Genomic DNA, 72089 nt, shown 5'->3' on the forward strand with positions numbered 1-72089 from the left:
TCAAGACTCTGAGTGTCCAGATCATTTCATCTGTGTAGATGCTAGACCATAAGTCAGATAAGCTTCTGAAGAAAAGCTTCACCTTCATATTTGGTAAAGAAAATACTTTAACCAAGTTTTCATCAAGGCCTAGAGATATACCCAGATTTTTTGACTGCCATGCTTGGCATTTTCTAATCCACCAATTCCTTCTTAATCTAAAACCAACCAATTTCTTGATCTCATCTGTGACAAGACTTGCATAATTTTCTAAGATTCGAAATCTATCTACAAAGGTTGCGAAACTATCATCTGCAGGGCCTTTCCCTGGGATCTCAAAAACTGAATATTTACAGGTTATGAACATTTTGCTCATGTCTCTGGTCAGAACGTCTGTCAAGAAATTCGAGTTACCTGGAATCCACTCGACGTCAAAATCAAATTGCTGAAACCAGATTTGCCAGGCTAAAATCCTGCCCTTTGCAAGTTGCCTTGAAATCTTTGCTGTCAGAAAATATTTAAAATTTTTGGAGTCTGTTCTGATTAAAAACCTTACCGGTGTTAGATATACCTCAAACCGCTGAATCCCGTTGAAGATAGCTAATGTTTCCTTTTCAGCTATGAAGTAATTTTTCTGACTTGCTGTAAACTCTCCGGAAGCATATCCACACAGATTTTCTTCAATCTCTCCTTTACTATTTCTTCTTTGTTCTAACAATACAGCTGACCAAAAGTTAAGAGAAGCATCAGTTTGCAAAATTAATAAACCATCACCTGGTGGTTGAAGCTTTGGTAACCGCTGACATTCTTCTTTAAGTTTCTTCACTGCTTCAGTTGCTTCTTCTGACCATCCTCCGTCGCTGTGTCTCCTTATAGCAGCTGTCTTTTCTGAGAGTTTTGGAATGTATTTGTGCAAGTAATTCAGAACTCCAATAAATCTTTGAATTGCCCTTTTGTCCTTCAGTTCATCAGGAAACTGTGTCAATTTTGTTAACACATGGGGCTGCATTTGAATAGAACCATTTGCAACATTTATCCCCAAAAAATCGATATTATCCTGAAATAAGGACATCTTTTTTTCTGACAAAACTATGCCATGCTTTTTCACTTCTTCAAGGAAAATTTCTAAATGTTTTAAATGAGTATTTACATCTGGACTATGGATCAGAATATCATCTATATATGTAACTATAAAATCATATTTAGCAAAAATATAATCCATCCTTCTTTGGAAGAAGGCTGGAGCGTTCTTCAACCCAAATGGAACAACTTTCCACTGATAAAATCCTGCTGGACATATGAAAGCTGTTTTGTGTCTGTCTTCTGGCTGAATCTGTATCTGATAGTAACCTGACTTCATGTCAAATTTACTGAACACCTTACTATGTTGAATCTTCTGCATTATTACTTCTGGTCTTGGCAATGGGTAATTAAAATTCTGAGTAATTGCATTAAGAGGTTTGTAATTTATCACCATACGTGGTTTACCTCTTACTATCTCAAAATGGTTTCTTACTAGAAATGCAGAACAGGCATAATGAGATTCACTAATTTCTATTAACTGCATCTTTAGTAGTTCTTGAATTTGATTCCTCATTTCTTGTTCATCAGAGGGTGTGCAAGGAATCACTTTACCTTTTACTCCATTGTCATGTAAGGTGACTATCTCCTGCATCGGACTTTCAGTTTCCCAAAACTGTTGTGGGTTGTCCGAACAGCTTTTCAGAAGTCTCTGGTAGATATCTTTCTGTTCTGTAGACCAGTTTTCTTCAATGCATGCTGATTGTTTGTTTATCTTTTCTGCTCTAGCTTCATAGATTTGTAGGACCTCTTGCCAATCATTTGAATCTTTAGTCGGCATTCTAGTTCCTACTTTCTTTTGTCTATTCTCATGCCTAGCTTCAGAGTTTGCTATGCTTAGTCTAGGCACAGATATAGCTTTTTTCTTCAGATTTATTCACAGCTTATCTTGGCTGATAGTGACTGGAAGCACAGAATTTATAAATGGCATGCCTAACATCAGACTTGCTGAAGGGTCATAGTGCTGAATTGCAGAGATTTTTACAATACTCCCTCCAACTTTTAAAGAAATATTGTCTACATAATGTGTGAGCTGGACAGATCCTCCATTTGTTTCTGAAACTAGTATATTTTTTAATGGTTTCCAGAGAGATTTGAACAAAGATGGTCGAGCTAGATTATTTGATCCTCCAGTATCTACAAATGCATCTACTGAAATCCATTCATTTCTTACTTGAACTTCTACTGGAATATAAATCAAGCTCTCTGTTTTCACAATCTTTTTCAACAAAGTATTTTGTTCATTTCTTGAAATCTCTGGCAGAGGTATACTAGTTGATGGTGCAATTTTCTTTTCAAATGGACATAAAGAATTAAATTGAGGTAAAGATGATGCAATTTGTTTACCTCTATTTGTCCTCTCTGATATTGCTGTTTCTTCTGATCCTTCTTCAGAAATTGATTCTGAGTCTGAATCATCTTCTGTCTCACTTGATGACTCAATAGTTGAAGAACTTTCTATATCACTATAGTGCTGTTCACTATAAAAATCATCATCAGAACAATTTGTACAAATATTCATTTTCTGTACAGGTTCTTCATCTTCATTATCTGAAACTTCTGTAAGAATATATACATCAGAAATTTCTTCATCTGATTCTACCACAGACCAATCATCTTGAAATTCTTCAATATCTATACAAGCTTTAAGTTTACTAGATGATTTCTGGGGACACTTTCTGGCAAAATGTCCTTCCTTTTTACAAATGAAACAACAATTGTTGTTTCTTGGAGCTGTTCTCTTTTTCAAATATCTGAATTTTCTGAAAGGTCTCTTTGGGTTCGATACTCTTTTGGGTTTGTTTCTACCATACCTTTTATATTTCTTTTTCTTTGATTTAAAAGGCGTCCATGGTAATACAGTCCTGCAGACATCTGAACTCGGGGTGATGTCATGCGCCTTCTTCTGCCAACACAAATATTTGACCTTTTCTGACACTCTAAACAGAAGATCAACCCAATAAACTTGTTCTAAACTTCTCATTTGAACCTCAAGATCTTTCATAATCAGATCTCCTAAGTTTCCTGGCAACTTTGACAAAAAAGAAACTTTTTGAGCAATATCATTAAATAGATTAACTTTAAAGAATTTAGCCATAAATTCTTTACCAAATTGATCTAAATATTTTAGACCTTTAAGTTCCATGCGGCTAAGGTCAGTCAATAGCTGTTTCTTTTCATCTTTTGGTTCGGGAATGAATTGAGTTTTTAACAGCATTTCAAATGTAGCCAATCCTGCTTCCATGACTGCTATTCTTTCTGCCTCTGATCCTGCCATCCACCAATCAAACACTATTCCTGCCATCCTCTTTTCAGCTAAGATCATGATAGACACATTGTCTAATCTTGTTGTGACCTGCATCTGATATAAGGCTCCTATCCAGATTCTAATAGACTCACCAGGATTGGATGAGTTATCTAGATCTAGAATGTAACCACTAGAATTTGTAGCAAACAGATCTTCTTCAACTCTAGGGTACTTAGCTTCTCTCAGGATGTGAGCTTTATTTTGATTCTTTATTGATGGCATAATAAAGGATGGAAATTTTATTGCATCTTGTTCTAAAGACATGACTTCCTTTTTTGATTCGAAAGGTTTTTCTGCTTTGAATGTTCTAGAAGAACCACTGGTTAACTTTCCAGTGTCTCTGGAAGTCCCTTCTCCATCACTTGTTTCTGGTACTTCTTCCTCTAAATCCCAATAATTTGGGGCTGTCATATCTACATGAAATTTTGGGATTTTCTTACCTTTCTTCTTCATTTTTCTTTTTCTTCTTTCCTCTTTTTCTCTCTTCTCTTCTTGTTGCTCTTCATACAACAATTTTAAATTTTCATTTATCAGATCTGCTTGTTGTCCTAAATTGTCTAGAACATTTTCAGCATGAGAACACCAAGTAGTCAAGTAATTTCCTACTTGATATACTTGTTCCAAATCATTGGGCTCTTGTGATTCATGTTCTAGGAGAGGTGCACAATCTGCTCTGGTAGCAGGCTGTTTTGACATTGAAGAAGAGACACAGAATTTTGTTTTTTGTGGCCATTTTCCTCCTCTAACAAATCTTTTATTTGCATATCTATATTCTTCCATAGGTGGATAATTCTGTACATGAGTTCTAAACATCTTATTTACAGCGAGAAAAGGTTTCTCTTCAGGTATATACAATTGCTTTTCAGACCGGGGTGTGCTTGTGGAAGTAGACGGCTGTTCTTCTGGTATAGATAACTGTCTGTAAAAAGACCTTCTTCCACTTTGGACTGGACTTTCTACTGGTAATACATGTTTCTCTGGCAGAACTATTGGCTTGGGAATCCTAGGGTAAATTGACTGATTTGGAATGATTTTTACCCCTCCATCTTCGAGAGCCAATCTTTTAATTTTTCTGCTTATATCATCTGAAGCCAAAGACTTATATTGGATATACCAGTGATCGGGTAATGTTTCTTTGTCATAATGTACACCTTCAATCTGTGCATTTCCTATCCCGACAGTCACACAGTCTTTTAACACCGGCTGTTTTAGTTTAGGATGTACTGTATTTGTTAACTGAAAGGAAGTTTGAACAATTACAGACAAGAATTCACTTTCATCTGCCATAGACAGTCCTTGCACTCCTATCAAGGCTTTCCAACAGTCTTTAAGATGTATGTCTGTCAAACTAATAGCATAATCAGGATAAATTGTTCCATGCTGACAACCAGACATCAAATTTCCCAGTATTGTTCCTATTCTGGCATGATCATATTCATTGTGCCTTGAATCAAACAATTCTGCTATGCAGGGAGTATTTAAACCATGTCTAAATAGGGGAGCCAAACCAATCCTTATAGCTCCGAAATGTAAATAATAAAATCTTCCTTCCTTAGCATATTTCCTAAACTTTCTTATTTCATCTTCTGAGAATATATTGAGTCCTATTATCTGCACATGTGGACCCTTAATTCTGATCTTAACTTCAACTTCTTTGAAGTAATATTTTTTAGAAAGCTTAAACATCATAGGAACCGGATAGATCTCTTTAGTATCTAATGCAGGGGGATTCCAGCTTTCTGGATCTTCTACTTGTTCATGTTCATTTATATCAGACTCAACAGATCTATTTTCTACTTCAGATATGGATCTTTTATCAATGGTAGAAAAAGTTCTTAGAAATTTGGCCATCTTGGAAAGGTATAATTCTATTCCAGAAATTGACTGATAAAGCTTTTATTTACTCAGCACAATGTAAAACAAAGATGCCTTTCAAATTCTCCTGGCTCTTCTCAGGTTCTGTCTATAGAATTATACAGGGTCGTTACAGGGCTCTGATACCAGATTTGGGGGGACCGTTCAAACAGAGCAATTCATAAACAAGACGAAGCTATTGGTATACAGAACTTATTTCAGATTGTACTCATCGATGAGTTGTCGATGGTATCTATTCATAAGTTGGTTATACTGTTCTTTGATTCCCTCATTTGGATCTTGTGCATCTGTCATTTCTCCTTTTTCTTTTGGCGGTCTTGTCATACTGTGAGATGCTGCAGATGACGATTCTCCTTTTATGATTTTTTTTTTGATTCTGTGAAGTCCTGGTTGTAGTGGCGTATGCATTAATTCCTGTTTTTCCCACTTGTTCAAAAAAGAAAGAGCACTTATTTCAATATCCAAAAAAGAATCTTTAAACGCATTTCGTGCTGCTGGTGACCTTTGTACTGCCAATTCTATCCCATCTAATGATTCCCATTTAAATATCTAGAACATATTAGTGGAACTTTCAATAGAGTGCTGTACCCATAACCTGCAATTTTCGCTCAAACAGTCTCTATGCTGCCATCCTAACTCAAAAATTATTGAAGTGCATATTCTTTTAGAGATCATCAGACTAATGATGTGGATGACATTATTGTTCCAATTTGGAGATATAATTGAGATGGTGATTAAAGCCTTTTGATTAATTGCAAATTTTAAAGCTTTTGGTTGTCCTTGCAGGCTATCCATTTTATTAAGAATTTGAATTTTTTCAGCCAACCTCAAATTTCCAAACTCATGGAACCATTCAGCATGCTGTTTGATTAACTCTTGATTGTTACCAGATTCAGAATTACCAATCGTTTCATGACTGAATGTTTGAGAAAAAGGATTTGGTTCTATGCTGTCTCTCATTCTCAAACTATGAAAATCCCACTGATAAGCATATGTTTTTAAATACTGGAGGGATCTTTGTATGCATTGAGATACTCTGGTCACCTGAATTTTTCTGCATTTTCCTTCTTGAAATCTCCAATCTGCAAACTTCTCAAAAATTTCATATTGAGGAAAAGTATCAGTATTTGCATAATTGCCATCTATCCTTTGGAGGAAAGAGGACTCTAGTTCCTCAAATATATCTGGAATTCTTAGAGAAAGCAAATATTTTACCATCTCTTCTTTTATGGGAATTTCTTCTAGATCCAGAATTTTGGCACCTGTAAAAATACTAAGGGCAAAGTCAACACTGCCTATGATCTGATAGTAATTCAAGACTCTGAGTGTCCAGATCATTTCATCTGTGTAGATGCTAGACCATAAGTCAGATAAGCTTCTGAAGAAAAGCTTCACCTTCATATTTGGTAAAGAAAATACTTTAACCAAGTTTTCATCAAGGCCTAGAGATATACCCAGATTTTTTGACTGCCATGCTTGGCATTTTCTAATCCACCAATTCCTTCTTAATCTAAAACCAACCAATTTCTTGATCTCGTCTGTGACAAGACTTGCATAATTTTCTAAGATTCGAAATCTATCTACAAAGGTTGCGAAACTATCATCTGCAGGGCCTTTCCCTGGGATCTCAAAAACTGAATATTTACAGGTTATGAACATTTTGCTCATGTCTCTGGTCAGAACGTCTGTCAGGAAATTCGAGTTACCTGGAATCCACTCGACGTCAAAATCAAATTGCTGAAACCAGATTTGCCAGGCTAAAATCCTGCCCTTTGCAAGTTGCCTTGAAATCTTTGCTGTCAGAAAATATTTAAAATTTTTGGAGTCTGTTCTGATTAAAAACCTTACCGGTGTTAGATATACCTCAAACCGCTGAATCCCGTTGAAGATAGCTAATGTTTCCTTTTCATCTATGAAGTAATTTTTCTGACTTGCTGTAAATTCTCCGGAAGCATATCCACACAGATTTTCTTCAATCTCTCCTTTACTATTTCTTCTTTGTTCTAACAATACAGCTGACCAAAAGTTAAGAGAAGCATCAGTTTGCAAAATTAATAAACCATCACCTGGTGGTTGAAGCTTTGGTAACCGCTGACATTCTTCTTTAAGTTTTTTCACTGCTTCAGTTGCTTCTTCTGACCATCCTCCGTCGCTGTGTCTCCTTATAGCAGCTGTCTTTTCTGAGAGTTTTGGAATGTATTTGTGCAAGTAATTCAGAACTCCAATAAATCTTTGAATTGCCCTTTTGTCCTTCAGTTCATCAGGAAACTGTGTCAATTTCATTAACACATGGGGTTGCATTTGAATAGAACCATTTGCAACATTTATCCCCAAAAAATCGATATTATCTTGAAATAAGGACGTCTTTTTTTTGACAAAACTATGCCATGCTTTTTCACTTCTTCAAGGAAAATTTATAAATGTTTTAAATGAGTATTTACATCTGGACTATGGATCAGAATATCATCTATATATGTAACTATAAAATCATATTTAACAAAAATATAATCCATCCTTCTTTGGAAGAAGGCTGGAGCGTTCTTCAACCCAAATGGAACAACTTTCCACTGATAAAATCCTGCTGGACATATGAAAGTTGTTTTGTGTCTGTCTTCTGGCTGAATCTGTATCTGATAGTAACCTGACTTCATGTCAAATTTACTGAACACCTTACTATGTTGAATCTTCTGCATTATTACTTCTGGTCTTGGCAATGGGTAATTAAAATTCTGAGTAATTGCATTAAGAGGTTTGTAATTTATCACCATACGTGGTTTACCTCTTACTATCTCAGAATGGTTTCTTACTAGAAATGCAGAACAGGCATAATGAGATTCACTAATTTCTATTAACTGCATCTTTAGTAGTTCTTGAATTTGATTCCTCATTTCTTGTTCATCAGAGGGTGTGCAAGGAATCACTTTACCTTTTACTCCATTGTCATGTAAGGTGACTATCTCCTGAATCGGACTTTCAGTTTCCCAAAACTGTTGTGGGTTGTCCGAACAGCTTTTCAGAAGTCTCTGGTAGATATCTTTCTGTTCTGTAGACCAGTTTTCTTCAATGCATGCTGATTGTTAGTTTATCTTTTCTGCTCTAGCTTCATAGATTTGTAGGACCTCTTGCCAATCATTTGAATCTTTAGTCAGCCTTCTAGTTCCTACTTTCTTTTGTCTATTCTCATGCCTAGCTTCAGAGTTTGCTATGCTTAGTCTAGGCACAGATATAGCTTTTTTCTTCAGATTTATTATCAGCTTATCTTGGCTGATAGTGACTGGAAGCACAGAATTTATAAATGGCATGCCTAACATCAGACTTGCTGAAGGGTCATAGTGCTGAATTGCAGAGATTTTTACAATACTCCCTCCAACTTTTAAAGAAATATTGTCTACATAATGTGTGAGCTGGACAGATCCTCCAATTGTTTCTGAAACTAGTATATTTTTTAATGGTTTCCAGAGAGATTTGAACAAAGATGGTCGAGCTAGATTATTTGATCCTCCAGTATCTACAAATGCATCTACTGAAATCCATTCATTTCTTACTTGAACTTCTACTGGAATATAAATCAAGCTCTCTGTTTTCACAATCTTTTTCAACAAAGTATTTTGTTCATTTCTTGAAATCTCTGGCAGAGGTATACTAGTTGATGGTGCAATTTTCTTTTCAAATGGACATAAAGAATTAAATTGAGGTAAAGATGATGCAATTTGTTTACCTCTATTTGTCCTCTCTGATACTGCTGTTTCTTCTGATCCTTCTTCAGAAATTGATTCTGAGTCTGAATCATCTTCTGTCTCACTTGATGACTCAATAGTTGAAGAACTTTCTATATCACTATAGTGCTGTTCACTATAAAAATCATCATCAGAACAATTTGTACAAATATTCATTTTCTGTACAGGTTCTTCATCTTCATTATCTGAAACTTCTGTAAGAATATATACATCAGAAATTTCTTCATCTGATTCTACCACAGACCAATCATCTTGAAATTCTTCAATATCTATACAAGCTTTAAGTTTACTAGATGATTTCTGGGGACACTTTCTGGCAAAATTTCCTTCCTTTTTACAAATGAAACAACAATTGTTGTTTCTTGGAGCTGTTCTCTTTTTCAAATATCTGAATTTTCTGAAAGGTCTCTTTGGGTTCGATACTCTTTTGGGTTTGTATCTACCATACCTTTTATATTTCTTTTTCTTTGATTTAAAAGGCGTCCATGGTAATACAGTCCTGCAGACATCTGAACTTGGGGTGATGTCATGCGCCTTCTTCTTCCAACACAAATATTTGACCTTTTCTGACACTCTAAACAGAAGATCAACCCAATAAACTTGTTCTAAACTTCTCATTTGAACCTCAAGATCTTTCATAATCAGATCTCCTAAGTTTCCTGGCAACTTTGACAAAAAAGAAACTTTTTGAGCAATATCATTAAACAGATTAGCTTTAAAGACTTTAGCCATAAATTCTTTACCAAATTGATCTAAATATTTTAGATCTTTAAGTTCCATGCGGCTAAGGTCAATCAATAGCTGTTTCTTTTCATCTTTTGGTTCTGGAATGAATTGAGTTTTTAACAGCATTTCAAATGTAGCTAATCCTGCTTCCATGACTGCTATTCTTTCTGCCTCTGATCCTGCCATCCACCAATCAAACACTATTCCTGCCATCCTCTTTTCAGCTAAGATCATGATAGACACATTGTCTAATCTTGTTGTGACCTGCATCTGATATAAGGCTCCTATCCAGATTCTAATAGACTCACCAGGATTGGATGAGTTATCTAGATCTAGAATGTAACCACTAGAATTTGTAGCAAACAGATCTTCTTCAACTCTAGGGTACTTAGCTTCTCTCAGGATGTGAGCTTTATTTTGATTCTTTATTGATGGCATAATAAAGGATGGAAATTTTATTGCAGCTTGTTCTAAAGACATGACTTCCTTTTTTGATTCGAAAGGTTTTTTCTGCTTTGAACGTTCTAGAAGAACCACTGGTTAACTTTCCAGTGTCTCTGGAAGTCTCTTCTCCATCACTTGTTTCTGGTACTTCTTCCTCTAAATCCCAGTAATTTGGGGCTGTCATATCTACATGAAATTTTGGGATTTTCTTACCTTTCTTCTTCATTTTTCTTTTTCTTCTTTCCTCTTTTTCTCTCTTCTCTTCTTGTTGCTCTTCATACAACAATTTTAAATTTTCATTTATCAGATCTGCTTGTTGTCCTAAATTGTCTAGAACATTTTCAGCATGAGAACACCAAGTAGTCAAGTAATTTCCTACTTGATATACTTGTTCCAAATCATTGGGCTCTTGTGATTCATGTTCTAGGAGAGGTGCACAATCTGCTCTGGTAGCAGGCTGTTTTGACATTGAAGAAGAGACACAGAATTTTGTTTTTGGTGGCCATTTTCCTCCTCTAACAAATCTTTTATTTGCATATCTATATTCTTCCATAGGTGGATAATTCTGTACATGAGTTCTAAACATCTTATTTACAGCGAGAAAAGGTTTCTCTTCAGGTATATACAATTGCTTTTCAGACCGGGGTGTGCTTGTGGAAGTAGACGGCTGTTCTTCTGGTATAGATAACTGTCTGTAAAAAGACCTTCTTCCACTTTGGACTGGACTTTCTACTGGTAATACATGTTTCTCTGGCAGAACTATTGGCTTGGGAATCCTAGGGTAAATTGACTGATTTGGAATGATTTTTACCCTTCCATCTTCGAGAGCCAATCTTTTAATTTTTCTGCTTATATCATCTGAAGCCAAAGACTTATATTGGATATACCAGTGATCGGGTAATGTTTCTTTTTCATAATGTACACCTTCAATCTGTGCATTTCCTATCCCGACATCACACAGTCTTTTAACACCAGCTGTTTTAGTTTAGGATGTACTGTATTTGTTAACTGAAAGGAAGTTTGAACAATTACAGACAAGAATTCACTTTCATCTGCCATAGACAGTCCTTGCACTCCTATCAAGGCTTTCCAACAGTCTTTAAGATGTATGTCTGTCAAACTAATAGCATAATCAGGATAAATTGTTCCATGCTGACAACCAGACATCAAATTTCCCAGTATTGTTCCTATTCTGGCATGATCATATTCATTGTGCCTTGAATCAAACAATTGTGCTATGCAGGGAGTATTTAAACCATGTCTAAATAGGGGAGCCAAACCAATCCTTATAGCTCCGAAATGTAAATAATAAAATCTTCCTTCCTTAGCATATTTCCTAAACTTTCTTATTTCATCTTCTGAGAATATATTGAGTCCTATTATCTGCACATGTGGACCCTTAATTCTGATCTTAACTTCAACTTCTTTGAAGTAATATTTTTTAGAAAGCTTAAACATCATAGGAACCGGATAGATCTCTTTAGTGTCTAATGCAGGGGGATTCCAGCTTTCTGGATCTTCTACTTGTTCATGTTCATTTATATCAGACTCAACAGATCTATTTTCTACTTCAGATATGGATCTTTTATCAATGGTAGAAAAAGTTCTTAGAAATTTGGCCATCTTGGAAAGGTATAATTCTATTCCAGAAATTGACTGATAAAGCTTTTATTTACTCAGCACAATGTAAAACAAAGATGCCTTTCAAATGCTCCTGGCTCTTCTCAGGTTCTGTCTATAGAATTATACAGGGTCGTTACAGGGCTCTGATACCAGATTTGGGGGGACCGTTCAAACAGAGCAATTCATAAACAAGACGAAGCTATTGGTATACAGAACTTACTTCAGATTTGGGGGGACCGTTCAAACAGAGCAATTCATAAACAAGACGAAGCTATTGGTATACAGAACTTACTTCTTAAATTCTCTCAGCTTTCTGGAAATAAGAGTCTGACTCTCTAGTTCTTCTCCTCAGGGAACAAGCACGAGTCTTCCACGACCTCTCTCCACGGGTCTTTACTCCAGCGCCTTATAGTTCAACCTCTTTCGAAAACAGAAACTATCCTCAGACGTGCAGAAACTGTCCTCAGACAGACGGCCCAGAAGGCTTCGATATTAATAAAAAGCAAGAACAGAATACAAAGCTTATACAGGGTCGTTACAAAGCTTATACTTCTTCTACTTGATTCTGGTAACCGCTGACATTCTTCTTTAAGTTTCTTCACTGCTTCAGTTGCTTCTTCTGACCATCCTCCGTCGTTGTGTCTCCTTATAGCAGCTGTCTTTTCTGAGAGTTTTGGAATGTATTTGTGCAAGTAATTCAGAACTCCAATAAATCTTTGAATTGCCCTTTTGTCCTTCAGTTCATCAGGAAACTGTGTCAATTTTGTTAACACATGGGGCTGCATTTGAATAGAACCATTTGCAACATTTATCCCCAAAAAATCGATATTATCCTGAAATAAGGACATCTTTTTTTCTGACAAAACTATGCCATGCTTTTTCACTTCTTCAAGGAAAATTTCTAAATGTTTTAAATGAGTATTTACATCTGGACTATGGATCAGAATATCATCTATATATGTAACTATAAAATCATATTTAGCAAAAATATAATCCATCCTTCTTTGGAAGAAGGCTGGAGCGTTCTTCAACCCAAATGGAACAACTTTCCACTGATAAAATCCTGCTGGACATATGAAAGCTGTTTTGTGTCTGTCTTCTGGCTGAATCTGTATCTGATAGTAACCTGACTTCATGTCAAATTTACTGAACACCTTACTATGTTGAATCTTCTGCATTATTACTTCTGGTTTTGGCAATGGGTAATTAAAATTATGAGTAATTGCATTAAGAGGTTTGTAATTTATCACCATACGTGGTTTACCTCTTACTATCTCAGAATGGTTTCTTACTAGAAATGCAGAACAGGCATAATGAGATTCACTAATTTCTATTAACTGCATCTTTAGTAGTTCTTGAATTTGATTCCTCATTTCTTGTTCATCAGAGGGTGTGCAAGGAATCACTTTACCTTTTACTCCATTGTCATGTAAGGTGACTATCTCCTGCATCGGACTTTCAGTTTCCCAAAACTGTTGTGGGTTGTCCGAACAGCTTTTCAGAAGTCTCTGGTAGATATCTTTCTGTTCTGTAGACCAGTTTTCTTCAATGCATGCTGATTGTTTGTTTATCTTTTCTGCTCTAGCTTCATAGATTTGTAGGACCTCTTGCCAATCATTTGAATCTTTAGTCGGCCTTCTAGTTCCTACTTTCTTTTGTCTATTCTCATGCCTAGCTTCAGAGTTTGCTATGCTTAGTCTAGGCACAGATATAGCTTTTTTCTTCAGATTTATTATCAGCTTATCTTGGCTGATAGTGACTGGAAGCACAGAATTTATAAATGGCATGCCTAACATCAGACTTGCTGAAGGGTCATAGTGCTGAATTGCAGAGATTTTTACAATACTCCCTCCAATTTTTAAAGAAATATTGTCTACATAATGTGTGAGCTGGACAGATCCTCCAATTGTTTCTGAAACTAGTATATTTTTTAATGGTTTCCAGAGAGATTTGAACAAAGATGATCGAGCTAGATTATTTGATCCTCCAATATCTACAAATGCATCTACTGAAATCCATTCATTTCTTACTTGAACTTCTACTGGAATATAAATCAAGCTCTCTGTTTTCACAATCTTTTTCAACAAAGTATTTTGTTCATTTCTTGAAATCTCTGGCAGAGGTATACTAGTTGATGGTGCAATTTTCTTTTCAAATGGACATAAAGAATTAAATTGAGGTAAAGATGATGCAATTTGTTTACCTCTATTTCTCCTCTCTGATACTACTGTTTCTTCTGATCCTTCTTCAGAAATTGATTCTGAGTCTGAATCATCTTCTGTCTCACTTGATGACTCAATAGTTGAAGAACTTTCTATATCACTATAGTGTTGTTCACTATAAAAATCATCATCAGAACAATTTGTACAAATATTCATTTTCTGTACAGGTTCTTCATCTTCATTATCTGAAACTTCTGTAAGAATATATACGTCAGAAATTTCTTCATCTGATTCTACCACAGACCAATCATCTTGAAATTCTTCAATATCTATACAAGCTTTAAGTTTACTAGATGATTTCTGGGGACACTTTCTGGCAAAATGTCCTTCCTTTTTACAAATGAAACAACAATTGTTGTTTCTTGGAGCTGTTCTCTTTTTCAAATATCTGAATTTTCTGAAAGGTCTCTTTGGGTTCGATACTCTTTTGGGTTTGTATCTACCATACCTTTTATATTTCTTTTTCTTTGATTTAAAAGGCGTCCATGGTAATACAGTCCTGCAGACATCTGAACTCGGGGTGATGTCATGCGCCTTCTTCTGCCAACACAAATATTTGACCTTTTCTGACACTCTAAACAGAAGATCAACCCAATAAACTTGTTCTAAACTTCTCATTTGAACCTCAAGATCTTTCATAATCAGATCTCCTAAGTTTCCTGGCAACTTTGACAAAAAAGAAACTTTTTGAGCAATATCATTAAACAGATTAGCTTTAAAGACTTTAGCCATAAATTCTTTACCAAATTGATCTAAATATTTTAGATCTTTAAGTTCCATGCGGCTAAGGTCAGTCAATAGCTGTTTCTTTTCATCTTTTGGTTCTGGAATGAATTGAGTTTTTAACAGCATTTCAAATGTAGCTAATCCTGCTTCCATGACTGCTATTCTTTCTGCCTCTGATCCTGCCATCCACCAATCAAACACTATTCCTGCCATCCTCTTTTCAGCTAAGATCATGATAGACACATTGTCTAATCTTGTTGTGACCTGCATCTGATATAAGGCTCCTATCCAGATTCTAATAGACTCACCAGGATTGGATGAGTTATCTAGATCTAGAATGTAACCACTAGAATTTGTAGCAAACAGATCTTCTTCAACTCTAGGGTACTTAGCTTCTCTCAGGATGTGAGCTTTATTTTGATTCTTTATTGATGGCATAATAAAGGATGGAAATTTTATTGCAGCTTGTTCTAAAGACATGACTTCCTTTTTTGATTCGAAAGGTTTTTCTGCTTTGAATGTTCTAGAAGAACCACTGGTTAACTTTCCAGTGTCTCTGGAAGTCCCTTCTCCATCACTTGTTTCTGGTACTTCTTCCTCTAAATCCCAGTAATTTGGGGCTGTCATATCTACATGAAATTTTGGGATTTTCTTACCTTTCTTCTTCATTTTTCTTTTTCTTCTTTCCTCTTTTTCTCTCTTCTCTTCTTGTTGCTCTTCATACAACAATTTTAAATTTTCATTTATTAGATCTACTTGTTGTCCTAAATTGTCTAGAACATTTTCAGCATGAGAACACCAAGTAGTCAAGTAATTTCCTACTTGATATACTTGTTCCAAATCATTGGGCTCTTGTGATTCATGTTCTAGGAGAGGTGCACAATCTGCTCTGGTAGCAGGCTGTTTTGACATTGAAGAAGAGACACAGAATTTTGTTTTTGGTGGCCATTTTCCTCCTCTAACAAATCTTTTATTTGCATATCTATATTCTTCCATAGGTGGATAATTCTGTACATGAGTTCTAAACATCTTATTTACAGCGAGAAAAGGTTTCTCTTCAGGTATATACAATTGCTTTTCAGACCGGGGTGTGCTTGTGGAAGTAGACAGCTGTTCTTCTGGTTTAGATAACTGTCTGTAAAAAGACCTTCTTCCACTTTGGACTGGACTTTCTACTGGTAATACATGTTTCTCTGGCAGAACTATTGGCTTGGGAATCCTAGGGTAAATTGACTGATTTGGAATGATTTTTACCCCTCCATCTTTGAGAGCCAATCTTTTAATTTTTCTGCTTATATCATCTGAAGCCAAAGACTTATATTGGATATACCAGTGATCGGGTAATGTTTCTTTGTCATAATGTACACCTTCAATCTGTGCATTTCCTATCCCGACAGTCACACAGTCTTTTAACACCGACTGTTTTAGTTTAGGATGTACTGTATTTGTTAACTGAAAGGAAGTTTGAACAATTACAGACAAGAATTCACTTTCATCTGCCATAGACAGTCCTTGCACTCCTATCAAGGCTTTCCAACAGTCTTTAAGATGTATGTCTGTCAAACTAATAGCATAATCAGGATAAATTGTTCCATGCTGACAACCAAACATCAAATTTCCCAGTATTGTTCCTATTCTGGCATGATCATATTCATTGTGCCTTGAATCAAACAATTCTGCTATGCAGGGAGTATTTAAACCATGTCTAAATAGGGGAGCCAAACCAATCCTTATAGCTCCGAAATGTAAATAATAAAATCTTCCTTCCTTAGCATATTTCCTAAACTTTCTTATTTCATCTTCTGAGAATATATTGAGTCCTATTATCTGCACATGTGGACCCTTAATTCTGATCTTAACTTCAACTTCTTTGAAGTAATATTTTTTAGAAAGCTTAAACATCATAGGAACCGGATAGATCTCTTTAGTATCTAATGCAGGGGGATTCCAGCTTTCTGGATCTTCTACTTGTTCATGTTCATTTATATCAGACTCAACAGATCTATTTTCTACTTCAGATATGGATCTTTTATCAATGGTAGAAAAAGTTCTTAGAAATTTGGCCATCTTGGAAAGGTATAATTCTATTCCAGAAATTGACTGATAAAGCTTTTATTTACTCAGCACAATGTAAAACAAAGATGCCTTTCAAATGCTCCTGGCTCTTCTCAGGTTCTGTCTATAGAATTATACAGGGTCGTTACAGGGCTCCGATACCAGATTTGGGGGGACCGTTCAAACAGAGCAATTCATAAACAAGACGAAGCTATTCGTATACAGAACTTAAACAAGACGAAGCTATTGGTATACAGAACTTACTTCTTAAATTCTCTCAGCTTTCTGGAAATAAGAGTCTGACTCTCTAGTTCTTCTCCTCAGGGAACAAGCACGAGTCTTCCACGACCTCTCTCCACGGGTCTTTACTCCAGCGCCTTATAGTTCAACCTCTTTCGAAAACAGAAACTATCCTCAGACGTGCAGAAACTGTCCTCAGACAGACGGCCCAGAAGGCTTCGATATTAATAAAAAGCAAGAACAGAATACAAAGCTTATTACAACAGAAGTGTCTCAGAGTTCATTACAACACACATGCTCTCAATCGAACGATGCCTGAACTCATGAATGACTCCTTCTTAAATAGACCTCAAACGAATCTAAACTTAGCTAAGACATGACATAAGGTAGAAATAATTGAGGGTCCTGTCGGTATCTTTTTCCACCGACGGTGTCTACTCAATCTTTCTTTTGTACAAAAGATTCCTGTCACAACATGTAACCAACATTATTACATTGCTGACAAGAGATTCTTATGCTACGATCTTCTTTTACCAAGGTCATGTGGGGCTCCTTGTCTCCCATAAATCTTCTTCGGACGATCCGGCAGATGGCTCGTACTCATCGATGAGTTGTCGATGGTATCTATTCATAAGTTGGTTATACTGTTCTTCGATTCCCTCATTTGGATCTTGTGCATCTGTCATTTCTCCTTTTTCTTTTGGCGGTCTTGTCATACTGTGAGATGCTGCAGATGACGATTCTCCTTTTATGATTTTTGTTTTGATTCTGTGAAGTCCTGGTTGTAGTGGCGTATGCATTAATTCCTGTTTTTCCCACTTGTTCAAAAAAGAAAGAGCACTTATTTCAATATCCAAAAAAGAATCTTTAAACGCATTTCGTGCTGCTGGTGACCTTTGTACTGCAAATTCTATCCCATCTAATGATTCCCATTTAAATATCTGGAACATATTAGTGGAACTTTCAATAGAGTGTTGTACCCATAACCTGCAATTTTCGCTCAAACAGTCTCTATGCTGCCATCCTAACTCAAAAATTATTGAAGTGCATATTCTTTTAGCGATCATCAGACTAATGATGTGGATGACATTATTGTTCCAATTTGGAGATATAATTGAGATGGTGATTAAAGCCTTTTGATTAATTGCAAATTTTAAAGCTTTTGGTTGTCCTTGCAGGCTATCCATTTTATTAAGAATTTGAATTTTTTCAGCCAACCTCAAATTTCCAAAATCATGGAACCATTCAGCATGCTGTTTGATTAACTCTTGATTGTTACCAGATTCAGAATTACCAATCGTTTCATGACTGAATGTTTGAGAAAAAGGATTTGGTTCTATGCTGTCTCTCATTCTCAAACTATGAAAATCCCACTGATAAGCATATGTTTTTAAATACTGGAGGGATCTTTGTATGCATTGAGATACTCTGGTCACCTGAATTTTTCTGCATTTTCCTTCTTGAAATCTCCAATCTGCAAACTTCTCAAAAATTTCATATTGAGGAAAAGTATCAGTATTTGCATAATTGCCATCTATCCTTTGGAGGAAAGAGGACTCTAGTTCCTCAAATATATCTGGAATTCTTAGAGAAAGCAGATATTTTACCATCTCTTCTTTTATGGGAATTTCTTCTAGATCCAGAATTTTGGCACCTGTAAAAATACTAAGGGCAAAGTCAACACTGCCTATGATCTGATAGTAATTCAAGACTCTGAGTGTCCAGATCATTTCATCTGTGTAGATGCTAGACCATAAGTCAGATAATCTTCTGAAGAAAAGCTTCACCTTCATATTTGGTAAAGAAAATACTTTAACCAAGTTTTCATTAAGGCCTAGAGATATACCCAGATTTTTTGACTGCCATGCTTGGCATTTTCTAATCCACCAATTCCTTCTTAATCTAAAACCAACCAATTTCTTGATCTCATCTGTGACAAGACTTGCATAATTTTCTAAGATTCGAAATCTATCTACAAAGGTTGCGAAACTATCATCTGCAGGGCCTTTCCCTGGGATCTCAAAAACTGAATATTTACAGGTTATGAACATTTTGCTCATGTCTCTGGTCAGAACGTCTGTCAAGAAATTCGAGTTACCTGGAATCCACTCGACGTCAAAATCAAATTGCTGAAACCAGATTTGCCAGGCTAAAATCCTGCCCTTTGCAAGTTGCCTTGAAATCTTTGCTGTCAGAAAATATTTAAAATTTTTGGAGTCTGTTCTGATTAAAAACCTTACCGGTGTTAGATATACCTCAAACCGCTGAATCCCGTTGAAGATAGCTAATGTTTCCTTTTCAGCTATGAAGTAATTTTTCTGACTTGCTGTAAATTCTCCGGAAGCATATCCACACAGATTTTCTTCAATCTCTCCTTTACTATTTCTTCTTTCTTCTAACAATACAGCTGACCAAAAGTTAAGAGAAGCATCAGTTTGCAAAATTAATAAACCATCACCTGGTGGTTGAAGCTTTGGTAACCGCTGACATTCTTCTTTAAGTTTCTTCACTGCTTCAGTTGCTTCTTCTGACCATCCTCCGTCGCTGTGTCTCCTTATAGCAGCTGTCTTTTCTGAGAGTTTTGGAATGTATTTGTGCAAGTAATTCAGAACTCCAATAAATCTTTGAATTGCCCTTTTGTCCTTCAGTTCATCAGGAAACTGTGTCAATTTTGTTAACACATGGGGTTGCATTTGAATAGAACCATTTGCAACATTTATCCCCAAAAATCGATATTATCCTGAAATAAGGACATCTTTTTTTCTGACAAAACTATGCCATGCTTTTTCACTTCTTCAAGGAAAATTTCTAAATGTTTTAAATGAGTATTTACATCTGGACTATGGATCAGAATATCATCTATATATGTAACTATAAAATCATATTTAGCAAAAATATAATCCATCCTTCTTTGGAAGAAGGCTGGAGCGTTCTTCAACCCAAATGGAACAACTTTCCACTGATAAAATCCTGCTGGACATATGAAAGCTGTTTTGTGTCTGTCTTCTGGCTGAATCTGTATCTGATAGTAACCTGACTTCATGTCAAATTTACTGAACACCTTACTATGTTGAATCTTCTGCATTATTACTTCTGGTCTTGGCAATGGGTAATTAAAATTCTGAGTAATTGCATTAAGAGGTTTGTAATTTATCACCATACGTGGTTTACCTCTTACTATCTCAGAATGGTTTCTTACTAGAAATGCAGAACAGGCATAATGAGATTCACTAATTTCTATTAACTGCATCTTTAGTAGTTCTTGAATTTGATTCATCATTTCTTGTTCATCAGAGGGTGTGCAAGGAATCACTTTACCTTTTACTCCATTGTCATGTAAGGTGACTATCTCCTGCATCGGACTTTCAGTTTCCCAACACTGTTGTGGGTTGTCCGAACAGCTTTTCAGAAGTCTCTGGTAGATATCTTTCTGTTCTGTAGACCAGTTTTCTTCAATGCATGCTGATTGTTTGTTTATCTTTTCTGCTCTAGCTTCATAGATTTGTAGGACCTCTTGCCAATCATTTGAATCTTTAGTCGGCCTTCTAGTTCCTACTTTCTTTTGTCTATTCTCATGCCTAGCTTCAGAGTTTGCTATGCTTAGTCTAGGCACAGATATAGCTTTTTTCTTCAGATTTATTATCAACTTATCTTGGCTGATAGTGACTGGAAGCACAGAATTTATAAATGGCATGCCTAACATCAGACTTGCTGAAGGGTCATAGTGCTGAATTGCAAAGATTTTTACAATACTCCCTCCAACTTTTAAAGAAATATTGTCTACATAATGTGTGAGCTGGACAGATCCTCCAATTGTTTCTGAAACTAGTATATTTTTTAATGGTTTCTAGAGAGATTTGAACAAAGATGGTCGAGCTAGATTATTTGATCCTCCAGTATCTACAAATGCATCTACTGAAATCCATTCATTTCTTACTTGAACTTCTACTGGAATATAAATCAAGCTCTTTGTTTTCACAATCTTTTTCAACAAAGTATTTTGTTCATTTCTTGAAATCTCTGGCAGAGGTATACTAGTTGATGGTGCAATTTTCTTTTCAAATGGACATAAAGAATTAAATTGAGGTAAAGATGATGCAATTTGTTTACCTCTATTTGTCCTCTCTGATACTGCTGTTTCTTTTGATCCTTCTTCAGAAATTGATTCTGAGTCTGAATCATCTTCTGTCTCACTTGATGACTCAATAGTTGAAGAACTTTCTATATCACTATAGTGCTGTTCACTATAAAAATCATCATCAGAACAATTTGTACAAATATTCATTTTCTGTACAGGTTCTTCATCTTCATTATCTGAAACTTCTGTAAGAATATATACATCAGAAATTTCTTCATCTGATTCTACCACAGACCAATCATCTTGAAATTCTTCAATATCTATACAAGCTTTAAGTTTACTAGATGATTTCTGAGGACACTTTCTAGCAAAATGTCCTTCCTTTTTACAAATGAAACAACAATTGTTGTTTCTTGGAGCTGTTCTCTTTTTCAAATATCTGAATTTTCTGAAAGGTCTCTTTGGGTTCGATACTCTTTTGGGTTTGTATCTACCATACCTTTTATATTTATTTTTCTTTGATTTAAAAGGCGTCTATGGTAATACAGTCTTGCAGACATCTGAACTCGGGGTGATGTCATGCGCCTTCTTCTGCCAACACAAATATTTGACCTTTTCTGACACTCTAAACAGAAGATCAACCCAATAAACTTGTTCTAAACTTCTCATTTGAACCTCAAGATCTTTCATAATCAGATCTCCTAAGTTTCCTGGCAACTTTGACAAAAAAGAAACTTTTTGAGCAATATCATTAAACAGATTAGCTTTAAAGACTTTAGCCATAAATTCTTTACCAAATTGATCTAAATATTTTAGATCTTTAAGTTCCATGCGGCTAAGGTCAGTCAATAGCTGTTTCTTTTCATCTTTTGGTTCTGGAATGAATTGAGTTTTTAACAGCATTTCAAATGTAGCTAATCCTGCTTCCATGACTGCTATTCTTTCTGCCTCTGATCCTGCCATCCACCAATCAAACACTATTCTTGCCATCCTCTTTTCAGCTAAGATCATGATAGACACATTATCTAATCTTGTTGTGACCTGCATCTGATATAAGGCTCCTATCCAGATTCTAATAGACTCACCAGGATTGGATGAGTTATCTAGATCTAGAATGTAACCACTAGAATTTGTAGCAAACAGATCTTCTTCAACTCTAGGGTACTTAGCTTCTCTCAGGATGTGAGCTTTATTTTGATTCTTTATTGATGGCATAATAAAGGATGGAAATTTTATTGCAGCTTGTTCTAAAGACATGACTTCCTTTTTTGATTCGAAAGGTTTTTCTGCTTTGAACGTTCTAGAAGAACCACTGGTTAACTTTCCAGTGTCTCTGGAAGTCCCTTCTCCATCACTTGTTTCTGGTACTTCTTCCTCTAAATCCCAGTAATTTGGGGCTGTCATATCTACATGAAATTTTGGGATTTTCTTACCTTTCTTCTTCATTTTTCTTTTTCTTCTTTCCTCTTTTTCTCTCTTCTCTTCTTGTTGCTCTTCATACAACAATTTTAAATTTTCATTTATCAGATCTGCTTGTTGTCCTAAATTGTCTAGAACATTTTCAGCATGAGAACACCAAGTAGTCAAGTAATTTCCTACTTGATATACTTGTTCCAAATCATTGGGCTGTTGTGATTCATGTTCTAGGAGAGGTGCACAATCTGCTTTGGTAGCAGGCTGTTTTGACATTGAAGAAGAGACACGGAATTTTGTTTTTGGTGGCCATTTTCCTCCTCTAACAAATCTTTTATTTGCATATCTATATTCTTCCATAGGTGGATAATTCTGTACATGAGTTCTAAACATCTTATTTACAGCGAGAAAAGGTTTCTCTTCAGGTATATACAATTGCTTTTCAGACCAGGGTGTGCTTGTGGAAGTAGACGGCTGTTCTTCTGGTATAGATAACTGTCTGTAAAAAGACCTTCTTCCACTTTGGACTGGACTTTCTACTGGTAATACATGTTTCTCTGGCAGAACTATTGGCTTGGGAATCCTAGGGTAAATTGACTGATTTGGAATGATTTTTACCCCTCCATCTTCGAGAGCCAATCTTTTAATTTTTCTGCTTATATCATCTGAAGCCAAAGACTTCTATTGGATATACCAGTGATCGGGTAATGTTTCTTTGTCATAATGTACACCTTCAATCTGTGCATTTCCTATCCCGACAATCACACAGTCTTTTAACACCGGCTGTTTTAGTTTAGGATGTACTGTATTTGTTAACTGAAAGGAAGTTTGAACAATTACAGACAAGAATTCACTTTCATCTGCCATAGACAGTCCTTGCACTCCTATCAAGGCTTTCCAACAGTCTTTAAGATGTATGTCTGTCAAACTAATAGCATAATCAGGATAAATTGTTCCATGCTGACAACCAGACATCAAATTTCCCAGTATTGTTCCTATTCTGGCATGATCATATTCATTGTGCCTTGAATCAAACAATTCTGCTATGCAGGGAGTATTTAAACCATGTTTAAATAGGGGAGCCAAACCAATCCTTATAGCTCCGAAATGTAAATAATAAAATCTTCCTTCCTTAGCATATTTCCTAAACTTTCTTATTTCATCTTCTGAGAATATATTGAGTCCTATTATCTGCACATGTGGACCCTTAATTCTGATCTTAACTTCAACTTCTTTGAAGTAATATTTTTTAGAAAGCTTAAACATCATAGGAACTGGATAGATCTCTTTAGTATCTAATGCAAGGGGATTCCAGCTTTCTGGATCTTCTACTTGTTCATGTTCATTTATATCAGACTCAACAGATCTATTTTCTACTTCAGATATGGATCTTTTATCAATGGTAGAAAAAGTTCTTAGAAATTTGGCCATCTTGGAAAGGTATAATTCTATTCCAGAAATTGATTGATAAAGCTTTTATTTACTCAGCACAATGTAAAACAAAGATGCCTTTCAAATGCTCCTGGCTCTTCTCAGGTTCTGTCTATAGAATTATACAGGGTCGTTACAGGGCTCTGATACCAGATTTGGGGGGACCGTTCAAACAGAGCAATTCATAAACAAGACGAAGCTATTGGTATACAGAACTTACTTCTTAAATTCTCGAGATTTGGGGGGACCGTTCAAACAGAGCAATTCATAAACAAGACGAAGCTATTGGTATACATAACTTAAACAAGACGAAGCTATTGGTATACAAAACTTACTTAGGGCTGCGCTAAATTACAACTAGAGATATAATAACAAAATTGCTTGTATTTTGTCAATATGTAAAGAAGTTGTTACAATACATATCTCTGCACGGATAACCCTTCACACAGGAATAAAACCCCTTTTGTACAATACATGGGTAATAACATATTCCCTGAAACCTGGCAACTAAATGCCAAAAATATACAACAGTTTAGAATAGCACTAGTTTGCGAGAGAGCGAGAACAGAAATGATCCAAAATAGGCTTGAAAATAGCTACAAGTTAGTTATGATGTCTCAGTGTTGCCAAACAGCTGTTGTGAATCATGGAACTGCTGCTACATGCTGTGAAAGTGATACTTGTTCACCGGAATCTACGGACATAACAAGTTTTAGTAGTTCGCATAGGCAAAACCCTCATGACTTTACTTCATCAATTAAATATTCCAAGAGACAATAGAAAGGAGGGTTACCTCATAGGTTTATCATAATAAATGCATGTCAATTAGTGCAAAAAGGATGAAAGGATGGGTGGAAATGTGAGGAAAATATAAGCAGATTTGGTGCCCAACATCTCCCCCCAACTAGCCTTCTGCATGCCCTCATGCAGCTCGCTGCCTCCGTAGGTCTGGGTTAGATCAGCTGTGATCCTCATGGAGCTGGGCGAGATCATATTCTTCTGCCATGTCTGTTCTTGGGACCTTGTATCCCTCTGAGAGAAGAACTTCCTTCCACCAATCATATGGTACATTATATGCTGGGGTATAGTGCTCCATTGGCAACCAAATGATGGGGAACCTGAACTAGATTCCCATCCACCGGACCCCGCATGTTTGGACGCATGCCACATATCTTGGCACCCGACTTAGTGCCCGTGAAAAATTTGGTGCTCTAAAAGGTTCCCTATTCCGGACAGATGTGGGTGACATCATCCACCTTTTCTAACATATGTCAAGGACCTCATCTTGAAACGTGACTATTTGTTTGACACAAATATCAATGCACCACCTTTGTGTCCTCAACGTCCATTATCTATTTCCCTCGATCTCTAAAAATGTGGTGTGCTTATTGTACATAGTTACTGACCATTCGTGCTCTCCTCTTATCATAAGAGGCTTTGTGTTTCGATTTGAATTAAACGTATTAGAAGCCTTGTGCCAGTTTATCTGATTGAGAGTGTAGGAGGCAAGAGCCCTTCAATGAATGTCCCCCACATATGGGATCGGATTAAATTCTTTTCTGCATGCAGGAGCTATCCATGCAGATAGAACTCACACATCAAGTGTTGGGTTGCTAAGTCATGGATTATCAATATACGAAGGAACTGTACACCATTGATGCAGAAGCATCTGGACTTAGCTAGCAATGTGATGGTTTCTTCACATGTTGTTGCTAAATGAGTTGAATTTCACTGACCTAAGTGGTCAAATGTCAGTTTTGGTAGAGAGGGTTGGATCTCTTGAAAATGATCTTTACTTCATTATTGTAATAATTAGAAAATTGTCTTATTTTAAACTAAGGGATAAGTTGTTAGCATAGGTGTTTAATAGAGCTTAAAAATAGAGATTTGATTGTTAGATTGATTAAAATAGAGATCGAGTTGTTAGTACAGTTAGAATAGGATTTGACTCATAAAAGAGAAAAAAATGTAATGGAAAGGGATTAGTTGAGATGATTGAGAATTGAGTGAGAGGCGAGAGTTGAGTGATAGATAGGGTTTTGAGATTGAGACAGAGGTTAGATAAATTGTTGTAATTGAGCTAAGAGGGCCAAGACTTTGTAACTACTATTATATTGAAGAAATTGATTCAGTGTGCAAATATGTGTTAATCCTAGTGAAGAATCTCGTTTACCTCTATGTATCTGCGTTCTGAAACTTATCTGGTATTTTCCCTATTTTTACACTTTAATTGTAAATCTCGGTGTTTATGTGTTAATCATGGTCATCTAGTATTAATGGCAGAAGAAGAATGGCGAAGGAATATATCTGGATCATCAGATTGACAGTTCTGTTAGATCGACGATGATCAGCAACTACGGGGGTAGGAGAGTACGAATTTTCTTGATCGTCGCTGAAGTCCCATGCTTGCTCCTAGCCGTCAATCTCATATTCAACCTCTTGGATCACAGTCAACTGCGGGAGTTAAGGATGTTTTAAACCGTGTGCTAGTTGAAGTCCCACAAGACGTAGATTGATGGCCTCTTATATCCAACGAATATCAGATCATAAAGTGATCGAACTTTAAGTTCAAAATCAGAACCGAACATTTATAGATCAAGGATTTATATTCCTTATCGACTTCGTAAGGGTGGTTAAACATTACGCAAGTATCTCGTCTAATATCACTATTAACTGTTCGATCAAGTGTGCTTTGATCAATGGTGGAGGATCACGAGATTGTTTTGTTGATCAGGGTGAGTGATGACTGTTAGATCTGGAGAGAGGAGATAAATGACGTAGAGTGAAGCGCCTGTTTAAAAATGGAAAGTCAACGTGGGACCCTCAGGATAAAGTAAGCCACGTACAGAATCCTCTTGAACGCATTTGATTGGGTATAAAGTAACCAATAGTCTATTTTTAATACTACCACCTTATTTTGATCAACCTCCTGTGTTATTTTTGGTATCAAAGCACAGAGATTGAGTTGACTGCAGTAAACATGCTGCCGAGGAGGGGAGTTGGCATAGGTCGAGGAAGACTTGAATAAAATGTAGTTCTGTTGGAGGAGATCTGGAGTTTGCGTACAAGGATGGACACAATGGAGATTGCTCAGAGGAGAACACCTGATGAAGGAGTTACCAGTGTTGCAGAAGAATCTTCTGAGCAAGAAGAAGAGGAGGAAAATGAAACTACCAAAGTTATCAAGATGTTGGCTAAAATAGGTGGAAAACCAAAGGGTGAAATTCCTGTGTATGAAGGGAGTCTCAATGCAGAAGAGCTAATGGATTGGATCAGTTCATTAGATAAATATTTTGATTATGAGGAGGTTGATGAAAAAAATAACGTGAAATTTGCAGTTACCAAATTGAAGGGTCATGCAACTATTTGGTGGGATGAACTACAAACATCCGAAACAAGAAAAGGAAAGTCCAAGATCAAGCAATGGGACAAAATGGTGAGTAAAATGAAAGCTAAATTTATGCCAAAATATTATTAGTTAAATCTTTTCAAACAGTTACAAAATTTAAGGAAAAAAGGAATGTCTGTTAAAGAATATACAGAAGGGTTTTATATATTGAGTATTAGAGCAAGACATGCAGAGGATGACATGGAGAAGGTAGCCAGATACATCAATGGCTTAAGATATGACATACAGGATGAGATCAGCTTGCTGAGTTTAAAGACCAATGAAGATGCCTATCAAGCACGTTTGAAGTCAGAAGAGAAGATGTTGAGAAAACAAAGTCAGAGGAATAGAGGGAAAAGATCAGTAAGAGGTAGAGGAACTAATAGACCAAGGTTTTAGCAACATCATAATGAAGTAGGAAGTTCAAGTAGCAGACCACTACATAGAATACAAATGATTAAAGCAATGTAGTTTGCATAGAGAATCTAGTGCTCATATTAGTTATTAAGAAGACTGAACATGAAAGCCACTCGAGGAATGAGAAATGAGGAGCGCGGACTGGTGGAGACGGAGGAGGTAGGAGAATACGGCTAGCAGCTATGTTTCTACAGCACGATGATGCAACTAGCTTGTAAATAAAAGTACACGTTCCTCTGCACAGGGTATGCTCACCTTATATCTTCCATTACTGTCACCGTAACTAGGTTTTTAACCATTTTACTGTGCTCGATTTTTTACTTACTCTATGGTTGACGCATAGACCCTTGGCTACCATCGCCCATTCTCCTAGCTACTCTCTACCTTGACGGTTACCACAGGCAGCTGGCGTTTCGAGTTAACTAATAGTGATGGACCTCGATCTAGTGGATTACTCAGAAGAACCACTAGTGGAGGGTTCTATTTGGATGAGCCTACATTCTGTCAAGCTAGGTCCGCATTCATATAGCAGCGAGCTAAACGAGACCATTTCTGGTCTCCCCTCTCTCATAGGCCCATCTGATCACCTAGTGAAACTACCAGATGACCCTCCAACCTGGCCGTCCCTCTCCACTCCTCCATCATCTCCTTCATCTCTAGGGTTTGCAATGGGTTGTCTTAACCCTAACCCTCTGATCCCTAGCCCTGGTCATACCTCCCATCCCCCTCAGTCCGGTTATTCCCCGGCTCCAACTATTCCATCTTCCTCAACGGTCCCCCTGATTATGTCATGCACATATATTCCCCCATCTGGCAGTTTCACTAATATCCCCCCTTTATCGGGCACCCTCCCTGTCAACCCATCCCATCCCCCCGTGAACCCCCCTAAACCTGAGTACAACTCTGACTGTCGGGAAGACTCTGCTGCTGAAGCGAGGCCTCGCAAGAAAACTAGATGCTTTAGGAAATTTTAGTGTTAGTCTTTCAAGCCTTCCACCAGTGATCAAACATGCTCTTATAAAGTGGTCTTAGGGTGTCAAAGTCAAATTTTGTCATTTCAGTGAGTCTTCTAGTAAAATTTGGTCTCTAGGTATTAGGTATAGGTTTGTTTTCACTCCTTTCAAAGTTGTCCAAATTTCGATCCATGTCACCATTCAGCTGAGTGTACCATCATTCAGAGAGTTGTCATCAACATTTCAGGTTCCCATGGGTCATTTTACACCTTGTTCATGCTTCAATTGTACTTGGGCAAGACTCATTTCTCTCTCCTAGGGTTTTGAAGGTAATTTGTCTTGTATGGTCAAATCATCAACAAATCTTCCATCCTGATGCTCATACACCTTCCCCTATCCTTAATATACCTTATTAAACACTTCCGATCACTGATATCCATCAAATTCATCATTTTCCCTCAAACCCTAGTTTCTTGCTACAATTTGACAATTTTCTAGGCTAAGCCTGTGTTTTTCCCTTTTGGACCCCTTCCCCTCACTCAATATTTGAAATTCCACTTTCTCCTACTTCCTAACATCCCTCCCTACTTCCAAAAATTTTCTCAATAATTTAGGAGCCCCTTATCCCCTTCATTTCCCTTCATTTCTACAAATCCCCTGTTCCACACATCGGGATAGGTTTTACTGAAATGATGTTTCTGAGAAAGAAAAAATGAATTTGGAAAATGTGAGAGAGGTTTTGATCCATAATAGGCCAAGGAAGAAAAACCTCCTTCCCTTTTTACACAGGTGTCATAGTTTTATAGAAATTTCAAAAATAAATTTGCCTTAGGAGGGTTGTTGCATCTCTGGAGTGACCTTGGTAAAATCATGATTTCTCCTAGCCTGGTTGGCAAAATGAATTTCTTGATGATTCAAATGATAACTAGACATAACGATATTTCTAATGAGCTATCCTGAGCTCAATTTGGAGCTGTAGAAGACCTTCAACAATTGATTGCAACAGCACTCTGCATTTGGGAAGCCTCATTTTGCACATTTTGACCAGTCTTGGGAGATTTGCCTTTTGGTAGGGAAAATGAACTCGAAATTGAAAAATTCAATATTTTTTGAAAGTAGACTCGACAAGCTTTCAAAAGAGCTATCCCACGCCCAATTTGGACACTGGGAAGTCCTCCAAAAGTGGTTTTCAAAAAGGCGTTGCGCACCTGTTACAAGAAGCAGAATTGCCTCAAAACTCCTCCAAACTTCCTAAAAAGCAAATTGATTCCCGTTCCAAGTAAGTAGATCACTCCTGCTTGCTCAAGAAAGTTATGTTTGGTGGCTTGGATGTGTTTGGTTTTCTTTAGAGCAAACCCTAGCTAAATGGTTAACACAAACACTAGCTAGTTACTAAATCATCTCTTGCAAGTTATTGAAGGTCATTTGCTCTTATTTCTCACTCCATTCAAATTGAGCTTGTCAGATCCCATTCCCTTTCCCTAAAATCATCAACATTCACTCCCCAAACACCATTCCCATTTACCAAACCCTAGCCCTTACCCTATTCCCAAACCCTAACTCCCACATCCTACTCTTTCATTACATCCACTTCACTATCAAACCCCTTATCTCACATTCATAACACCATTCAGTTCCCTCATTTCCCAAAAGAAACCCTTCCTCCTAGCATTCACTTCTTTATACACATTGCTTAACTCATATTTCAAAATATCTTCATACTCATCTGCTTTCACTTCAAATTCATAAGCATGGAGACAGATTCAGATTATGAGAGGGAAGAGGAAACTCTTAGTGATTATTCCAGAGAAGCTCATGTACCAAGAAATCCACACAAAGGGGGAAAGATCATCTGAGAGGAAACTATCAGTCTCATAGAGTTGCTTGCTTGTCCTCTTGCTATATCTTGTTTTAGACATCATTCATGCTATGATCTTGCCCGGATGTTTGTCACCCATCTACATAATGGCCCAGTGAACCTTGTTGGTGTTTCCTTCACGTTGCCACCTACCACTATCTCAGAAGTAATAGGCATTCCAAATGTTGGTGAACAGTGGAACAAAGGACAGCATGTTGACAGTGTAATGAAGAGGCTTAAGGCTAAGTAGAAAAAGGGCCTTAAGAAAGCAAAAAGAGCATGATAAAATCAAAGATCTTGGCTAAAGTATCATTGGCCCATCATAACACCTAACAAGGACCACTCATGCCAAATTTCAAAAAATTTGGAGCAATTTTTGTCATTTTTGAAATTTTTAATATGAAAAATAGGCTTTTCCAATAAGTGCACAGTGCCACCGGCGCTGCGCTTTTTTTGGGGACATATTCTTGCAAAAAAATTTATATTTTTTGAATCAACATGGAAAAGTATGAAATCTTAGAAATGGCTGAGAATTTTGGAAAAGTTCTAGGTCTCCAAAAGGGAAAAAAACACCCAAAAAGTGACCTCTCTGCCATTTTTTTGCCACACAGGAAGCAGTTTTGGGAGAATCAATTTTTAGAGGGGCAAATGGACTCTGAATTCAGAAATTCAAGTTGTTCTAGAAATTAGACTCATCAAGCTTTCCAAATAGCTATCCTGCACCTGATTTGGAATTAGAGAAGCCTTCCAAAATTGGCCTAGAAAAAGCACTGTGCATAGGATCAATGGCGCTACGCATAGGATGAATTTTGCTAGTTTTGCTTGATTTTCCATATTTTGCCTAGTTTTCTCTATAGTTGACTTTTTCTTGCTCTCTTGGTGAAATTAGCATGGTAAATGATGTAACTTGATTTAATTATGGATGTAAAACACTTAATAGGGTAGATACATCTATTGACACCTAATCCTTGTGATTGGGTGAATTTATGTAAATAGATAAATTAGAAATATGAACAGTCATCAGGAGATGAACTGAACAGTCTCTCCCTCATGTATATAATGAAGACCTACTTGATGGAATATGACATACGAATCATTTTTTCCTGATGGAGTTACTGCCTGGTCTGACATGGTATTAGAGCCAGCTCCCAAAATAGTTGTAACTCCACTGTCTACTGCTCTCTGTCCACTGTCTACTGTGCCCTCTGTCCTCTCTATCTATTGTACAGTGTGTTCATAGTCTGTTCATTGTTCTTATTGCCTAAATTCAGAAAGCGTTGAGAGAGGGACGGCTTCTAGAATATTTTTTGAAGACGTTTCAGTGGAATAGCTTTTGTTGCATTTTGTCCTGGTTTCAAAGGACGATTCTCTTGCTGCATGGCCCCAAGAGCCATCATGAGGCTATCATCAATGTTGCAGTAAATCGCAGTGAAATTTTCCTACCTAGAAATGTTTTAGCGATTCAAAAGTGCATATGAGTTTAGTAGCGATTGTGAAGAACGTTGCTCCACTGATTTGAACGTTGCTCTTGTTTTGAATAACGCTAGTATATATATGTTGAGTGTTTTTTGGCTATATGATGTTTTTGGCATATGCGTTGAATGTTGTATGATTTACACTGCCTGAATATGATATTACGCTACCTATAATATGAATTAACACTGCACCGAGAGCTTTTAAGGCCCGATTTTTGTGGTAACCTCGCAGACATTGAAAATCCTCCATAACGAGCTGACATTGTGCGAGCTCGATGATGAGAGCGGTCAGAGATAATCTACAAATGGCTCCAATGGTGATTAAAAAAAAATTGTATTTCTGTGTCAAAGATGAGATGGTTTCATACTAGGGTTATAATGGTTTTGTAGGACTTCAATCATATAATGTGCTTGTCCTATCAGAGCCTTCACGTGGCCTGGTTCTGTATTAAGTAATATGCCTAGTTTTTAAAGTTGGAAATTCTAAATTTTTCATGAGGAAATGCGGACATACAAATATTTAAATGTCCAGACTTCAATCTTGAGCAAGGCTGACGACAGGGCTTACAAATACCCAAATTTAGTCATGCACAAAGCCTATGTATAAATATAAATGAGTAGTCAGTCTTGTATTTTCTACTTGTCTCATTAATTTTCGATTTATGTATAAATAAGATGTCAAAGCTAGACCAATAAAGGACTAATGGATGAGTCTGAATTCAGAAAATCTCTGGTCTGCATTTGATACAGTTTTCTCAGCATAAGTATTTTTTTATCAGTAGAAGTAATTTTTACAGAATGCTTTCAATCATATCCATGGTGGGAATAGTTCTCACTAGCAAGGAGAACTATCCTGAATGGTCCCGGATGATAAAACACACCCTCATTTTCAATGAGTTGTGGAAAGGAGTGTGTGTCAGAGACGGAGACAATGAACCAGTACAGCCTACCTCAGACAAAGAGCTCGTCATTTGGGAAAACAAGAATAGCAAAGCTTATGCATTAATCGCAACATCTGTAAATGAAGAGGTCAGTCACCATATTTCTTCATATTCAACTGCCTTTGAAGCCTTACAAAAGCTTAAAGAACTCTATGACTCACATTCTGCACTTGAAGTTGTTCAACTCATGATTAAACTCTTCACTCTTGAACTGCAAAATAATGATCCTCTTGCTCTTGCATCTGAAGTAAAGTCTATAATGCATGATATCAAATCCACTAAGGTTGAATTGGATATTCCTCTTATTTCTTTTCTCAAGGCACTTTATCCTACTTGCTCCAATTATCTTGAATCATTGCAAGCAAATGGAAATCTCAAAGATATAACCTTTGACTCTCTTGTGAAAAAGTTTGCTGAAAGAGAGAAAGCTTTTGGAAAGAAGATATCCCATGAATCTTTTGAAGAGGTTGTGTGCCTTACTCATAAAGAAAATCATCCTGCTCAAGATTCTACAAGAGGAAGAGGAATATATTTCAGAGGCAGGGGGCAGACATTCTCAAGGAGAAAAGGCAGATTTTCACTGCATACGCTACAAAAGAAATGGATCACATGATGCCTCTACATGCAAGCTACCATGGGACAAAATTGAGCAGAAAAGAAACCAACAAAAAGGTAAAACTGGTGATACAGACAAAGGTAAAGCACTTGAATCCACTCCCTATGTTGTGGCACAATGTAACATTAGAGTAAATGAAGATTTATTTAATGCTTCACTTGCTTCTTGGAAAAATGATTGGTTGCTTGATTCAGAAGCAACCTGCCACATGACTCATAGAAAATATTTTTTTGAAGATTTCACTGACAATGTTGATGGAGTAGTATACTTTGCAGACCAATCAAAAATCAAGCCATCAGGGCTTGGCACAATCAGGCTTAAACTGCCTAGTCTTCCAGAATTTCTTTTGCATCATGTTCTATATCTCCCACAGCTGAAGAGAAACTTGTTGTCCTTGGTCCACATCTGCTAGCAAGGTCACTCCATTCATATGTTTGATGGCAAGCTTGAGGTAAGAAAAGCATCTGACCACTCACTTGTCATGAGGGGAATAGAAGAAGAAAGGCTTCTCAAGCTGCAAGGAACCTCTGCTCATGCACAACATTTCTCATAAAATTCTCATCATGAAGAAGGTACACTTCCATCAAGTTTATTATGGCATGCTAGATTTGGACATTTGAACTATGACAACCTCCGCTTGTTGAAGAAAAATGGTTTTTGCTGGTTTGCCTACAATTCCTAGGAAACTTAAGCAATGTGATGCTTACATTCTAGGAAAGAATAGAAAATAGTCTTTTCATGACTCCCATTCAAGAGCACATATAAAACTTGAACTCATTCATTTAGATTTATGTGGTCCAATCCCTGTTGCTTCTGCAAATGGAAATAAATATATCATCACATTTATTAATGACTACACCAGAATGTGTTGGGTTTATTTATTGAAGAACAAATCTGATGCTTTTCAAACATTCAAGAATTTTCATAAATGGATTGAAAATGATGCACAATCTCATATTGGGTCTATTCGCATTGATAATGGAAAAGAATACACATCAAAGGAATTTGAAACCTATCTTCGCCAACATGGGATCAAACATCAAACAACTGTGCCTTATAGTCCCTAACAGAATGGTGTAGTTGAAAGAATGAATAGGACAATATTAAATATGGTACGATCCATGCTCTTCTTCAAAAATGTAAAGATAATGTTTTCGGCTGATGTTGTTCTATGTGCTGCATATATAAAGAATAGATTTCCATCTAATGCTATAAGAAACAAGACTCCATATGAAATGTGGTATGGACATGTTCCTTTGGTAAAGCATCTCAGGGTCTTTGGTTCCACCTGTTATGCCTTGATACCAAATGTACATAGAAACAAACTTGGTGCTAGAAGTCTTAAGTGTATCTTCCTGGGGTACTCAAACACCTCCAAAGCATATCATCTCTATGATGAAGTAAATAAAAAGTTTGTTGTATCTATAGATGTAATTTTTCTTGAATCATCCAAAACTGACAATGTTGTTGAGCGGCAATTTGATCGCTTGGATAGATTCGCAAAAGCAAAATTGTTTCAAGAATTTGATAATTAGATTCCACATCTTGAAGGGGGGATTTCTATACTAGATCAACATGTGGAATCTTCTTCTAAAGATCGCTCTCCCCCGCATGAAACTCCAACAACGGATGATGCTTTAAGTGATGTTATTGATAAAATTGGGAGACTCAATATTGATTCAGTCCCAACTCAATCAATGGAGCAGCCTCGACCATCTGAGAAAGGTCCCCCAAAGTGGTTGACAAAGACACTTGAAAGTGTTCATGCTGATGAAGTTGGAAATATAGGAACTAGAAATTCAAACCGGCAAAATGGAGGTGATGTAGATGACTCTAATTCACCTGTTGATATGGATGTTTCTTATGATTGTGAATTGAACTTGTCTACAGATTTTGAACCAACTTCCTTCAAAGAAGTTGCTTCTAATGATGAATGGAAAGAAGCAATGCAAAAGGAGTATGATGCCCTAATAAAGAACGACACTTGGAAGTTGGTTGATCCTCCATTAGGAACCGAACTAATTGGCTGCAAGTGGGTCTACAAGAACAAGTATAAAGCTGATGGCTCACTTGACAAGCACAAAGCTAGGCTTGTGGAAAAAGGTTTTGCACAGAAGGAAGGGGTTTATTATGAGGAAACTTTTGCCCCCACAGCAAAATGGGCTACCATCCAGACACTCTTTGCACTAGAAACTCAAAACAGTTGGAAAGTCCACCAAATAGATGTAAAAACTGCTTTCTTAAATGGAGATCTAAAAGAGAATGTTTTTATGTCCCAGCCTGAAGGATTTGTTGTGAAAGGACATGAACATAAAGTATGCAAACTAGTAAAGTCCTTGTATGACCTTAAACAAGTACCACGAGCCTGGTATGAAAAACTAACTGAGCATCTTCTAAAACTCAATTTCAAACATTATGATCTTGATGATGCAACTTTATTTTTCAAAAAAGTTGGCAAAACAGTTGTATATCTTGTGGTATATGTAGATGATCTTTTGATGACAGGGAACAATTAAAGCTACATTGCATCCATAAAGAAGGAATTGGGCAAAAGCTTTGAAATGATTGATTTGGGCTATGTTCATTACTATCTTTTCATTGAAGTAACCCAACATCCGAAGTCCACATTTCTTTCTCAAAAGAAATACATTGGAGATCTGTTGAACAGGTTTGGCATGACAGAATGCAATCCTCTTACTACTCCAATGGAACAAAACTTAAAGCTCACATATATTGAAGGAAAATAATTTGAGGATGCAACAAAGTATACATAGCTTGTAGGAAGTCTCAACTACCTAACTACTACCGGACCAGAAATTTCATTTGTTGTTGGAATCCTCTCCAGGTTTATGAAAAAGCCTTGTGAGGGACATTGGTCTGCTGCAAAAAGAGTTCTAAGGTACTTGAAGGGAACTCAAGACTTTGGAATCAAGTATACACAGGTGGACGACTTCAGCTTGATTGTATACTCTGATTCAGACTTCGATGGAGACAAAGAAACTGGGGTATCAACTTTAAGATATGCTATGAGTCTTAGATTAGGAGATGTCTCCTGGAGATCACGCAAACAATCAGGTCCAGCAAATTCCACAATAGAAGCAGAATATGTGGCAGCAGCTGAAGCAATAAAAGAAATTGTGTGGCTCAGGAAAATTCTTGAAGATTTGCACGTAAAACAAGTACAATCAACTCCACTCATGATTGACAATACCTCTACAATAAAGTTGGCTAGGAACCCAAATTTCCATGATCAAACGAAGCACATCAATACTAAATATCATCTGATTCAACATGATGTTGAGGCCAAAACAATACATCTCCGTCATTGTTCCACAAATGAGAAAATTTCACACATCTTCACCAAAGCGCTTGGAAGAGAAAAGCTTGAACGATTCAGAATGATGCTTGGACTCACCAAAATCCCTTCAGATTAAGGGGGGAATGTTGACACCTAATCCTTGTGATTGGGTGAATTTATGTAAATAGATGAATTAGAAATATGAACAGTCATTGGGAGATGAACTGAATAGTCTCTCCATCATGTATATAATGAAGACCTACCTGATGGAATATGACATAAGAATCATTTTTGCCTTATGGAGTTACTTCCTAGTCTGACAACATCAAGTCAAAGGTGGTTTTGAACTGAATTAATTGGTTTCCTTGGTTTTAGAGGCAAGCTGTTCCACTACCTATATTCCTATTCTTAGTTTAGATATGATTGAAACCACCACTTTTCTCATGGATTTGACCCTGATAGCTAGCTTGAGTAGTTTCCTCACCTATATCATGTAATTTTTTATTCATTTGTAAAGGTTGGACTTTGGTGGAAGTGGTGACACTCATTGAATATTTGTATCAACAGTTTGGCAAGGAATAAAACCAGGTTTCACGCCTATTTTTGTGGGATTCTTATGACAGTGAGTTTATGTATTGTTTTTTCTTTGTAATGAGTTATTTCTATGTTTTATATGTATCCACATCTCTCTCTTTATTCTAAACTAAGTGAATCAAGGTGAATAGAAAAAATACACTAAGTTACAGTGCTTTGTCTTGGGATTGCATTTAGTTTTCAACGTTTTCAACTGTTTGAAGAGGATTCATAGTTTCTTTATGCCCTCCTCAACTCCTCAGCTATCTTACTCCACCATTTCAATCCATTTCTAGTACATAAACGCTTTTCTACCTCACCCCACAGAACATGACTATATCCCTGAGTTGATTTCTCGGACAGAATCTACCTTCTCCAATTGACCCAGCAACCAAAACCTAAAATCAAGCCATAAACCCTAATCTACTATACCTAGCCTAAAATTAGCATTCATTTTAGTCATTTCAAGCCCTAGTTGCCATATTCTAATTGAGATTGACAAGGAGAGAGCCCTCTCCTGACCTGGTTGGGCTAGCTACCAGGTTAAGCGTGGTTTGATGTTACCCTAGACCTGCCTTTCTTCAACCTGAGGTAGATCCAAGAACTAACATAGTGGCGACTCTACTGGGGAATGTAGTTTTGTGTTCCTCAGCAAAATGTAATCAAGTTAAAATCTAATTGTTTATGGTGAACAACGATCAGACACAACAAGGCTGAAATCTTTCACCTAGCGACTCTCAATCAGTTTCGAGATAAGATCCAAGGACTCCACTGGAGGATGAGCTTGACCAACAAAAACATGAAAGGACAATATGGAAAGATCAGGTATTCAAGTTGGAATTTCATCCAAGACATTTTGTTCTTTGTTATAAATCATTTCTTCTCTTTTCCCGAGAATTTCAAGAAGGCTTTGCAAAGTATATTGTATTTGAGAGAAGATCCTCGGCCTACATTTGATTCCTTCCCTTTGAAGATTGTGAATACAACATGTTCGCATGCCTTTGATCTTGATCAAAACCCTTTTTCTGAAGCTTGTGTTGATCGTATTCAAACTAATGAGCCTCAAGAGACCAAGACTAATTCTACACCTTATGTACATACCCCTATACCTTGTAAAATTCTAGATCAATACAAGCCTCTGATTTTACCTCCTATATCCCATGATTTCCCTAAAAATCATGACCTATATCTACCAAGATTTGATGGTGAATGCGACAACATCACTGCTGAGAGACATGTATTGAATTTTGAGTCTTTTCTTGACCTTTTTGAAGTTGATGAAGAAGATGTTAGTATTAGGCTTTTTGCTCTTTCTTTGCAAGGCAAAGTCAAGAGTTGGTTCAAAACCCTGCCTAATGCAAGCATCTCAGATTTCCAGCAGTTCGTCAAAGTTTTCCTCAACAGGTGGGTGGTCAGACAGAACCCTTTCTTGATTATAGAAGAGTATAACCAGCTGAAAAGATAGCTAGGGGAGACAGTACAACAACTTCTGCCAGATTTAACCAAGTCTATTTTTCGATGCCAGCTAATATAAGACCTCCTCCTGGATCTACGCTCTTGCACTACCTTGGTGCCTTTGAGCCATAAATGGAGTTTCAGCTAAGAGAAAGGAACCTTGCAACACTTGAAGAGATGTAGAATAGTGCAGTAGATGTAGAGGCTCATTTGCTAATAAAAAGGGCAAAGTTGAAGGAAGAAGAGATGAAGAACATATATCTAGAGGAATCGACATCTTTAGAGGTAAAGTTTGACATTTTAGTAAGTGCAGTGGAAGAGATGATGCAAAGGATCACCATAAGGAATGAGTATGATGTTCAAGACCATGGCTTGCAGATTGAGGAAGAACAAGTAGCTAATCCAAAACATTTTCTTTCTTATCCCAGTTGTCATAGAGCTGATAATGATTGTTTTATAGATCATCTTGGAGAAGAGAGATCTATTGATATGCAATGTATGCTTGATGATGTGTTTTATATTGATGATATCCCTAAGTTTGATCAGTATGATGATGATTATGTTCTCCCAATGGAAGCTAATCCTGTAGACAAACCAACAACTAGTTTGTGGAAGGAGGAAGTTCATTTTCAGTAGCTCGAATACAGTGATCAACCATCACATATCAGCTATGGAAGTGAGGAGGAAAGTGCAACAAATTTTGAAGTAAGTGAAGGATCTTTGCCTTTTTGTTTTGCTTTGTTTCAATTCATCAGAGACAACTTTCATGCAATCAGAAATCAACTGTTGACAAGTCTTGATCTGGACCATCTTGAGGGCAATGAAAACCTTGTTCAAGACTTTTCATATCCATAGTTGCAGCCTTCGAATTCCATTAATTGTCAAGTTGTAGATGAAGACTTGGAAGTTGGAACATATGATCAAATGATGCAAGATGATTCTATTCCATTCTATTTTGAATCATTTCAGTTTTTGAAAGGAAATTTGCATAATATATCTTCAATAAAAGATGGGTAGCCTGTAGAAAATCATGTAATCTCATCGGAGCTAATATAAAATGGGTTGCAGCAATCTTTTCAAGTTTTTCACGATCCAATAGCTGACGTGTTGGATGATGTCTACAGTCGAAGTCCTTCTCCATTGACTAACTTTGAGCTTGAAAAAAGTATTGATACAAACTTGATCCAGCAACCTATTTCTTTGTCATTTTCAATAGGAGTCTTGTCATAAAGCTTAGATGAAAGTTTGCATTCATGGTACGAGGAGAAGAAAAGTAATCCATTGGATGAGCTAAGTCCTAGTGTGCATGAATTTTAATATCCTTATGTAGTGTTTTTGGAGGCAGATAGAGAATCCATATTATTGGGCAGATCTGTTTACAAGTTTTCATGGGAGTTTCCTTTCAGTGGTTCTCTCTTGTTGTTCATAAGCAAGCACTTTTCGAGAATTCAAACAGCAGCCAAAATGCTTACTTGGTTGCATTGGTTATTTGAATTCACTTGATCAGGTGATGAATCCAACAGTTAGATTAGGTTTTATTGAATAAGCTCCATTTTGAGCATATTGTCCAGTTTGTCAGTTGTGTTTTAGTATTGAGTTAGTTTCAGTTAGTCGTTGTTTTTCAGTCATCAGCATTCAGTCATGTAATTTTAGCTTGAGTTTTTGACTCCACTGCCCAATGGATAAGGCTACTAGGTCTACGGTGTTCTTAGCACCTCCAAGGAGCTACCATACCCATTAGATCTAATGTTAGTGTCAATATTTCAAGCCTTCCACCAGTGATCAAACATGCTCTTATAAGGTGGTCTTAGGGTGTCAAAGTTAAATTTTGTCATTTCAGTCAGTCTTCTAGTAAACTTTGGTCTCTAGGTATTAGGTCTAGGGTTTGTTTTCACTCCTTTCAAAGTTGTCCAAATGTCGATCCATGTCACCATTCAGCTGAGTGTACCATCATTCAGAGAGTTTTCATCATCATTTTAGGTTCCCATGGGTCATTTTACACCTTGTTCATGCTTCAGTTGTACTTGGGCAAGACTCATTTCCCTCTCCTAGGGTTTTGAAGGTAATTTCTCTTGTATGGTCAAATCATCAACAAAGCTTGCATCCTGATGCTCATACACCTTCCCCTATCCTTAATATACCTTATTAAACACTTCCCAGCACTGATATCCCTCAAATTCCTCCTTTTCCCAAAAACCCTAGTTTCTTGCTACAATTTGACAATTTTCTAGGCTAAGCCTATGTTTTTCCCTTTTGGACCCCTTCCCCTCACTCAATCTTTGAAATTCCACTTTCTCCTACTTCCTAACATCCCTCCCTACTTCCCAAAATTTTCTCAAGAATTTAGAAGCCCCTTATCCCCTTCATTTCCCTTCATTTCTACAAATCCCCTGTTCCACACATCGGGATAGGTTTTACTCAAATGATGTTTCTGAGCAAGAAAAAATGAATTTGGAAAAAATGAGAGATTATTTCTACATAACAGCCCAAGGAAGAAAAACCTCCTTCAATTTTTACACAGATGTCACAGTTTTAGAGAAATGTCAAAAATAAAGTTGCCTCAGGAGGGTTGTTGCACCTCTGTAGTGACCTTGGTAAAATCAATATTTCTCCTAGCCTAGTTGGCCAAATTACTTTCTTGATGAGTCAAACGGTACCTAGACACAAATATCTTTCCAATGAGATATCTTGAGCTCAATTTTGAGTTGAGGAAGACCTTCAAAAGTTGACTACAATGGCACTCTACATTTGGGCAGCCTCATTTTGCACATTTTGACCAGTCTTGAGAGATTTGACTTTTGACAGGGAAAATGAACTCCAAATTGAAAAATTCAAGGTGTTTTGGAAAGTATACTTGACAAGCTTTCCAAATAGATATCCTGTGCCCAATTTGAACACCAGGAAGGTCTCCAAACGTGGTTTGAAAAAAGGCACTGCGCACCTATTACAAGAAGCAAAATTTCCTCAAAACTCCTCCAAACTTCTTAAAAGGAAAATTGATGCCTGTTCCAAGTAAGTAGATCACTCCTCCTTTCTCGAGAAAGTTATGTTCGGTGGCTTAGATGTGTTTTGTTTTCTTGAGAGCAAACACTAACTAAATGGTTAATACAAACCCTAGCTAGTTGCTAAATCATCTCTTGCAAGTTATTGAAGGTCATTTTCTCTTCTTTCTCACTCCATTCATATTGAGCTTGTCAGATCCCATTCCCTCTCCCTAAAATCATCAACATTCACTCCCCAAACCCCACTCCCATTTACCAAACTCTAGCCCTATACTCTATTCCCAAACCCTAACTCCCAAATCCTACTCTTTCATTACATCCACTTCACTATCAAACCCTTTATCTCACATTCATAACACCATTCACTTCCCTCATTTCCCAAAAGAAACCCTTCATCCTAGCATTCACTTCCTTATATACACTGATTACCTCATATTTCAAAATCTCTTCATATTCATCTGCTTTCACTTCAAATTCATAAGCATGGAGACAGATTCATATTATGAGAGGAAAGAGGAACTCTCAGTGATTCTTCCAAAGAAGCTCATGTACCAAGAAAGCCACACAAAGGGGGAAAGATCATCTGGGAGGAAACTATCAATCTCACAGAGTTGCTTGCTTGTCCTCTTGCTGTATCTTGTTTTAGACATCATTCTTGCTATGAGCTTGCCCGGTTGTTTGTCACCCATCTACATAATGGCCCAGTGAACCTTGCTAGTGTTTCCTTCACCTTGTTAGCTACCACTATCTCAAAAAGTAACAGGCATTCCAAATGTTGGTGAACAGTGGAACAAAGGACAATATGTTGACATTATAATGAAGAGGTTTAAGGCTAAGTTGAAAAGGGGCCTTAAGAAAGCAAAAAGAGCATGATAAACTCAAAGATCTTGGCTGAACCATCATTGGCCCATCAAAACACCTAACAAGGACCATTAATGCCAAATTTCAAGAAATTTGGAGCAATTTTTGTCATTTTTGAAATTTTTAATGTGAAAAACAAGCTTTTCCAATACATGTGTGGCGCTGCACTTTTGTTGGGGACATCTTCTTGCAAAAAAGTTTATATTTTTGGAATCAACATGGAAAAATATGAAAGATCAGAAATGACTGAGAATTTTTGAAAAGCTATAGGTCTCAAAAAGGGCAAAAAACACCCAACAAGTGCCCTCTCTGCCACTTTTTTGCCACACAGGAAGCAATTTTGGGAGAATCCATTTTTTGAGGGGCAAATGGACTCCAAATTCAGAAATTCAAGTTTTTCTAGAAATTAAACTCATCAAGCTTTCAAACGAGCTATCCTGCACCTGATTTGGACTCAGGGAAGCCTTCCAAAATTGGCCTAGAAAAAGCACTGCGCATTGGATTAGTGGCGCTGTGCATAGGATGAATTTTACCAGTTTTGCCTGATTTTCTAGATTTCGCCTAGTTTTCTCTCTAGTTGACTTTTTCTTGATCTATTGGTGAAATTATCATGGTAAATGATGTAACTTGATGTAATTATGGATGTAAAACACTTAATAGGGTAGATACATCAAGTCAAAGGTGGTTTTGAACTAAATGAATTGGTTTCATTGGTTTTAGAGGCAAGCTGTTCCATTGCCTATATTCCTGTTCTTAGTTTAGATATGGTTGAAACCACCCCTTTTCTCATGGATTCGACCCTGATAGCTAGCTTGAGTAGTTTATTTTCCTATATCATGTACTTTTTGATTCATTTGTAAAGGTTGGACTTTGCTAGAAGTGGTGGCACTCATTGAACATTTGTATCAACAATTTGGCAAGGAATAAAACCAAGTTTCACAACTATTTTTGTGGGATTCTTGTGACAGTGAGTTTATGTATTGTTTTTTCTTTGTAATGAGTTATTTCTATGTTTTATATGTATCCACATCTCTCTCTTTCTTCTAAACTAAGTGAATCAAGGTGAATAGACAAAATACACCAAGTTACAGTGCTTTGTCCTGGGATTGCATTTAGTTTTCAACTTTTTTCAACTGTTTGAAGAGGATTCATATTTTATTTATGCCCTCCTCAACTCCTTAGCTGTCTTACTCCACCATCTCAATCCATTTCTAGTACATAAATGCTTGTCTACCTCGCCCCACAGAACATGATTGTATCCCTGAGTTGATTTCTCGGACCCAATCTGCCCTCTCCAATTGATCCAGCAACCAAAACCTAAAATCAAACCATAAACCCTAATCTACTATACCTAGCGTAAAATCAACATTCATTTCAGTCATCTCAAGCCCTAGTTGCCATATTCTAATTGAGATTGACAAGGAGAGAGCCCTCTCCTGACCTGGTAGGGCTAGCTACCAGGTTAATCGTGGTTTGATTTTACCCTAGACCTGCCTTTCTTCATCCCGAGGTAGATCCAGACACTAACAAGACTAAAGTTGTTGATACCTTTCTTACGCTCGAAGAGGATATCCAATTAGGTGATAAAATGGATTTTGCAGATAGGTTTTTAGTCAGAATATTTCGGGGATGGAACTACACAATGGCTCACTTAAAAACATGGGTCTCAGAGGTATAGGGACATCATTTGCCGACTTGCCCATAGAACAGACTTTTGTGAAGGGGTGGTTTGCCTTACAATTCTCCAGGCCAGATGACATGAACTGGGTCCTATCATCATACTGGCATTTCGAGCATGCCCCTGTCCTCCTGAAGTGATGGTCACCTCTCTTCGACCCGAATACAGAGCAGATAGGCATTGGCTTGATCTGGATCAAATTACCAGGGCTCCCATTACACTTCTGGTCTGTAGACATCTTCCTCCGCATCAGGAACTCACTTGGCACATACATGGAATTTGATAAATCTTATTTATCCACTGGAAGGATGGCTTTCGCTAGGATTCTGGTGCATATGGACACCAGGGCACGTTTACAGGAATATATTACCATATATTGGAGAACATACACTCAGAAGCAACCACTAGACTATGAAGGTATACCCTACAAATTTCGTAGGTGCCACAAGGTCGGACACGTATACAAGGATTTCCCCATGACCAACAAGAGGGGCCATCAACCGGTAGAAAAATACCAGGATGCTCGTACTCTCCAGGTTCAACCTCAACTAGCTATGGAAGTGGAAGAACAACCACAACAAATCCTGGTAGATGCAGACAAGGTGCACGAGAAAGAAACAAGGAAGAAGCGTGGGAAAGCTCCACTCCGGCCTCCCTCCACACCTCTAAAAAGAGTTTGGGCAACTATAGGGGACGCTTATTCCACAGGTACGACTAATTCTCCACTCTCTTTTGCATATTCTGCTTTTGTTTCTCCTATATTTTCTACTTTTCAACTGCAAGACTGGATTACAAACACTTCGGTTGCTTCCCTCAATGTCACTCATCTGCTGTCTCACCCTCCCTGGCTCTTCCATCAACCCCCTATAAGTTGGCACTGCCCCATAGCGCCCCCACCCCTCCCGCTTACTCTTTCCCCCAACCTTCCTTCTCCAAAATTCCCTCAACCACATCACCCGTACACCCCTTCCCTTTGGAATCTCGCTACCCCCTTGGCTCAAGAATGCACTCACAGGGCCTTGATATCATAGGGTTCGGGATAGACTCTAATCCCTCTCTTCCTAAATCCTGTGGGCGTCCATCCCATCTATCCAAAGCCAAGCATTAGGCAGGGGAGGAAATTGCATTTGGCAAACAAAAAACTATTGATTGGGTCCTTAGAGCAGAGCAAAGCCCTACCATCCCCCCTCCATGAAGCTGCTCTCCTTCAACTATCGTGGGATGGCTAGCCTGGATAAAAAGCTAGCCCTAAAGTGTCTATTTGCTATAGAGTTTGTAGACATTATTTTCCTTCAAGAAACCCTTGGCCCTGTGAGCAACATCACCCCCTTACTCGAGTCTTGGCTACCAGGCTGGTCTTTCCACTCCCTAGATGCCATGGGTAGATTTGGAGGGTTAACCTTGGGGATATGCAATCGAACCATCAAGACTCTGAGAGTTTGGGGAGGATGGGGGTATTTGGGAGCGGACATCTACTCTCCTACTCTCGAAGCAGATTTCAGGATCATTAATGTATATGGTCCCTGTCAGGACAAAGCCGACTTTTGGAAAAAATTGCTTAATTCATCCCTCCTCCAGCAAGATAACATCATCCTCAGGGGGGGAAGGGGGGGGGGGGGTGCTGAATTTCTCCTTGGGGTATGCAAAATCATGGGGCAATCAAGCATAGGTGGATGTGTTGTCTGTATTCTTTGAAAATCTCCTAGAGGACCACAACTTAATTGATATCCCCTCAGCCAAATTGCAACCCACCTGGAGGAACAATAGAGCAGGGGATGCAAGCCTGGCCAAATGGATTGATAGATTACTCGTGAAGGAATTTTTTGTCAACAGGGGATCCCGTATCAGACAATGGGTTGGCTCTAGAGGCCTATCTGATCATAGACCCATCTACCTAGAGCTACAAGATGAAATTGACAAACCAAAGGCCCCGTTCAAATTTAATTCCACATGGCTACGGGGTGTGGACTACATAAAAATGGTGACTAAATTTTGGAAGCCTAACCCTCCCGACTTAGCAGGGAACCTCATGCACGATTTTGTGAAAAATATGAAGGAGTTGAAATCCCTTTTTAAGGTCTGGGCTAAGAGGAAAAGGGAAGTGGAAGAGCATCTTCTCAGAATAGCAGAGGAAGAAATCTACTCTTTTGAGTAGGACATGTGATCTAGGTGGATCTTCAAGAACACACGCAGGACAAGGGGGACTCATGGATGCTCAAAATTCAAAGTCATTGGAATGACTTTGACCTAGGACCAAATCATAGATCTCGTTGTCCTGATTGCGGAGGTGCAAACGGTTCGTCAAACTGAGCTCGTATGCAAAAGATAGAGCTCTTCAAAGTTTGACATGACAAGGGAAAAAGTGGGGTCCACAATGTGCCACATGGAATCCCAGTGAGCGAGTGGGACCCACATGGCAGCCCATCATTGGCCTCCTAAACCTGCACAAGGAAAAAAAATCATTTTTGGGTTAAAACCATATAACAAAAATTGTTTAATTTAGTTATTAAAATAACTATATAAAAACAATAAACAAACCAAAATCCAAAACTATATAACTCAAAATCGTTTAATATATATTAACTAAAATAAAAAGTAAATATATATATATAGATGGGTTATGATTATAAAGTTGGTTATAACAAATCTGTGGTGGTTATTAAAGGTTATATAAAGTTAAAAAAATATATAACCATAAAACCATATGATATAACAATATAAAAACAAACCATATGAAGTCAAAACACGGTTATTGAGGAATGGTTTAAAGTATTTTTTGGTTAAAAATATATGTATACAGTTTATAAAATCTGTAATGGGATATTTTGTGGAGGAGTGGGATTTGATCACACAATCTCCTCCACACTAAATTAACCATTTACCAACTATGCCAAACAAATTTCTTGGTAACTCCACCAACCAAGTTATTTAAGAACTCAATTTTTGCCAGAGCTAGGAGGAGAAGGACTACACAAGTTTCGAGACAAGGCACAAATTTCGAGGTAGTTTAATAATTTTTTAATGCAGGAACCATGAATTTTGCAAGAGGGCAAAATTTTCAACTTCTCAGAAATTGGCAAATTTGATATGGATTTTACACCTCTCATCTCCACGAACACGATGGTGCTATCCATTTTTCAATATAAGTTATGCATCTTCTAGTCATTTCTAGAATGCACATGGAACCATGATTTCAGCAAACACAGGGAGCAGAACCATGAGCCATGAAATTTCCCCACGGAGGTAAAATTTCACTTTGTTAGAATATGGTCGAGTTTATACTTATTTTTCATGGTTTTCCATAGGGATCCTAATGGTGAAATCAGATTTGACATCTGAGTAGTGGATTTTCAGTCCATCCCTGAAACAGAATCTTTGAGGAATCCCGAGGGAATCTACAAAATTCCTTGAGCTCCAAATTTTCAACTTCTCAGAATTTGGATTTTGGACAGTCGTTTCAGCACTACTCAATGCCACAAATCTGATGGTGTATTCAGATTTGTCTTTCTCTCATTTCTTTTTTTAGTCACTTTTCTAAGTGCCAATGCAGATGTCCATCTTCATGTGCTAACAATCTTCTTCTTGCGATCGATGCTGTGAGATCGATGTTTTAGCAAGCTTCAACACTTTGAAAGCCTTTGTTTCAGCTGGCCCTTGGTGGTGAGGTATATGATGTGTTCATGTACTTCTTCTTTCTGCATTATGTTGTACAGATCCATGATTGACGTTGATTCAAGATCTTGTTTATTACATGTTGTCATGATTCCTTGCTTGATTTGATGCGGAATATTTTTATGTGATGTACTTTCTGTCATAACTCTTTATGTTATGCTTTGATATTCCTGTCACACGGAATGAGTCGTTCTTGCGGACAAGACCGACCTGCCTAGTATCTAATGATATCTAGTGACAAGCAAGCCAATCAAAATCTATCCTTCTCTAAATATGCAATTTATAAACAAAGGAAAACAAGTGTTTTAGGCCTACCTTGGGTCCAATGCAAGTTTGTGGAAGCCTCGCTCTGTTGATCCAAATGAGCTCCCTTTGGCGAGAATCTGCAAACACAAACAAGCACACAAATTAAATAGCACCTGAAAAGCCAATATAATAAAGCATACTTATCATGATGGTCAAGGAATTCATAAAACAAATCACATAAGACAATTTGTTGAGAAAAATGAATCTGATTGTATTAATTCAAATCAAAGAAGAACTTTACAACCTATGCCTTGATGTTGTACAAGCTCCTCCCAGGGTCTATCAAGAAGTCTCCTCTACTTTGACAAGTTTCACTCTCTTCCCAATGAAGCGAAAAGGTATGTGATCTCTCCTCTCAAGCTTAACTAGGTCCACCTCCAAAGGGATAGCTCCTCTCATCAAGGGATTAGCTCCTTCTCTTTTGGGATGCATGAACCACCTAGGAGCGAACCATACACGTCAAAATTCCTTCTAGAATTAACCCAAAGTGAGTTTTTAAGAATAAACTTGCGCCTTTTTGACTTTCACAAGGGTCCGCACCCACTCCTTTAGAGACAGAGTGGGCAGGTCTGCAGGTAACATGAACAGGGGGTGTGGGACCGTAGGTAACAATGAGAGAAAGTGTGGAACCAGAGGTTTATTGATTTTTAAGGTATTTCTCTCATTTTCAAAGCTTGATATGAAGAGCTGAGGTTTGAGACATGCTTAGGAGGATAGTATGAATGATGATAGACCCATATTGACTGCAAATAGTCATGGTGACAATATTTTGTGTAACAGATTGCCCCCTAAAGTGCAAAGTCTGTAGTAGATGAGGATTTCATTTATCATCTAGGAAGAGTGAAGTAATTTATCATTTTGAGGATCATCTTGTGGAGAGACCGGTTGGAACCTATAAAAACATTCAATGCAAAATATATATATATATGAGATCATATCATCGCTGAGGTAGGCATTCCCATACTCAGATCAAAACTGACTAGAAAACTAACTACTACTCTGATATAGGAATGATATTGTAATACATCACAAGTATAGACACATATAGACATTGTATGGATGCAGCCATCTGTTTATGAATAGTCCACAGTATAATGAATACAAAATTCCTCATAGCCTGGATGGTGGAAACTAGATCCAGTGTCTTCATTTCTACTTCCTGAAATAGTACGATTCTATCCATGTGAATGAATGTGTTGAAGTCGAACATGGTAGAAACCATTTGATTACCAGTCAATGATGTAAACTGTTAACAAGTGTGAGAGAAACTACCAGTAATGTCAATGGCTCTAAAAGTACTCAGTACAATCCATGAGATGTGAATAGATGTGTTGATGTCGAACATGCCACGGAATCCTTTGATCAAAGGTCAATGATGCAACCTATCGTCGAAGGCGAGAAACGTGCCATTGAGGCATGCAGATCCCAAGGTACTGACGATTTCTAGATCATCTTTCTAGATAATGAGCTGAAGTCGATAGAAAGGGATCCGTCGTAGGCAAGCCCACAACACGAAATCATAAATAAAGTTTGAAGAAATTTAGTTGCAAGCACTGACTCAGGAATGGTCAAGATGGATGACAGATATTTTGCAGATGAATGGCTTATTTGCACTGACCTCTTGAACACATAATGACACAGCAGATGGTTTGGTGACAATTGACCCAAAGTTAATACCCAAAACCAGCTGAAGACTTTCAATATGGTTTGATCAACTGTTAGGCAAAGGATTTCCCAACCCGGGTGAATAAAAGTGTCGTGTTCAAGAGTGGTTACAAAGTATGACAAACAGGCTCATTTTTCTCTCTTTTCCCCCACCATTTCTGGCAAGTAACTCTTTATTTTTGACAAGCTTGAGGAGGATAGCATTTGCTTGATTATAATCTCATGCTTCAGATGAGTCCAACTTAGTTTAAATTCGAACCCTAAGAAGGAGTGGTCTGTTCCTGTTTGTAATTGAATAGGTCCTTTACTGTTAAATTTTAACGAGTCTAGTATAGGAGAAACTTGGTGTTTTTCAATTTTAGAGAGTCTAAAAAAACTTAAGAAAACTCCATGGTTTTCCTTTTTCGTAAATTTGTGTCTCCCAAGTTGGAAAAAGTATAAAATAATATTTGAGAGAACCACTTGATCATTACGACCAAGGAGTAATTTTCGTAATTAGTGCCTCTGATCTGAAAAAGTAAAAAAGCGATCAATGACACGTCGTTTTATAACCAATATCAAATTTGAAACGACAAAAATACGGCAATCTTTTCATGTTTTTACGGTCAGAAAAGGGCTGTAAGTGGACGTCTTTTTAGTTCCATTTTAACGAGTTTAAAAAGAAAAACTCGGTGATCTTTTCATGTTTTAGGAGTCAGAAAAGAGCTTAAAGGTGACTCTAATGTTTTTCTGTTGAAAATGACTGATTTCACCTGAAAATTCCATTATCCTAAACAAAAACTCAAACATTACTCATACCTGTTTAAAATGGATAAAAATGCTTCAAAAGTTACCTCTTTAAAGTGAAGCATAAACAAATTAGAAACTCATTTATTCAAAAAACTTATAAAAAGGGCTTTTGTAAATTCGTTTTTACCATTTGAGTTCTGGGTGAGAAAATAGAGCTTTTGGTCAGAAACTTCCCGTGAAGATTGCGGAAAATCTGTCCATTGGAATCGAATGTCGTCTCCTCCAGGTAATCTACATCATCCTACTCTTTAATTTCATCCATTTCAAATTTGTTTTTAGGCTTTAATTTCATTTTTCAAGGGATTCTTAGGTTAGAAACCCACATGCGAGGGCCTGCAGGCATAGCACAGGTAACCTGCTGATCCAGGTGGATATTGGTGGCCACCTGCCAAGTCCACTTAGACCCCCACCATTGTCCCTCTTGACATTTTCAGTTTCCTTAATTATAGCACAATTTACTATTTTTAGCAGTTTTCGGGTCCTAAACTTCCGGAGCCGTTTTGAGGCCCTAAACGATGTTTTTTGGGAAATCCCGTCCCTGCGATTTTTTAGATAAAAAATCGTTGTTTGCGTTATAGTCCTCAGAAAGATCTTTTCAACGGGCTATCATGCGCGTAAAACGGAGATCGTATGCCAAAGTTACGACCCCGGGAAGTTGATGTACCAATTTACCCAAACGGGGCCCATAGTTTGGCGTTTTCATCTTCTAGGGTTAGGTTTTGGAATGTTAAGGGTTTTCCATTGTTTCTCAATAATAAATAGGCCTTCGAGCCTCATTGTAAAGACAGTTCGGAACAGTTCAGAGGCATGTAGCCGACACATCTCTTCTCAGAGATAAGCTACCATCGCCCTAGCTGGGTCATTTCTATTTGTAAGCATATTTCAGTATTCTCCATTAGTGAAATGAAGTATTATTTCCGCTGCATCTCTGTTTTTATGATTATCGCATCTCTGTATTTATGGTTATCTCTGTAATCTATTGCGTTCCTGCTTAAATCCGGATCAGTGGTATCAGAGCGGTCTGCTTTTTCTCTGTTTTTCTTTGCATGTCCCCGACGAGGTCGGGATATAAGGAGTTAGGGCTTGAGCTGGTCGAACCCTTGCAAGACCAGCCTCGCAAATCTCGACGGCCTCCCATGGCGGATAATAAGAAAGACGAGGGAGCAGGAGATCCCATCAAAATCTTGCTCGAAGAAGCCCTCGAGCGACAACGGAACGCGATGATGGACAACTTTGCCCAAATCCTTCAGCGGCTACCCAAAGGTGACGCATCAGCTTCCAGCAGCTACTCTGGAAACGCCACACCGTTTAAGGTACAAGTTAATTTTGACATCCCCATCTTCGAGGGTCAAATAGACGCAGATGCCGTAGATAAATGGTTAAATCTGCTAGATGGGTATTTTTCTGTTCATGAATTTTCAAGTCGGGAAAAGATTGTTTTCGCTCTTCTCAAAGCAGCCCCCACGTCAAGGACTGGTGGGAGACCTACTGCGAGCAGAAGGATGAAACTACAGGCTCGCTATTCTCAGCCGCACCCACCTGGAATTCATTCCGAGATGCCATCAAGGAGCAATACTACCCTGTTGGAAGCTATGAGGATGAATACATAAAGTGGACCACGCTGCGGCAGGGAAGGGATCAAGATGTGCCAGAGTTCACCAATCTTTTCCATACCCTTCGCACGAAGTTGGGTATCAAGGATTCGGAGCAGCATTTGATACTCAAATACCGCGGCTGCCTGCACAAGTACATCCAGGAAGAAATGGAATTCCTGAACATCTCATCGCTCGGCATAGCATACCGATATGCCGTCAAGATCGAGCAAAAGTTTAAACAAAAGAAGCGAGACTTTGGATCTACAAATCCAAAGCAAGGGAAAGGTGCTCCTAAACCACAGAACAAGGGACAAAGCCAAGGCGGGGCAGCCCAAGACAACCCGCAAAAGCTACAAGCAAAGAACAGTGCCGCAAAGCCGAAAAAGGACACGGGAAAATGGTGTGAGTTCCATAAGAGCTCCACTCACAACACCAGTGAGTGTCGGGCCAAGCAGTCACTGATGGCTGAACTAAAGGTTTCAGAATCAGATGCATGTTCCGACTCTGAGTCAGAAACCGACAAGGGGAATGACAAAGGGAAGCAGATCATTGATGCGGATCCCAACGCCACTGTTGCTACTGCCAAGATCCAGAAAAATGAACCCGAAGATCCAGAGGAGGAGGAGCGTCTCTTCCACTCCCAGATGTGGGTAAGGGGCTCCCCACTACAGTTCATTGTCGATAGCGGGAGCCAAAAGAACCTCATTTCGGCAGAGGTCGTGAAGCGGTTGGGCTTACCGACCACAGCACATCCACAACCGTACACTATCGGGTGGCTGCACCAAGGACGGGATCTTCGCGTGAGCCAACAGTGTCGCCTTCCATACAACATCAAGCCCTTCACAGATGAGGTATTGTGTGACATTGCTCCACTTGAAGTTTGTGATGTATTATTAGGACAACCATACTTGTGGAAGCGACATGCTGTGTATGAATCAAGGCCCCGTGCTGTTATTATTACTTTGGGAAATCAGTTGTACAGGATACCAGAGGTAGCACCGCCTACTGCCATCTCTTTGATTACTGCAAAACAGTGCAGTAAGCTCATTTCCAAAACTGGAAAATTTGTTTTCCTGATGATACGCCCTCAAGGAAAGAAGAAGACGGTGGCCACAACCTCCAAACAGGGCCCCTCTGCACGACAACTACAGATGGACAAGGTCGTGGAGGAGTACGAGGACATCTTCACCTCCCCCGTAGGGGTTCCTCTGCACTGTCAGGTCAAGCACTCCATCGATCTGACCCCAGGTGCACCCTTACCCAATGGACCAATTTATCGGCGCTCCGTTCTGGAGAACGATGAAATCAAGAGGCAGATTCAGGAGCTTCTGCAAAAAGGCCACATCCGTCCGAGTTCATCGCCTTGCGGGAGCCCAATTGTGTTGGTACAGAAGAAGGATGGGACTTGGAGACTCTGTATTGACTATCGAGCGCTGAACAAGATCACTGTCCGTAATAGGTACCCGATCCCACGGATTGATGACCTCCTAGACCAACTAAAGGGGGCAAAATATTTCAGCAAGATTGATCTGAAGTCAGGATATCACCAGGTACCAATCGAACCCTCTGATGTGTGGAAGACTGCCTTCAAAGCCAAAGAGGGCCTTTTCGAATGGTTGGTTATGCCTTTCGGGTTGACAAATGCTCCTGCAACCTTCATGAGGCTAATGGATGACATCTTGCGGCCATACACCAACTCATTTGTAGTGGTATACTTGGATGACATTCTGATCTTCAGCCAGAGTTGGGAAGAGCACCTCCACCACATCCGACAGGTTCTCCAAACACTGCGGCAACACAAGCTATGTGCCAATTTGGAGAAATGCACTTTTGGCATGACCCAGGTTCAGTATCTGGGATACATTATTGATGAACAGGGGGTGCATGTGGATCCAGCCAAGATCAAAGTCATTCGGGATTGGCCACCTCCGACCACTTTGACAGAGCTCCGCAACTTTCTAGGTCTTGCCAACTTCTACCGCAGGTTCGTGTTGGGTTTTTCTCATATCACTTGGCCTTTGAGTCAAGTCACCAAGGGCGGGGCGAAGGCAAAATTCTTTTGGTCTGAATCTCAACAGAAGGCATTCATAGAGTTGAAAGATCGCCTCTGCACAGCACCAGTGCTCGCTTTACCAGATTTACAACAACCATTTGAGGTCGAGACAGATGCCTCTGACTATGCTATTGGGGCAGTCCTTACTCAACACGGGCATCCTGTGGCATATCATAGTGAAACACTTTCAGACACGGTCCGGAAGTATCCCACTTATGATAAAGAGATGTATTCCATTGTACAGGCTTGTCGGCAATGGAAGCACTACATTTTGGGGAAGGAAACAGTCATCCACACAGACCACCGACCCCTACAGTTCATACAGACCCAAGGGAAATTGCAGAATGATCGCCATCAGAAGTGGTCCACATACCTGCAACAGTTCCATTTGAATATCAAGTATAAGAAGGGAAGCACTAATAATGTTGCAGATTGCCTCAGTCGACCACCAATCATGGCGTTAACCACCGTCCTCAACTCTTGTGGGCACGAGACTTCTGATTGGCCACTGCTCTACAAAAGCGACCCGGAATTCGGCCACACATACCAGAACCTCTTGGAGGGTCAGCATGTTCCAGATTTTCACCTCCAGGACGACCTGTTATGCCACTTGGGTCACCTTTGTGTTCCTTCAAGCGAGCGTGCCAAGATGATTTGGGAAGCACACTATAGTCGAGTTGCTGGTCATTTCGGGGTCGAGAAAACAGTGGCAGTGCTGCAAAAGTATTTCTATTGGCCGAATCTTCGACAGGATGTTGGGAAGTACATCAGATCATGTACTGCCTGTGGCATTGCCAAACCGACCATCAAGAAGCAAGGCCTCTATACCCCACTGCCTACCCCTAGCCAACCTTGGGAATCCATCTCCATGGATTACATGTCTGGCCTTCCTTCCATTAAGCATGGAAATGACTGTGTTTTTGTAGTCGTCGACAGGTTCTCGAAGATGGCCATCATGGCGGCCTGCAAGAAGAACATCACAGCAGAAGCCACTGCTAAACTCTTCTTTGAACGAGTTTGGGTGCACTTTGGGATTCCACAGTCTATCATCTCAGATCGGGACAGTCGGTTCCTCAGTACATTTTGGTCCAGTCTCTGGTCAATGCTGGACACCAAACTCACTAAGTCCACCACCTTCCATCCTCAAACTGATGGCCAGACAGAGGTTGTCAATAGGATGATTGTACACATTCTGCGCATGTACAACTCAAAGCATCCACGCACATGGGACGAGAGCCTCCCCTATGTTCAACACAGCTACAACCGAGCTCTTCACAGCTCCACTGGCCATAGCCCTTTTCAGGTCGGCTTGGGATTCCATCCATTATGCCCCATTGATGTGGCCATGCCATTTGCAGCTACTCACGCAGATTCTGCTCATGTCCAGTCTGAAACAAACAAGGCGACCAGCTTCATTGAGCACATCCAACATATTCGCCAGCAGGTCCATGACATTCTGGAGAAATCAAATGCCAAGTTCAAGCAGCGACATGATCAACATCGAGTGCCACACAAGTTCCAGGTGGGTGACAAAGTCTGGTTGCATTTACAAAAGGAACGCCTTACTGGAGCCTATCGGAAACTGAGACCACTCCGATATGGTCCCTACACCATTACTAAGGCTGTGGGAAACAATGCATTTGAACTCAGCATTCCCCCATTCCTTGGCCTGCACCCAGTGTTCAATGTGGACCGCCTTCGGCCATACTTTCCACCATTGCTAGATACATCCGACATTGCAGAACAGCTCACCCCCACAGAATTAAATCCAGATTGCATGGAACAAGCTGCAACTGATCGAATCATGGACACACAGATCAAGAATACTCGCCAACAGAATATTCAACTGTATCGAGTTGTCAAAGCAGGCCAACTCCTTCACAATGGCAAGTGGCTCACCAGGGACCAAGTTCAGCAAAAGTTTCCCCACCTCATGGAGGAACTCAACGCAATGGGGACCATTGCTTCCTAAGGGGGGAGGAATGATCCAGGTGGATATTGGTGGCCACCTGCCAAGTCCACTTAGACCCCCACCATTGTCCCTCTTGACATTTTCAGTTTCCTTAATTATAGCACAATTTACTATTTTTAGCAGTTTTCGGGTCCTAAACTTCCGGAGCCGTTTTGAGGCCCTAAACGATGTTTTTTGGGAAATCCCGTTCCTTGCAATTTTTTAGATAAAAAATCGTTGTTTGCGTTATAGCCCTCAGAAAGATCTTTTCAACGGGCTATCATGCGCGTAAAACGGAGATCGTATGCCAAAGTTACGACCCCGGGAAGTTGATGTACCAATTTACCCAAACGGGGCCCATAGTTTGGCGTTTTCATCTTCTAGGGTTAGGTTTTGGAATGTTAAGGGTTTTCCATTGTTTCTCAATAATAAATAGGCCTTCGAGCCTCATTGTAAAGACAGTTCGGAACAGTTCAGAGGCATGTAGCCGACACATCTCTTCTCAGAGATAAGCTACCATCGCCCTAGCTGGGTCATTTCTATTTGTAAGCATATTTCAGTATTCTCCATTAGTGAAATGAAGTATTATTTCCGCTGCATCTCTGTTTTTATGATTATCGCATCTCTGTATTTATGGTTATCTCTGTAATCTATTGCGTTCCTGCTTAAATCCGGATCACCTGCAGACCCCGACTTTTTCGTAACAGGAAAAAATTCAGGGGTCCACACCTGCCGTGAAGGCAAGGTGCGGACCCATGCACTGTCTCTAACAGAGATGGTGCGGTCCGCGCAGCAAGGGTTTTTAAACCTAAATTTCTCAAAATTCACCCAAAAACATTGCTTTTAGACATTCTAATTCGCCTTTTTGTTGAATGTAGAGGACACATCATGCTTGATTGGCAAGAACGGGAGCATGATGATGTAGATCTCGCCGCGATAAATCATCAACCTTCGATTGATGCATTTAAGGCATGTGGCTTATACAAATTCTGGGCCATACCTAGCATGAGGGCCTAGGTGGACTTTTTGCAGTGGCTGGTAGACAGGTGGAGCATACAGGACCAGTGCTTCTTCATTGGTGGTCACTAGCTCGAAATGGAGCCGAAAGACATTTACTTTTTGACTGGTTTGCCTAAGAGAGGTGAACATTTGACTCTATTCGAGACTAGGCCAGGTGGCCAGTCTATCGATAGTCTCTGGCTAGAGTTTTGTAACAACCAGACTAGAGACAAAGGGATAGATATCAAAACCATATCCCTTCCTGAACTCAAAGTAATTGCGTTTACTGTTACCAGGCTCTATGGGAGCACAGCACTACATGTAGCCACTGGATCCCAGATGCGGATGGCAGTAGACTGCTTTCGAGGCACCATCTTCAACTAGTGCGATGCTGTTTTGGCTAATATAAAAGGCCAACTGACTAGAGCAAAGAATGGACAATTGAAGACCTTAGGATATGGTGCTTTAGTCGTGAGCTTTGGTCTGGAGAGGGTTCCAATGTTGGTCCCACAGCACCTCACTATTGGAGCTGGACTTCCTCGAGAGCCCAAACTGATGTAATGGGTTGCAGTTATGGCTCGTCATCCTGAGGAGGGGACAGAGGTCGTTCGATTCGCTCCTGAGTATTTCCATTGGTTGGAAAACTAGGTTTCTGCTATTCAGGACTTTCCTTACACTGGGGTAGATTTTCGTGGTGACCCAGACATGACTGTTCCACCAGGAGAGCAATGGGACGACTCAGGTAGAATCATTTTCAACATTTTCCTAATTTAATTTTTTTTTTTTATCTCGTCCCAAAATTGATAGTAAAAGTTTCAAATGCAGATGTAAGTCCACGGAGACCAGCCGCTCTCCGACCCTATGAGAGGAAACAACCAGCTGCAGCCGCACCAGCCCCATAGGACGAATCAGCAGAGACCTTGGTCGAGATGGAGAGCCATCTAGAGCATTTGACAAGAGACATTCTGTAGACCGGCATAGATGACATTCCTCTTAGGCTACAACGCTATGTGATTGGGGTCCCAGGACCTTTCAGGAGGTTCCTTTGTAAGGTGGCCCGTACAATGGTTTCTTATCGAGATCATCACCAGTGATAGGATGATCGCCTATTGTAGACACATATGACATTTTTTGCTTTTTGTACTATCATTTTTGCCGATCATAAGGTGTTTTTCAACCTATGATTTAAGATGATGTATATTTGACACACTCCTATATTATACTATATCACTATTACCAGCTTATCTTGTAAAATATGTTATGGAATGTTTTTAAATTTACTTGTATGATTATCGTAAATGTCTACTTAACATTCGAGAAGCAATTGCATCTGCTAATGTTTTTAAATATCTTGGAATATGTTGATACTCAATATAATCAAATTCACGTTCCAAGAGATGAACTCTCAAAAATAATCTCAATAACACTAGATTTCTAATGGCATATACTCTATTAATCTGTAATACAACGAGTTCAGAATCTAACCTCACTATCAAACTCTGAATCCCAAATGAAATAGATTCAGGTAATAACTCAATCACTGCACTATACTCGGCAATGTTGTTCATTGTTTGACCGAGGCTTACCCCATGCATAGATACCAACTCGTCAGAGGGCAAATAGATAACCCAAGCTGTGGAAGAAATGTTTCGTGTATTACGACAAGCACCATCAGCAAAACCAATGTATGTTTGGAGAGGCATCGACATCTACAATATCAAGAGTAAAACCAACATAAGCAGGAATAATGACGAAAAACACTCTCTAAGCTAAGCACACTTTTTTAAACTAAAACACACCAGCTAGAAAGAAAGCTAACCTAACTAAAAATCTCCACACCTAGATTTAAGCATAATACCTCTTCAAGTAAAGACCATTTCTGGGTTTACCTAAAGAGACCCCGTCAAAGTCTACCAATTCATAGGCCCCTTTTGCTAGCTTTCGCTTAACAACATAAAGATGATGCCACATGGGTACGAATTTCCGAGCGCCTAATTTATCATTTGCTTGATCGTACAATAAGACTAGGTCTCCTTCCGAAAAATTTCGAGGGGTAACATTTCGATCATATTGAGCTTTAATACGTTTGGCATGAGTTTCGATTGCTAATGCAGCATTACGTCGATTCTCATCTAGCTGAGCCAAGTATAACAAACGTTTTTCCTCTTTGGAAGTGGCTAGAAGTAACTCGATGGCCATTTGCAATGACGGGGTTTCGCATTCAATGGGTAACATAGCTTCCAGACCATAAACTAGTTGGAGAGGAGTGAACCCAGTTGATGTTTTTACTGAGGTTCGATACGCCCAAAGCGCTAAAAATAGCATGTTATGCCAATTCGACCTACGAATCCCAATGATTCTTCGGATCATGATGACTAGAACTTTGTTGATGGCTTCAACCAAACCATTAGCCTGTGGATAATATGGAGTTGAACTGTCTTGACGCAAGCCAAGTTGGCCTGTAAGTTCAGTCATCATAATGTTTCGAAAATGACGCCCATGATCAGTGATAATCGCTTGTGGAACACCAAACCTAGCAATTATATGATTGAACATGAAAATCGCAGCAGTTTTGCCGTCTGCCTCAAATGTAGGCATTGCCTCAGCCCACTTGGTAAAATAATCTACCGCAAGGATAATATACGCATGCCCCCCGGCCGAGTGAGGGTTACATGTAATAAAATCGATACCCCATTTCGCAAAAGGACTCACGACAATTATAGGGTGGATAGGAGCAGGTGGAGCGCGCATCTTTTGATAAAAAAATTCGCAATTGTGGCATTTTCGGACCGCGTTAATACAATCTTTAAACAAAGACAGCCAGAAATAGCCAGCGCACAATATCTTTTGGGTTGTGGCAAACCCAAACATATGATTGCCACACGCTCCAGAGTGACAATCATTTAGAACCCTTTCAGCTTGCTCATGAGTTAAACAATGTCGAAAAATAGAGTCCGCCCCACGACGATAAAGTGTATCTCCAATAATTTTGAATTGTTGGGACTGGAATCGTATTTTTCGACATTCTGACCTTGAAATTTCTAGCCAAAAGGATTGGCTCTGGAGATAAACTATGATATCCCCATACCATGGATCTAAAGTGCTAATTAAAAACAAGGATTCATCCGCAATGGGATCCTCCGCCACAGTTTTCGTGTCAGCACGCGGGAAGTCACACATTAACTCCGCAAAAACTAAAGATTTCTTCGACTTAGACTTTTAAAATTCCAAGTCGAACTCCTGCAGGATGACAATCGATTTGGAGTACTTGCCCCCTAGCAATTGTTTGGTCAAAATATAGATCATAGGGTCGCAATCAGAAATTACTGTAGTTTTACGTAGTAAAATGTAATGACGAAAACGTTGGACAGCTTAAACTTCTGCCAATGCCAATTTCTCCACATGTGAGTATTTTAGCTTAGTTGGATTTAATGTTTGACTAAGGTAATATATCACATGTTCAGTATTGAATTCATCTTCCTGAACCAACACCATTCCGATGGTGGAATGGGAGGCGGCGAGATACAAGAAGTAGTCCTGGTTGTAGTTGGGAGGATGCAATAACGGTGCATGGGTCAACGCGTGTTTTAGTGCATCAAAAGATTTATCAGCTATCTCATCCCAAAAGAATGGAGTATTCTATTTCAACAACTGGGTAAAACCCTTTGTGATCTTGGCATAGTTAGGAATGAATCAACGTAAAAAGTTTGCTTTCCCTTGCAAACTTTGGAGTTGGCGAAGACTCGAAGGAGGAGGCAATTTGACAATAGCTTCAACCTTCGAGGGATCGACGCGAATGCTGGCTTTCGAAACAACAAACCCCAGTAACCGACCCATTTCTATACAGAAAACACACTTGTGTGGATTCAACCTAATTCGATAATTCCTACACCTCATAAAGATTTCTCGTAAATGGATGAGATGATTAGCTCGATGTAATGAATGAGCAGGTAAATCATCGAGATAGGGTTGCACAATGTGCTTGATATCATGAAATGCCTAAGACATGGCCCTTTGAAAAGTTGCCCCAACGTTCTTGAGCCCAAAAGGTAATTTGCAATAAGAAAATGTCCCCCATGGACAAATGAAAGCCATTTTTGGTTGATCAGTAGGTAGAATATTGATTTGATTGTATCCGGAAAAGCCATCCATGAAGGAGAATATTTCACTGCCGGCACAATCATCAATGATTTGATCGATATAGGGAGTTGGGTAATTGTCTTTTGGACAGGCTCGATTAATATCCCTATAATCGATACATATTCTTATTGTCCCTTGCTTTTTGTTAACAGGAACAATATTCGATACCCAATCTATTAACAGAATCGGATAAATGAAACCTACTTTGAATAATTTTTCAACTTCTACTTTAATAGCAGCATCTTTTCGCTAGTGGATCTGATGCAAATGTTCCCGGACGGGTTTAGCATCCAGGTAAGTTTTGATTTCATGAACAACAATTGCTGGGTCAATTCCTGGCATTTCCTCATATGACTAGGCAAACACGTCGTGGAATTCTTGAAATAGGGCCTTATATGTTTGAATTTCATCTTCCGTACAAGAGGGCACCTATATGAATGTTTTCAATAATTCCAGGTTTAACCGAAATATCAATAGGAATAGTTCGAGAAATGTTTCCCAAATTTAACTCTGAATTAGGATTCTTCATTGGATTCTGAGGTTCCTTGACATATTTAGTCATAAAAATAGATGAAAAATCATTTTCAAAACGATCAATCTCAGGTAAAAACGAAGATCTATGATGAAGATCTTCCCATGGTAAATCATCGACACATACGATTTCACGAATTTTCTCATCAGTGTGAAAAAGTTCGGAAAACGTTGTTGAATCTGAGTTTGATGTTGAAAGTGATTCCTCATGGACCACATTCATTAAGTCAATTTTGGTTGAAGATGGGTCAGAAAACGACTACACGGCCTGATACGCAATTTCATATGGACTCAAAGGCATAACATCACCAAATGAGTTTATCTCAGATTCGGAAGGTACGATCCAAGGATCATCGTAAGCAATAGTGTCTGACGAAATCATATGAATGGTTGCAGTAGAAGACGATGCATTGATAGGAGGAAAAGGAAAAGTTCCTAGTAAACCAGAATCTTTAACTAGTCCTACTCCAACATCTTTATATGGGATAGTTGTTTTGCTGACATGCTGAATGCTTTCGGAAGAGGCCGAGTCAGATGAAAAGTAAGTCAGCTAGTCTATAGTTACAATCTTTCCATTATGAGGGAACTATTTAAGCCGAAAGACCGATGAAATGACAGTTGTCATAGCGTAAGACCAACTACAACCCAAGAGAAGGTTGTAATCTAGAGGGGCATCAACCACTTCAACATCTAGATTAACAGTTTTGCCTTCAACCACTATAGGTAAATCCTTTAGAATGCCAAAAGGATGAAAAACACAACCATAAAAGGCTTTTAGAATCGTCGGGGATTGATTTAGCGTAGGAGAACCAAGCGATCTCCAACACTGTATCGACATAATACACGTTGAGGCTCCCTCATCAATCGCAGTCCTATAACAAGGCCTGTTTTTTACTAACACTGGGATATGGAAAGCCATTTGATGAGGTAAGCGCGGTGTACTATTTTCTAGATAAAAAATTATAAGGTTCGATTCCTGAACGTCAAAAGCTCCTATAGCCAACAATAGCAATTTACGATGTGCTGGACATGATTGCAGCACTTCCAAAGCCGACGTTGCTGAAGATGAAACAACCAAATCTTCAACAATGTTATAGTTCTGAGCCACTCTCGCATGTGGATTGAAAGCTGACTTTCGGAGTATACCCTTGGCGTGCGGTTTGATTACTAAGTCTGGGTTAGGTTTCTCCATATATAGTGGATCGGAACCGGGAGTTGAAGTTGATGGGTTCGAATGAGAAGATTCTACTTCTTTACCATCAACAGGACTTTTACTTCCATAATCATGCGATCGAGTCACAATCCTAACATGGGACATCATCATTATGGGTTCTTCGGAGGCATTTGAGGAAGAACCTATCATCTTACTGTCTTGACTAGGAAAAGGATCCTTCAAAATAGCAGGCGTTTGGGAACCTTTGACAATCTTCGCAACCTCTACACGATGAGGGCAGTCTCTTGTAAAATGCTCTTCGTCACAAATGAGACAAGGATAACGAGGTTTTCGTTTCTCATCAGTTGATTCCATTTTTTCTGGTTTCTCTTTCGAATTTTTATCTGTTTTATTTTTCTTCTTCCATTTCTTCTTACCGCCGGATTTCGATTTGGCTGTAGATGACTCTACAACATGAATATCGGCAGAAATTTCCGCGGAAGAATCTCCAGTCGCGGAATCTAGTAAAGTTATGATAGGAGAAGAATTCTTAGAAGATTTCTTCTTACTTTTGGTATTAACCATACCAATCATACCATCAGCGGCATGAGACCCTGAAGGAGCTGCAGTTATCTGATTTTGTTTAGGAAGATCGGGGATTTTCTCGTGTAACGTACCTGACTGCGTATAAACTAAGTCAAGGTACTGAGCTTGAGCAATTACTTGCTCTTCAGTAATGACTCCGGCCTTAGCTACATCCTTAGTGATCTTTGGCAATAAAGATTTTACAAACCATTCAGCTAAGATCTGATCCGGAATAAAAACCTTCACTAAACGCCGTCGACGTCTCCATTCATGAATGTGATCTAAAATGTAAGTGGACGTTGACTGCTTTAATGAAGTTAATAATTCCGTGCCATTGTCATATCTGACTGGCAACTGAAAAATGAGTTAAAAATGAAGTAGCTAACTAACTAAAGTTATAAAAAGTGGCTTGCGGTAACTCAATGTACCACTTGGCCGCAAGACCAATTAGAGTGCGCTGGAAAAGCCGTAAATGGATTGAATCATCTGAAATGGAATTAGACGCACACCAGAGGTGATAAGTCATCACATAATTCGACGGGTCCTCTCCTGATTTGCCTTCAAACTTAGGAATATCACTAGGCAACTTACTCGACATTGGCGGCCAAAACGGAAGATAATTAATTAGATCGTTCGTAAGGCGCGACAAGTCAGGAAAGTCCAAAGTTGCAATAAACGGTAACTGACAATTAGGGTCCTTGAAAACCTGGGTCATGAGACCAGCCCCAGGAGGAGGGTATCCAGGATAACTAGGAATTGGAATTGCATTTGGGATACTATATCCTCCCGAAAAACCAGGATTAACCGGACCGTATTGGGGTTGTTGAGGTTTTTGATATGTATACCCAGGGTACGGTTAATACTGATAGACTGGCTGCTACACAGCAGGACCGAATTGGTACTGTCCCTGGTACGGTTGATAAGTAAATTGAGGTTGACTTGTGACAACCGTACTTGGACCAGGTTGTCCTACAGGCATTTGAACCAAAGTCTGAATTGTGGATCCAGACTGAGGTAAAGATGTCTGAGGAGTTGATACAGGAACAGTAGAAACCGGAGCTATTGATACTCCAGAAGTAGGTGGGGTAGATTGAACAGATGTTGCAGCAGTTGCAGCAGTCGTTTGAGGCGGAGTACGAGGTGTACTAGGCCCAGACTGAGAAACTACAGAAGGTGCAGAAGTTTGAATAGTAGACTGGACAGGTTGCTGGGGTGAACCAGAAACCAAGGGTTGTCCAGTTTGAGATGACAACTATACATTCGGTTGCAAGTCCTGTTGAGATTGAGATGGATCCCACACTAAGCTCATTCCAGGGTACGGACCCATAACAGGTTGAGAATATTGAGGACCATAACCGGGTTGAGGGTAGGGTTGATAATTCAAAGGTACATTTCCAGCTCCTTGGACATATGATTGACCGGAAGGTGGTTGGAAACCTTGGGTTGGGTACTGACCTTGAGGTTGATAACCTTGAGGCACGTACTGATACTGGGGTTGACCTTGAGGTACATATTGATACTGGGGTTGACCTTGAGGTACATATTGAGTCTGGGGTTGACCTTGAGGAACGTATTGTCCCGTAGGTATGTACTATCCTTGAGGTTGCCCCCCAGGCAGAAATTGGGTACCTTGAGGTTGCCCCCCAGGCAATAATTGAGGACTTTGAGGCTGCCCCCCAGGCGGTAACTGGCCACCTTGAGGTTGAGGATTAGGAATAGTACCTGACATCATAAGAATATCTTCTACACTCAACGGCTTAGTTCCATTATTTCCAGTTAATAACCCTTGTTCAATAGGTTGAGGAGATGCTCCCGAAAAAGTACCAGTAAGTGACTGATACCCAGAGGGAACAGAAGGACCGCCGTATAAAAAGGTTTCTGGAGATTGAGAAAACATGGACGACTGTCTTGACATATTTAATGGAGGATAGTAACCCCTAGGTGTTGGGTGAAAAGGAATGCGAGGTGGTGAAAAACTTAGTCCCGGGTTTTCCAAAAAATTGGTCAATGAAAGATACCAAGCGTTGCTCCTAGGTGGACTGTAAAAGATTGATTCACGCTCCCTAAGTTCTATAACAGGTTGATTTTCAGGGATAGAAATACCTTCTTCTTCCAGAGTAGCAATTTCTTCAATAGCTATAAGTCCAGAAGGAAGATTTTGGGTAATTATTCTTTCTACCCTCGGTGAACCAGGACCACTAGAAGATGGAGAGGCAAATCCTGATGTTGGCGTAGCAGCAAATTTAGTTTTAGGTTCGGATATATCAGGTTCCTCACCTAAATCATTAGTAGATGAAAAACTACCAGTAACTTTGGAAACAAAAATAGATTGTGGATTATAATATGCTACTAGAGCTTGATAATCAGGATGTACCACTAAAGAAGATTCTCCTTTTTCAGGTGCCCAACTCTACTGTCTCTAGGAGTTACAAGGGCTCGTAACCCTTCAGGCTGGCTTGGTGAAAACTCAGGAGGTTGGCCCCGAAGTCTACGGGACTTCCTCGGTAATTTAGCCACAATTAAATATTTTAATTGCTTCACACACAAACAAAGAAAAATCTCAATGAAAACCACCTAAAGGCTCTAAAGAACCAAACAATTTTGAATCACATGCCTAAAGAATCTAGGAGATCAAACCACACACAAACAATAACTTTCTGTACTGAAAACACTAATTGGTGATGAAATCCAACGTCGTAGAGTTCAATACAGAAATGGCGGTCGGAACAGTTACCCCGGCAACCTGCTTAATGAATAGATTGGCACAAGTTTCTCCACTAAACCGTCTTGAGTGAAGAGAACCCCCCAGAAAATCCAAGTGAGTCTAGCCGACGTCTGCTCTAGGTACAGTGGGATCTTCCCTCCACCGTCACCTTAGGAAAGAATCCTATAGAATATGGTCACTATGGTTACCAACAGAAACAAATATACCTGGGGGAACAGTATACGATCCGATACGCATGCAAGGGCAGAGTAACAAGCTCAATCCCCTCGAAGGCTCCTTGACATAATCTAAGGTTTACCAACAAGTGACCCCAGGCTCCTCGACAATGGTAAATCCGAGGTTTACCATTTTTAATACGTGAATATCTGGCGTCGTTCCCAATGAGGAAAGATTTATTCCCACACTAGTTCAGACACGATCTCGTGCTTCTCCTTTAAGAGGAGCTTTCCTAGAGCATAGATGTAACAATTGGATTTTTCTCCTACTGCAAGATACAACTACTTGTTTGTTTTACTATCTTGGAGAGTTAATTACTCCCTACTCCAAGATACTAGCCTAAGCTATGTTGGTGAATAGAGCCCTAGAAATAAAAAGATTACTAGATAGATTTTACTTTAAGCGTTATTTTTATTGGTTTTTCTTTAAGTCAAGAGGTACGGAGATGAAACTTATGGTGTGAAGACTCGACTCGAAATCACTAAAAAATGCACTTAAGATGATAAGCAATATTTTCCCTTAAATGAATTTCTAGCTAGGAAAGAGTTGAGAATGCAAATGCTTGTAAAAACAAATCTTTTCCTTAACAAACAAATCAAAATAAGAGCTTTTTGTCTTTTCCAATGCACTCAAAACGAGACAACTAGTTATGCTCACAAAAATTTCCCTTTTCTTTCAAACACTCAAATACTACAAAAACAAACTTTTTCCAAAAGAGATTTTTTTTATTTTTTATAAAACACTCAAAACTATGGAAAAATCTAATCTTGAGATCTACAAATTCTAAGAACTATTTGAAGTAAAAGCTTACAAGATTTCTTTTCAAGGATGTTTTACTTAGCTATAAGAAAACTAACGACTAAATTGTCCAGAATCACAAATCAGTCAAAAAACAACAAATTTTTGTTTTCTTTTCTAAAAATGAAATCAAAACTTTTAACACAAGTCGTTTCGAAGTTTCGCAAAGAGAAACACAAGATGGATTCCTCAACAAAGGTAGATTTTGCAAATGGTCAGACTCATAAGAAGGCCAGTAAAAACCAAGGTGATCTGAGGCTTCTACGGCTTCTAAGCTCTGAGCTACTACAAGACCAAAATGAAAATCAAACCTAGCAACCAAAACTTCTACGAATTTCACGTAAAACCCTAATACCAATGGAATTAACCTAAGAAAAGTTCCTGACAAGTCACATGCAGGTCTGGGCAGGGGATAAGAAACACCTAAACAAATTCTAAGCTGACTGAAAGAGAAAATCTTAAGTTTTCCAAAATTTTGACAGGGTCCGCAGTCCATACAGGTGTGATATTGCTCTGTGCGTAAAGAAAAAGTGCGGACAGGTCCGCACTATGTTACAAGCAGAGGGTGCGGTCCTCTCCCAAAAGTATGAAAAAACAAAAAATAATCCAAGATCTACTAAATCTACCCAATTCCACACACAATAAGCCAAAAACAGAAACAAAAACACAGTTTCTCAAGTCAAAGTAAAGAAAATCAAACAATCAATTCCCCAGTGGAGTCGCCATTTTGTCACACGGAATGAGTCGTTCTTGCGGACAAGACCGACCTCCCTAGTATCTAATGATATCTAGTGACAAGCAAGCCAATCAAAATCTATCTTTCTCTAAATATGCAATTTATAAACAAAGGCAAACAAGTGTTTTAGGCCTACCTTGGGTCCAATGCAAGTTTGTGGAAGCCTCGCTCTGTTGATCCAAATGAGCTCCCTTTGGCGAGAATTTGCAAACACAAACAAGCACACAAATTAAATAGCACCTGAAAAACCAATATAATAAAGCATACTTATCATGATGGTCAAGGAATTCATAAAACAAATCACATAAGACAATTTGTTGAGAAAAATGAATCTGATTGTATTAATTCAAATCAAAGAAGAACTTTACAACCTATGCCTTGATGCTGTACAAGCTCCTCCCAGGGTCCATCAAGAAGTCTCCTCTACTTTGACAAGTTTCACTCTCTTCCCAATGAAGCCAAAAGGTATGTGATCTCTCCTCTCAAGCTTAACAAGGAAGTCCCAATTCCACCAGCATTTACCCTAAAAAATGCTCAGCTTCTAACCTCTCTAGCGACCAGCCCAATGCCTTAATTTATAGTGCAATGGAGGGAAGTTACTAGGTCCACCTCCAAAGGGATAAAGCCCTCCTTCATGTTGGAAATAATACTGAGAGGGGGGGTGAATCAGTATTATCAAATTCTTTTCAATATATCTTCCTTATTTATACTTTGAATAATTCTTCAAATATTGATCATTACTTTGTATGTCAGAATCATAAAATAATGAGCAGGAATAAGAAAAGCAAATAGTCACACAAAAGAACACCAGATATAAGGTGGAAACCCAATGTGGGTGAAAACCACCTGCTGCAATATGTCTCTATCTTCTTTTAATAAGAAACTCCTTTTACAATGATTTTGTACTGGTGCAGTCCTTTACCAGTACGTAGGCTACAACCTGTAGAGAGCTACAACTCTCTCTTTCATTTTCCAGTCTCTCCTGGAAGGGAGCTACAACCCCCTACTTCTTTTCTTTCAAGGACCACTTTTCATAAATTTTCAAACTGGATCCAAGAACATCAAAAACCCATCAACTACACTTGCATCATCAATCTCTGATTTCACCAAAGCCAACCCGCATACATATCTGCAAATATTTCCTTATAACTTTGCAGTTGTTACATCAGACATACCCAGATCATAACATGTGTAAAATAAAACATGCATCAATAATTCAGACCTAGATTATTAGATTTATAGATCAAGCGTATGCCACATATCACAGATCAAAATCATATAGAGATACCACTATTCCAGCCTTAAGATTTTGACCCATCAATAGAACTTATCCTTCTCCTTACGCTCAGGTTCCTTCTTCATTCAAATCCAGATCTGCACCATAACCCAATCACAATATTCCAGATCTAGCACTTTATCAGATATTCGATAATTCAAAAGATGCTTTGCCAAATGATCTCCTTCCTCTTTTATAGTCTTAGGCCTTTCACAATACCATGGGCCAAAACCATAGGATCAAAAAACTTTTGGACTAATACCATGAACCAACCATGAAAGTGCGTGAGATCAACACTTTTGGATGCAATACCACGGGCCAAAACCATAGGATCAAAAACTGTCGAACTAATACCATGAACCAACCATGAAAGTGCATGAGATCAACACTTTTGACGAGGTACCATGGTCCAAAACCATAGGTTCAAATACCAAGGAATAACTACCATGGACCAAAGGTAAGTTCTCCAACATATACGCGCTTTTCCTCGCATGAAAGTGCGTACCATGGTCCAAAACCATAGGTTCAAATACCAAGGACTAACTACCATGGACCAAACGTAAGTTCTCCAACATATACGTGCTTTTCCTCATAGGTTCAAGTACCAAGGACTAACTACCATGGACCAAAGGTAAGTTCTCCAACATATACGCGCTTTTCCTCATAGGTTAAAATACCAAGGACTAACTACCATGGACCAAAGGTAAGTGCTCCAACATATACGCGCTTTTCCTTGCATGAAAGTGCGTGAACTTTTTCTCTACATGAAATAAACTTTTCTCTGCATAAAAGTGCGTGAACTTTTCTCTACATGAAATAAACTTTTCTCTGCATAAAAGTGCGTGAACTTTTCTCTACATGAAATAAACTTTTCTCTGCATATAAGTGCGTGAACTTTTCTCGACACTATAATTTATTATCTGAGATGAGTGGGTTGCCATCAAGTACAACATATGTATCATAATGCCAACAATCTCCCCTTTGGACTTGATGGCAACAACAACCAATCACTCTCCCCCTTTGACATCAAGGGAAAAGGGTTATGCTCCCCCTAAGAACATGCTCCCCCTGACTATAAACCAGATCTGCAAAGAAGAACCATAATCCATGACCATGAAATAGATAGAGACGTATTGCAGCAATATTCAGACCAGCATCCATGATCTCCTTCTGTACTTCCTCCATAATGCCAACAATGCATGATATGCTCCCCCTGAACCTGTTCCATTCGATCTTTGACCAATCCGCAACCCAACACATGTACGCATATACTTCAGATGAACCTTGCGTACAACCAACAATCAGAAGAGATTCAACAACAAGATGATGCATCAACAACCCCCAGCTTTTGCCTGAGGTATTCAAAGGTCTCCCTAGGCAATGGTTTGGTGAGTATATCAGCAACCTGTTCCTTAGAAGGAACATATTCCAATTTGACCTTTGGTTCAAGCACTTGTTCTCGGAGAAAGTGATACTTGATTGGTATGTGCTTGGTTTTTGAATGCATGACTGGGTTCTTTGAAATGCTGATTGCACTTGTATTATCACATAAGATGGAGATGGGTGGTGTACAAGTGATTTGAAAATCCTACAAGGTTTGCATCATCCAAAGGAGTTGAGTGCAGCAAGATGCAGCAGCAACATATTTTGCTTCAGCTGTAGACAAGGCAATCGAACTCTGTTTCTTGCTGAACCAGGTTACTAATCTGGAACCCATAAAGAATGCACCACCACTTGTGCTTTTCCTGTCATCCACGCTTCCGGCCCAATCTGCATCTATATAAGCATGAAGTGTGAGATCTGTATCTCTAGGATACCATAAGCCATAGTTTTGAGTCCCTTGAAGATATTTGAAGATTCTCTTTACTGCCTGAAGATGAGTTTCCTTTGGATTTTCCTGAAATCTTCCAACTATTCCCACTGCATGCATGATGTCTGGTCGGGTACCTATCAAATAAAGTAGACTTCCAATCATAGATCTGTAAGTTGGTTGATGCACTGCTGCTGATTCATCATTTGCACTAAGGTTACATCCTATGACCAAGGGTGTACATACTGGTTTTGCTTCTTCCATACCATATTTCTTCAAAATCTGCTTGAGATACTTGGTTTGAGACAAGAAGATCCCTCCTTCATTTTGTTGGATTTGCAAACCAAGAAAATATGTCAATTCTCCAAGCAAGGACATTTCGAATTCTTTCTGCATCACCAAGGCAAAGCTTTGACTCATAGATTCTTCATTGCTGCCAAAGATAATGTCATCTACATACACAACAAGTATTAGCAATTTGTCATTTTCAATTTTTATATAAAGATTGCTATCTGCTGATCCTTTTGAAAAACCTTTTTGATGAAGATATTTGTCCAAACGATAGTACCAAGACCTTGGAGCTTGTTTAAGACCATAGAGAGCCTTTTTCAATCTGCATACGAGATTTGGATCATTT

Source organism: Pinus tabuliformis, chromosome 2_1, assembly GCF_031772625.1.
Source record: "Pinus tabuliformis cultivar Carrire ecotype Pingquan chromosome 2_1, CPIR1, whole genome shotgun sequence".
Classification (NCBI taxonomy): domain Eukaryota; kingdom Viridiplantae; phylum Streptophyta; class Pinopsida; order Pinales; family Pinaceae; genus Pinus; species Pinus tabuliformis.